Genomic DNA, 72,089 nt, shown 5'->3' with positions numbered 1-72,089 from the left:
GTCCCCCACAATGAGGAGGCAGCTCCCACTCGCTGCAGCCCCTGGGGAGGCCCTGGTCCCCCACAATGAGGAGGCAGCTCCCACCTACTACAGCCCCTCGGGGAGGCCCTGGTCCCCCACAACGAGGAGGCAGCTCCCACTCGCTGCAGCCTCTGGGGAGGCCCTGGTCCCCCACAATGAGGAGGCAGCTCCCACTCACTGCAGCCCCTGGGGAGGCCCTGGTCCCCCACAATGAGGAGGCAGCTCCCACTCACTGCAGCCCCTCGGGGAGGCCCTGGTCCCCCACAACGAGGAGGCAGCTCCCACTCGCTGCAGCCCCTGGGGAGGCCCTGGTCCCCCACAATGAGGAGGCAGCTCCCACTCGCTGCAGCCCCTGGGGAGGCCCTGGTCCCCCACAATGAGGAGGCAGCTCCCCCTCGCTGCAGCCCCTGGGGAGGCCCTGGTCCCCCACAATGAGGAGGCAGCTCCCACCTACTGCAGCCCCTCGGGGAGGCCCTGGTCCCCCACAATGAGGAGGCAGCTCCCCCTCGCTGCAGCCTCTGGGGAGGCCCTGGTCCCCCACAATGAGGAGGCAGCTCCCACTCGCTGCAGCCCCTCGGGGAGGCCCTGGTCCCCCACAATGAGGAGGCAGCTCCCCCTCGCTGCAGCCCCTGGGGAGGCCCTGGTCCCCCACAATGAGGAGGCAGCTCCCCCTCGCTGCAGCCCCTGGGGAGGCCCTGGTCCCCCACAATGAGGAGGCAGCTCCCACTCACTGCAGCCCCTGGGGAGGCCCTGGTCCCGTGATGGAGGAGGCAGCTCCCAGTCGCTGCAGCCCCTGGGGAGGCCCTGGTCCCCCACAACGAGGAGGCAGCTCCCACTTGCTGCAGCCCCTGGGGAGGCCCTGGTCCCCCACAATGAGGAGGCAGCTCCCACTTGCTGCAGCCCCTGGGGAGGCCCTGGTCCCCCACAATGAGGAGGCAGCTCCCACTCGCTGCAGCCCCTCGGGGAGGCCCTGGTCCCCCACAACGAGGAGGCAGCTCCCACTCGCTGCAGCCCCTGGGGAGGCCCTGGTCCCCCACAATGAGGAGGCAGCTCCCACTCGCTGCAGCCCCTCGGGGAGGCCCTGGTCCCCCACAATGAGGAGGCAGCTCCCACTCGCTGCAGCCCCTGGGGAGGCCCTGGTCCCCCACAATGAGGAGGCAGCTCCCCCTCGCTGCAGCCCCTGGGGAGGCCCTGGTCCCCCACAATGAGGAGGCAGCTCCCACTCACTGCAGCCCCTGGGGAGGCCCTGGTCCCCCACAATGAGGAGGCAGCTCCCACTCACTGCAGCCCCTGGGGAGGCCCTGGTCCCCCACAATGAGGAGGCAGCTCCCACTCGCTGCAGCCCCTGGGGAGGCCCTGGTCCCCCACAATGAGGAGGCAGCTCCCACTCACTGCAGCCCCTGGGGAGGCCCTGGTCCTCCACAATGAGGAGACAGCTCCCACTCGCTGCAGCCCCTGGGGAGGCCCTGGTCCCCCACAATGAGGAGGCAGCTCCCACCTACTACAGCCCCTCGGGGAGGCCCTGGTCCCGTGATGGAGGAGGCAGCTCCCACTCACTGCAGCCTCTGGGGAGGCCCTGGTCCCCCACAATGAGGAGGCAGCTCCCACTTGCTGCAGCCCCTGGGGAGGCCCTGGTCCCCCACAACGAGGAGGCAGCTCCCACCTACTACAGCCCCTGGGGAGGCCCTGGTCCCGTGATGGAGGAGGCAGCTCCCACTCGCTGCAGCCCCTGGGGAGGCCCTGGTCCCCCACAATGAGGAGGCAGCTCCCCCTCGCTGCAGCCCCTGGGGAGGCCCTGGTCCCCCACAACGAGGAGGCAGCTCCCACCTACTACAGCCCCTCGGGGAGGCCCTGGTCCCGTGATGGAGGAGGCAGCTCCCCCTCGCTGCAGCCCCTGGGGAGGCCCTGGTCCCCCACAAGAGGAGGCAGCTCCCACCTACTGCAGCCCCTGGGGAGGCCCTGGTCCCCCACAACGAGGAGGCAGCTCCCACTCGCTGCAGCCCCTGGGGAGGCCCTGGTCTCCCACAATGAGGAGGCAGCTCCCACCTACTGCAGCCCCTGGGGAGGCCCTGGTCCCGTGATGGAGGAGGCAGCTCCCACTTGCTGCAGCCCCTGGGGAGGCCCTGGTCCCCCACAATGAGGAGGCAGCTCCCACCTACTACAGCCCCTCGGGGAGGCCCTGGTCCCGTGATGGAGGAGGCAGCTCCCCCTCGCTGCAGCCCCTGGGGAGGCCCTGGTCCCCCACAATGAGGAGGCAGCTCCCACTCACTGCAGCCCCTGGGGAGGCCCTGGTCCCCCACAATGAGGAGGCAGCTCCCACCTACTGCAGCCCCTGGGGAGGCCCTGGTCCCGTAATGGAGGAGGCAGCTCCCACTCGCTGCAGCCCCTGGGGAGGCCCTGGTCCCGTGATGGAGGAGGCAGCTCCCCCTCGCTGCAGCCCCTGGGGAGGCCCTGGTCCCCCACAATGAGGAGGCAGCTCCCACTCGCTGCAGCCCCTGGGGAGGCCCTGGTCCCGTGATGGAGGAGGCAGCTCCCACTCGCTGCAGCCCCTCGGGGAGGCCCTGGTCCCCCACAATGAGGAGGCAGCTCCCACCTACTGCAGCCCCTGGGGAGGCCCTGGTCCCCCACAATGAGGAGGCAGCTCCCACTCGCTGCAGCCCCTGGGGAGGCCCTGGTCCCGTGATGGAGGAGGCAGCTCCCACTCGCTGCAGCCCCTCGGGGAGGCCCTGGTCCCCCACAATGAGGAGGCAGCTCCCACCTACTGCAGCCCCTGGGGAGGCCCTGGTCCCCCACAATGAGGAGGCAGCTCCCACTCGCTGCAGCCCCTGGGGAGGCCCTGGTCCCCCACAATGAGGAGGCAGCTCCCACTCGCTGCAGCCCCTGGGGAGGCCCTGGTCCCCCACAATGAGGAGGCAGCTCCCACTCGCTGCAGCCCCTGGGCCCCCTCTCTCAGGTAGTGTTCTCTGTGGCAGCGCCTGAGGGCCGTTCCGGCCTGGCCTCCGGACCCCCGAGGACACTCTGGCTCCTTTAAGACTTGCTGCGGGGGCCGCCGGCCTGGGAAGGGCGGTGGGAGGCTGGAGCTGGGAGCCCGGCCGGTGTTGAGTCAGAAAGGAGCGATCCTTGAGCCCAGAGAAACACTACAGAGTCGTAAGCCTGGACCAGGGAGCATCTCAAGGTCATTTCATCCCAGTCCCGGAGTTTAGGCTCTAGAGGTCACAGAGAATCAAGAAGTCTCAGGTGCCGGGCTCAGGCGCTTCCTGTAAGTCACTTAACAGAAAATAACAATAGTAACAGTAAACAAACAAAGCCTCCCTTTGCCTCAGTTTCCCCGACTGTAGAAATGGTGATGGCAGCGCCCCTCCCAGGTTTGTTGTGCAGACCACACACTAAAGCCCCAGCCGGCGCAGTAGGAGCTTCCTGAATCTGCTGCGGGGATGTTTTGGGGTTGTTTTTAATGAGGGACAGAGGGACAGGCGGTAAGATCGCCCGCCAGGGCGCCCAGGCGTTGTTTCAGGCCTGGTTGTGGGGGGCGGCCTCTGCCCGGAAGCCAGTGGTCCCCCCTCCGTCCCCCGGCCTCCCCGGCCCCCTTGGCCCGCTGGTGGGAGGTGGGGGCAGGGCGGGCGTTGCCAGCATACCTGGGAGCTGACGGCTTTTACGACGGGAGGGCCGCCCTCCCCCTGGAAGGGCTGCCCTTGGTGGGGCCGGGGACCCTGAGTCCAGGCAGACTGGGGACAGAGCCTCCTGGCGCCATCCAGCCCTTCCCCGGCAGCTCCGCCCAGAACTGGAGAGCGTCCACGCTGAGCTTTAGGGTTTGGCTCCCGCTCCCCGAGCTTTCCTGCTTTCCGGCCGGGAGAACGGCTCCCCCTCGCGCCCCCTCCCACCTTGTCCGTTCCCCCAACTCTTTCAGGGTGCGTCCCGCCCAAGCTGGGCCCGGGAGTGGGGGATGGGCGCTCGGGGCCTAGCCCGGGCCCGGGCCCAACTTTTCATCGCTCACCTACCTCCACGTCTGAAAAATGAACATTTTGGGGCCTTGGAGCTGGCTGCGGAAGCCCTCGCCCTCTGCCAGCCTCCCTCCAGGCCACCCCTGAAGAGGATGACGAGCCTCCAGTCGCAGAGCCGGGAAAAGAGCGAGGAGGAAATTAGCTCAGACCACAGCCACCCAGGGCTCTGTCGGGGGCTTCCTGGGGTCCCCCGAGGCTGGGTCTGGGGGCGCCTACAAGGCCATCCTTCTCCCTGAGCCTGCACCCGCCGGAGGGAGCGAGAGGAAGCGGCCGGGGGGACGAGCACACAGAGGCCCTGTTCTCAGGGGACGCTGGCCCCGGTTTGGGGTCTTGGAGCTCGCCTGGACTCGGCCATTGGGCTGCCCACAAACAGCGCCGGCCTTCAGCACGGAGGTGGTACCTGGGAGGGAGCGCCGCACTTCTTAATTTCTCCTAATATTTCCCATTCGTATTTCCTAATCTGCCGCTCTGAACGGACAGAAAGACTGAGACAAGAGAGACAGAGACAAGGAAGGGCGGAGAGAGAGAGAGACAAAGACAGACAGAGAGACAAAGAGAGATAAAGAAACAGAGCAAGAGAGACAGAGACAAAGAGAGAGACCCAGAGACAGAGAGGAGAGAGACAGAGAGAGACAGAGAGCCCAGAGAGAGACCCAGAGACAGAGAGGAGAGAGACAGAGAGAGACAGAGAGCCCAGAGAGAGACCCAGAGACAGAGAGGAGAGAGAGAGAGAGACAGAGAGCCCAGAGAGAGACCCAGAGACAGAGAGGAGAGAGACAGAGAGGAGAGACAGAGACAGAGAGCCCAGAGAGAGACTCAGAGACAAGAGAGACAGAGACAAGGAAGGGCGGAGAGAGAGAGAGACAAAGACAGACAGAGAGACAAAGAGAGATAAAGAAACAGAGCAAGAGAGACAGAGACAAAGAGAGAGACCCAGAGACAGAGAGGAGAGAGACAGAGAGGAGAGAGAGAGAGACAGATGAGAGACCCAGAGACAGAGAGGAGAGAGACAGAGAGAGACAGAGAGCCCAGAGAGAGACCCAGAGACAAGAGAGACAGAGACAAGGAAGGGCGGAGAGAGAGAGAGACAAAGACAGACAGAGAGACAAAGAGATAAAGAAACAGAGCAAGAGAGACAGAGACAAAGAGAGAGACCCAGAGACAGAGAGGACAGAGACAGAGAGAGACAGAGAGCCCAGAGAGAGACTCAGAGACAGAGAGGAGAGAGACAGAGAGGAGAGAGTCAGAGAGAGACAGAGAGAGACTCAGAGACAGAGAGGACAGAGACAGAGAGAGACAGAGAGAGACCCAGAGAGAGACCCAGAGACAGAGAAGAGAGAGACAGAGAGGAGAGAGACAGAGAAGAGATCGAGAGCCCAGAGAGAGACTCAGAAACAGAGAAGAGAGAGACAGATGAGAGACCCAGAGACAGAGAGAGACAGAGAGCCCAGAGAGAGACTCAGAGACAAGAGAGACAGAGACAAGGAAGGGCGGAGAGAGAGACAAAGACAGACAGAGAGACAAAGAGAGATAAAGAAACAGAGCAAGAGAGACAGAGACAAAGAGAGAGACTCAGAGACAGAGAAGAGAGAGACAGAGAGGAGACAGAGAGCCCAGAGAGAGACCCAGAGAGAGACTCAGAGACAGAGAAGAGACAGAGAAGAGACAGAGAGCCCAGAGAGAGACCCAGAGAGAGACTCAGAGACAGAGAAGAGAGAGACAGAGAGACAGAGAGCCCAGAGAGAGACCCAGAGACAGAGAAGAGAGAGACAGAGAAGAGAGAGACAGATGAGAGACCCAGAGACAGAGAGAGCCTCCCCCGGAGCGGGCCGGGCACCCCCCGCTCTGGCGGGACTCTCTGCCCCTCTATCTCTCATCTCCAGGGCTCAGGGTCACCGACGATGGAAATCTTTTATTAAGCATTTGATCCTCCATCGCTGGCTGGGCCGGGCAGGATAAATAAATGCTGTCGGCCAGGACTCGGCAGCCCGAGCCCTTCCTCCCCCACTCCCGCTCCCCCCACTGCCCTTGTCCAAGATCCACAGACCATCCGGGTTTGCCCGGGCAGAAGAATTTTAATAAAAACAAGTCATTCGGAAGGGCTGCTGGCGGCTCCTGGGCCGGCGGGGGCTGGGGCTGGGGGAGGGCCGGAGTCCAGCACGTTAAGTGCTGTTGACTCAGGGCACCGGTCCCCCATTTGGGGGCTGAGAGGATCCGTGTGGAGGACGGAGAGATGCTCCAAGAGCAATAGATCGGAGCAGTGAGATCCTCTCCCTCTAAGCGCCTCAGACCGGGCCTTAAGGAAGCCGCAGGTGCGGTCGGGGCCGCTGCTAAATGTCCCGATTGGGCCCGTCCTCAGGGAGCCTCCCGAGGGGCAGACCAGGCTCCTGCCCCCAGTCCCTGGCCCGGAACGAAAGGCCAATATGAGTCAATGGTGCAACATGGCGGCCAAAAGAGCTTGTGTGAGCCCGGGCCAGGTTCCCGGAGGGGGAGGCGGCTGGCCCCCCACCCTGTTTCCTGCTCAGGCCGCGTGATTCTGGGCCCCCGTTGGAGGAAGGCATTTCTAAGGGGAGAGCGAGCCCCCCGAGGGGGGGGACAAAGTCTGCATCTTGTATCATCCTCCCCATCACCTCCGCTTGATAGTGCAGGCCTTTGGGGTGTCCTTGTCCCTGTGCCTGCGGCCTCCCCACGGAGAGTCAGCCCCCGAGGGAGGAGCCGTCTCTTTCTTGGGTGACTCCGGGCAGCCGGGCCAGAGCCGCCCCTAGTAGGCACTCTGTCGAGGTGGTTGATGGACTGAGCCCAGAGTGTTGTCTGCGGGCCGGGCCGAGGAGCCCCAGAGCAGGACAGAACATCTTCCCTCGGCTTCCAGGGGCCCAGGGCTGGCTGACTGGCTCCAGCTGCTCCCACTGAGCGGGTCCCCCAGCCCTGCTTCCAGGATTCCTCCCTGAGCCGGCTCATGGCCCGATGAGGACGAGCAGCCAGAGGCCCCCCCGGGGGAACGGCCCCGGGCATCGTTTCCGCTGGGACAGGGCAGCCCGGCCGAGATCCTGGCTCTGGCCTTTCTGTGCTCGAGGCTCGAGAAACCTGGATCTTCAAGCTGGAAACAGCGCAGAGACCTTCGAGCCCCTCCCCAGAGAGAGACCGACCCTGTGTCAGGCTCCTAGCACGGGGCGCAGGAGGGGCTCATTGATCCTGACTGGTTGAGCCCAGGCCCCGAGAGTTGAGCGCCCCACGCGTAACGAGAGGCAGAATAAGAACTCAGACACTTTAAACTCCAGTTCCGTTTTCCCCACCGTGATACTTTTTTCTTTGGAATCAGTGGGGGTTAAGTGACCTGCCACAGTCACACAGCTGGCTAGGGGTTTGAGACTGGACCTTCTGACTCCAGAACCAGGGCCCGATCCACGGTTCCCATGACACATGTATTTGAAACCCCTACTAATGGGGAAGTCACTCCTCCAGGGGCCGCCCAGCCCCCCTGTCTTGTTAGAAACATTTCTTCATATTAAACTAAAATCTGGCTGCCGACAATTGTCACCTTTTGTGCTGGTTTTACCCTCGCTGCCCTCGCGGGCCTCCCAGGTGCCCAAACCCGGAATCAAAGTTCCCAGGGGGCCGGGAGAGAGGGGCCACAGAGAACGGAGCTCCTCGAGGACGGCGGGCGTTTTGGCCTTTCTTTGTCTCCCTAGCATCCCCACATACAGTAAGTGCTTAATAAATGCTTATTGACTGAATCAGGGCTAAAGAAGAGACACCACGAAATCGCTGGTGATTTCGTTTTTCACAAGGTGAAGAAAGTGACGGTCGGATTCAGTCTGCGCTTCCCCACCCTGAACGGTCGGGACAACATCCCTCCGGGGGACTTTGGGACCCCCCCGGCGGATATTCCTCTGACTGGGGCCTCCTCTCTGTGGATCCAGTCACTTCCTTTGACGCAACTTTGGGATCCGGGAGCGCTTCCCGAGGAGACTCAGCAACCTCTCATTGCATCAGTCCCACCCGTTCCCATCCCCGCCCACCCTTCCCTGGGAGGTGGGCGCCTGTCCCCCTGCTCCTTGGCCCCCCTCACTTGCTCAGAGTTCATCCAGCGAGTCTGGGATTTGGCTCTGAAGTCACACAGCGGGTGGGAACTGAGTGTGGCTAATTGATTTCAACCCGCTCAAGACTGGGGAACATGTGTCAGTCTGAGCAGCATCACTCCAACCCTACCACGTGGGGGGATTGCTCAAGCCGGCTCCCTCCGGCCGCCCCCTCCTCTCCCAGCAACGCCTCCCTCTACTTCCCCGTCGCTGACTCAGTGAGACAGCCCCGGGGGCAACCGGACGGGCCACGGAGGAGCAGAGCTGCCCGGGGGTCGCGGTGGAGGCAGGGCCCATCCCGGGCTCCAGAGTCAGCCGTCCTTCCCCCCTCGGGGTCGGGTCCTCCTGGGCCAAGAGTCCACCCCGCAGCCCAGTGGCATTCTCAAATAAAAACGGATCAATTCAGACATCAGGCTGAAGGTGCGTCTGAGGGGGGACGCTGAGGTTCTACCCCCACGTGCCGGGGGCCTTCCCTCCATAGAGACCGTGAGCTGGCCCCCAATTACTCCTCACTCTTGCCGCTCCCACACCCACCACCACCCCTCTCCTCCGTCACCCTCCTCCGTCACTCCTGCCCACATGCCTCTCCCTCCTGGCCTTCCCATTTCCCCGAGGCTTCTGGGGCTGCTCCCGAGCTCCCACATCCTCCAGCAGAGACCCAGAAGCCATCCCTGCTGAGCTCCATCGGCAGACTAGCAAGGGCCCGCTCCTTGGCAAGGCCTTGTGAGAAGCTTCCTTTTTTTCCTATTGAAATGGAGGTCACTCCAAAAAGCCAGGAAGTGTGGAAGCTGCAGGGGCAGAGCCGGCCTTGACTCGAAGGCTCGACGTGCCCCTCTCTGTGCAGGCACTGGGGGATAAAGAGAATCAGAAATGGTCCCCGCCCCCGAGGAGGGCACAGGCTAATGTAGGGAGACACCGTGTGAACAAGCACCCATGGACAGGACGTACGCCCATGTGTACAAACAGGCAATACATGCACAAGTATCTGTGTGTGTGTGTGTGTGTGTGTGTGTGTGTGTGTGTGTGTGTGTACTCATGCTCACACACATAGGGAGAGAGAGACAAGTCGTGGCGGACAGAGGGAGGGTAGATTGACAGATAAACAGATGGATGCAGACAAATAGACAGTCAGGCAGTGATAGAGATCGATAAATAGATACGGATAGACGGATGGTAGATAGATAGCAGATGGATAGAGGGCAGATAGATGGTATAGACAGACAGATGACAGATAGATATGGATATAGATAGATAAATAAGGATGCATGTGGATCGATAGATGGTAGATAGATTTCTAGAGAGAGGGATATAGATAAATAGATGAAGGTAGATAGATATGAATATAGTTAGAATTGGATAAATAGATGATGGATAGACAGAGAAGATGGATGGATAGATGGCAGATAGATGGCAAATGTATAGAAGATCAATGGTAGACTAGATGAATATAGAAAAAAGGCAAATAATAAATTAATTAATATAAATAATAAATAAATAATTAATTAATTAATTAATATAAATAATAAATGATAAATAGATAAATATGGATAGATAGATGGTAGATCAATAGATGACAGAAATAGGTAAATAGATATGGATATAGACAGATAGATGGATAGATGGATAGATGGATAAATAGATAGAAATAGATTAGATTGAGCTATCTACAAGTCAGTGGAGAGGTGGAGAGCACTGAGCCTGGAGTCAGAGTTCAAATCTGGACTCAGACACTTACCACACCCTGGAAAAGTCACTTAGCCCTGTTTGCCTCCGTTTCCTCCTCTGGAAAATGAATTCAAGAAGGAAATCCAACCGTTCTAGTATCTCTGCTGAGAAAACCCCAAATGGGGGCCAAAGAGTCCGAAAAAAATCGAAAACAACTGAATGATCAAAACAACATAACATGTGTCGGTGTGTTTGAGTGAGAGAGGGCTATCATGTATAGTCTAAATGCCGAGTAGATGGGCGTCGCTTTCAGAGGGGGGCAGCCTCAGCAGGTGAGGGGACGGGTCTCAGGAAGAGAGAAGAACCACTTGTAAGAGAAAGCTGGTGGAAGGGTGGAAATGGCCCTGCATTTGGTGTCAGAGGTCCTGGTTCAATCCCGGTTTGGCCCTCTCTGAGCTGTGGACGAGGGAGCTGGATGAGCAGCCTCTTGGCTCTTTCTTAGCTCTGAAATAAAAATGGCGGCACGCCCCGTGTGGAACACCCAAAGGTCTCCCCTTCTCAGCCTGGGCGCTGAGGCTATGAGCCTGGGCAACCATAGGAGCTCAGACCTCTGAGTAAACCTCTGAGTATAACACAGGTCCCCGGGGGCCCCTTTGGGTGCTGTGTCCTGGCACAGGGAAGCAGTTGATAAAGAATTGGGGGTCTAGCGCCCCGGATACGGGCTGACAAGAAATGATTCCCTCTCTCTGGCTTCTCCAACCTTTGCTTCGGGGGGAGCCCGAGATCTCTGAGGGTCTGGGGGGCGTGAGGAGCGGAAAGGGCCTTTGGGAGGGGAGCTCCAATGGAAGCTGAGCTCTTGATGCTTTGGGTAACTTAGTAAAGATCCAACGAACAGAATCAGGAAGCCCAGGACCCCTCTGAGGGAACTAGGAAGGGGGGAGGGAGAAGCCAGTGGAGTGACCATTATGGAAAATGAGGGTTGCTGGTCCAGTGGTGCAGGAAAATTGGTCAAGTTTGAGGCCTGAAAGGTGTGAAGATGTGAGCTGCCCAAGGATGCTGGACGGCCCAACGCTCTCTAGGGGATGGTCGGCCTCCTGGGGTCCTCCCGTCCAGCCCCACACCCCCGTCTGACTTCGGGCAGCCCTGGCTGCCTCAGTTTAAACCAGAACCCCGAGCAGACGTCGGCAAAGTATCTCTGGGGCTAGTGGGAGGCCTCTCTGTTGGCTGGGAGGAGGCAGCTGAAGGCTCACCCAGAGGCCGATGTACACTGTCTTAGGTCCCCACAGTGATTCTAAGAGCTGGCCCATTTTGCAAATGGAGAAACCGAGGCTCAGAGAGTTGCACCCCTAGTCCCAGAATGCTCAGTCAGGAAGTATCAGGGGTGGGATTCTAGACCAGCTCTGGCCTGCTATTGCTACCCTATAAAGGCGAAGGGAAGGGGAGAGAAGGGGAGACAGGGCAGGAACTGTGGGGAAAGGGAGAAGGGGAGAAAGGGTAAGAACCTGGGGAAAGGGAGCAGGGAAGACGGGGCAGGAACCTGGGGAAAGGGAGACAAAGAGCGAGGAGATCCCAGAGAAGGGAGGCTAAGAGGAGGACAGCTCTTTGTCCCTTGGCTGGCCTGCCCTCCCCATGGAAGCGGAGGAACACAAGCTCTGGTGTTTGAAATATTTGGGCAGACTCCACTGGGCTGCACAACCCATCTGGAAAAAACTTCAGTGGAGGAGGGGACCCCTGGGCTTTGCGCCCCTCCCCCCTGCCACGAGGCAGCCACCGACCAGGATCAGTTATTTTCTGGGACGCTGTCCAGCCCTGTGCCTGTCCTCGGAAATAGATGATTAGGAGGGGGCAGTGTCTGTTCCAGGCACACATCAGTGAGTCTTCTGGGTCAGAGAGAGAGGGAGAGGAAAGAGAGCAGGGCCTCCCCTCCACTCCGGGGTACACAGCCCACTTTGGGGGACCCCCGCTTCTGATGGGGGGAGCGGCTCAGAGCTTGCAGCAGACGACCCAGATGCTGCTCCTCATCTGGACGAGCAAACTCGCTGGGGGACTGGGCAGGCAATCTCACGCCCTGAGACTCAGTTTCTTGTCAAATAAAGGTAGACGATCCCTAAGTTTCCCTCAGACTTTTGTTGCTCTGTAAGGGCCAGACACGGGAGTCCTTCCTCTGGTGGTGGTCAGCTTTTTGGGGGGAGAAAGTCTAGGGATAGGTCAGGGGTGCAGAGAGGTGAGAGGGAACGAGGTGGAGGGCGGAACCCGAGGGGCTCAAATATTGGGCTGAATCCAACCACAGCTGACATTTATCTAGCCCCTACTGCGTGCAGCCGGCTCCGGGCCGAGCACTTTACACATATCTTACTAGACCATCACAACAACCCTGTGGAACAGGCTGTTTTTCTCCCCATTTGTCAGATGAAGAGTTACTGCGATTGGTCTGGTGTCCTAGGCGCCGATGTACTTGAACTCAGGTCTTCCTGAGCTTTGCGCACTGTGCCCCCAGCTGTCCCGAGTAATGGTGATAAATCTTATCTTTGGTTCAAAAACCAACTTTCCAAGTATAGGATGAGGGAGTTGTGACTAAGAAACGGTTCTCTCCCCCAAAAAGGGAGCCAGTGAGTGAGCTATTAGTGACAGGTAGCTATCACAGCCAAGGATGGAAACGAGCTCAGATACAACCAAAAGGGTGCGATATTCAGGAAGAGGAAACGATGGCATGGGGCTATTCTGGCTCAGGCTGGAGCCTTGTGCTCCTACGGGCCGCCATGTTTTAGGAAGGACAATGGCAAGTGAGGTTGTTATTGTTGTTGTTGTTGTTGTTGTTGTTGTTGGTGGTGGTGGTGGTGGTGGTGGTGGTGGTGGTGGGGTGTGTGTGTGTGTGTGTGTGCGTGTGTGTGTGTGTGTCTCAACACCATCCCATGTTAGGATCATTTAGGAGAATCAAGAATATTTAACCTGAGAAGAGAAGATGTGATTGGAAAGTGGGGAGAAGGAAGGGAATAGGATAATTGTCTTTAATTAGGTATTTGGCAGATGGAAGGGGGTTTGATTCTCCTGGGTCGGAGAGGAAAGGGCCACGACCCATGGAAGGAAGGCACCGGCCCGGATTTCGGCTCTGGGGGGAAACTTCCCACAATCAGTGCTGTCCAGCCTTGGAACGAGCTGCCCTTGCGCATGTTGGATCCGTCGCCTCGGAAGTTTTCAAGCAGAGCTTGGACGGCCATTGGTGGGGTACATCCTATGTGTGTCGGGGGGGATCGCACACCTTCTGGGGGTCTTTCAAGCTCTGAGATTTTATGCTAAGGAAAATACTTCATGTTTTCAAGGAATCCACTACTTAACGGAAGGGAGGGAGGAAAACGGTCTGTATACTCAGGGAGTCTATGGTCTGATGAATGAATAAAGAAGCGTTTACTTGGCTCTTAATATAATCTAGGCACTTGCTAATAATAGAAGTACAAGAGAGTCTGGAGCCTCAAGGAGTTTACGTTCTAATTGGGTGGGGGGAAACATACACAGGGAAGTGGGGGCCACAGAAGGATGTGACGAGGGAGATGCCGTCTCAAGAAAGTAATCTTGAATCCGGGTGAGCCCATAGTCAGGCAGGAAGAAAGGAGGGGATTTCTCTAGGGCTGCTTGTAGGGACTTTTGCCTCTAAGTTGTGCAGCTCTTTCATTGAAATGGAGAGAAGTATTAACCTTAGCTCATGATCCTGGAGCTTCTGCTCTTAACCAATCACTCGGGGGGCTAATCTCTGTCGCTCCTGTGTTACTGAATGTCCCTTGAGTACGGCCAGCACCTTCCACGTTTAAAATCCCGGCCCAAGGCTCTGGGCACCTCGCCGTAGAGACCTCAGGTCTCCGGAGTATGGAGAGGGATGAAGGGACGGATATTGGGGCTCAGGAGGTGAGAGAAAGTTGGAGGAGGCCTTGATCACGAGGAGCTAAAGGTCATAGCAAAGGGTCTTGGGATGGGAACGCGGTCTTTCCTGGAAAGTCTTTGAAGCTCCAGATGAGGAGTTGGATCGGACACATGGTACCCCATTGCCCTTGCCAATCCAAAAGGGAGTTTCCATATCTCATTTGCCCCCCACTGGGCTCCAGTCTCGGGCCCCATGACTGGTGGGAAGAAAGCAGTGGAAACTCCCTTTTCGGGAAGAGGGGCATTGGCGGGGCAAAGAGAATGTCGAGAAGCGCAAGGGGTTCCATAACTTCTCACCCTCCCCTTGGATAGCCCCTGCAGTCTTGACCGTCCGACCCGCCATCAGGGCATCCTGGGAGGGGAATCATCTGCAGGTGATGAGCATTCCCATGGCCTCCACCCTTTAATCTCCTTCCCCCTTCCCCCAGACAGCATTCTCACATCCCGTTGGGATGACTGAGGGCTTGGCCGACAACAGCGTTGTGTAATCCGCCCGTCCAGATGTGGATGGGTTCTGGTTTTCTGCATCCGCCTTTGGCATTAACTGAGGGCCGTGTCTCGCTTTTCACCCTTGGCCCATCCCCTCATCGGATGTTCGTTCTCGGCCCAGCCGTACCTTAGAGCAGAGGTACGCGTAAGGGTGGGTGGGGTCGGAAACAATTCGGAGAACAAATCTGGGGCAGGGGGAGTGGGGAGGTACAAGAGACGCCTTAAAAAATATGACTTCCTAAATCATCCTGTGTAATGCTGGGAAATTCTCCCTGCGACCTCTAGGGATGGCTTTCATTAAAAGTCAAGTTCCACGTGTTCGACAAAAGATCCTGGTGGATGGCACCTGAGGCCTTGCCCAGGCTGTACAGAACACCTCGTCCCAGCCCTCAGATTGAGGAAGCTCCGAGACAAAGGGTCCTAAAAGCAGTCCGGGCCAAATGTGCACAAGTCCAGAAGTCAGTTACTCTCTCTGAGCCTCCGTTTTCTCAACATAAAATGGAAGGTTTAAGTTCGGTGTGATTCAGTGCACATGGACAAAAGGAAGTGATGAAAAGAGTCAGAAAAGAGAGGAAATAAGTGCTTGTCAACTGGGAAAAATAGAAAATGGAAGGTTTAAGTTCTACGTGATTCAGTGTACATGGACAAAAGGACTGATGAAAAGAGTTAGAAAAGAGAAGAAATAAATGCTTGTCAATTGGAAAAAAAGAGAAAATGAAAGTTAGGTTCTACATGATTCAGTGCATATGGACAAAAGAAACCAAAAAAAAAAAAAAAAAAGAATCAAGAGGAAATAAATCCTTGTCAATTGGGAAAAAAGATAATATTTTAAATAAAAAGAGATTCAAAGGTGGGTAAGGGTAGAAGCTTGGGCAAGGCCTTGTCCTGTGGTGAGAAGGGCATTGGTCAAAAAGTCAGAAGCGCCACTTACCCTGACTGAGTCTCAGTTTCCTCATCTTTAAAACGAGAATCACAATATTTGTGTTTTCTCATTGGCCCCTTAAGAGGAAAGTGCTTGTGAATTGCTGTTATAATAACCAAATCAAGAATGTTTAATTAAGAGGATAGAAGAGCGAGGGACTTGTATCCCATCTCCAAATTAGCAGAGTTTATTTGAGGGAATGATTATTAGGAATCATGGGAAAGGCCAAATAAGAGGAAATACGGTCTCAGTTTCCTTTTTGGTAAAATGAGGTGGTTGGCTCCGATGAGCTGTTTAACCTCAGCAGGCCCCAGTTTCTTTGTAAAATTAAGGGATTTAATGAATCTCTTGGCCACTCTGGGCTGCAGTTTGGTCATAAATAAAAAGGGGGAGGTAGATTGCATGACAGCTCTAAATCTTCAATGCCTTAATTTCTCTGTGACTTTTTGAGCGTTTATTTCTAGGATCCCACGGGTGCAGAACCCTGTGAAAGTCTAAGAGAGTCCCAAGTGATCAAAGGGATCATCCCTGAACGCCTGAGGTACGGGCTGCTTGACATAAGGGAAACATCATGTTTTCCAACAGGACCTGATGACAAGGGCCCGTCTCCTGATAGAGAGGGAGCCGCCCTTTGGGAACAAGGTCGCAGTTCCCTTGGGCAGCAACTACTTCTCATCAGCCCTCAGCTGGGAATGAATGGCGAAGGGCAAGATCTAAGTTAAAAGGTACCTCAGAGTCCAGGCGGCTGTTCTCATTGGGAAGATGAAGGGTTAGACTAAGTGGTCCCTGAGGGGTCTGGCAGTAGCTTTCCCTGGCCAAGTAGCCCCTCTACAATGCAGCTGTCAGGCCAGCTCTTTGCCCCCAGGCCTCCGAGAGAAAGGAAGCCATCACCTTCCTGGATGGCCTTTTCTTTAGGGATAGCCTCTCATGATTGGGAAGTTTTTGAAAGAGGCTGGAGGGTTGACTTTTGAGGACCCTCCCAGCTCTGGAGATAATACTTGTCTTTCCCCAACTCCTTTCCATCCAGAATGGGGAGGAAATGGGGAAACTTTTCCAAGAGCCACAAAGCAATTTGAACTGTGAGAGGCAGAGCTAAAAATATGAACCCTGGGGGCAGGGAAAGTTTCTCCAAATAGCCCAAGATCCAAGGAAGACAGAGTAGATTTGGAGGCAATGGTGTAGATGGGGGATGAGGGAGGAGAGACACAGGCACTGAGCTGGCCGGGGCAGATTTCCCCCAGAGGAAGTAAAATCTTTTTGTCCCACTGGAGACTTTCCTGTCTCAGGTTAATCTGGAGGATGGGCCAAGAGGGAGAAGGACTAGTCTAAGCCAGGGACTCAGGCTTCCTGCACCTGCCAGCACTCTATAGTGGAGGTTTAGTGCTTTCATAGGGAATCGGGACTCCCGGGTCCTTGTGGTTGGTAGACCTTGTGGTGCGATGTCACCTTTGTCCCCATGCAGCCAGGCCTTGGTGGGTCACACCCAGATTCCTACTCAATCCTTCTTCTATCTCATTGAACTGATTATTTTCAGTGATCTCCATAAACAAAGGGCATAGTTGGACTGAGCCTCAAAGAACCAGTTTATAGTTCTGGTTCTGACCCAATCTAGTTGTGTGAATTGGCAAATCATTGGATTCTTTGGGCCTGAGAGTCCTCATTTTTCAAAGGGGGGAAGTAATAACAACAGCAACAACAATAATAATAGTAATAATAACTGTTGTGGTTAGAGTATTGGACCTGGCGTCAAGAAGACTTACTCGACTTTGGATTGATGCTAGTGGGAAATTCTCTTACCCTCTCTCTGCCTCAGTTTCCTCATCTAATTGTGGGTAATATCTTTTATTTGTGAGGATCAAATGATCTAATATTTATAAAACAGGTAGAAAATCTTCGAGTTATATAAATGCTAATTGTTATGATGATGGTTACGATTACATGACTAGAGCTTTGAAAACAGTAAAAATATCAAGAAACTGGGGGATGGAATGGAATGGGAAGAAGGATTTGGAACTGGGAGAAGGCATCGTGGATGTAAAAATAAAAGAATCATCACGTTCGATGGGTTTGCTTTTTCTTGTTCTTTTGCTTTCGGCTCTTCCTGAGCATCTATGAGAGATACATCGCTGAGTGGTTGGGCAATAATTCTGCCCAAATAGCCATAAAACCCTAAAAGGTCCTTCCTTCTGAATGGCCCTCTGGACATGGCATGAGGATCTCTTCCGCCGTCTCTCAATCACAGCTCACTCTGCTGAAAGGTGAGGTGACCCTGGTACTTGACAGAGGTTCCGCCAAATCCAAGCTTGTCAATCAGCGGCTTCAGAAAAGCTTCCCTTGAGGATCCACTTTCATCTTCCCTCACATTCCTCCAGTGCTTTTGCAAGACAAAGAGGTCACCCAGGTCTGCCGGTGCTCCCCCAGAACTTCACATCTCCAACTTCCTTCTCCATCAGCCATTGAAAAGCCACCACAGCCCTTAAAATGCCTGGAGGCGCCCCTGTGAGCTGGTGACAGACAGCCTGCTGGACAGGAAAGCTGCCTCCTCTTTGTTTTACTGTCATGGGAATGTGGAAGCCCAGCCCAGAGAGCCCCAGGACATCCCGGGCTCACGGCATGGAGCACCGGCCCATTTCGGTCTTCTTGCCCTAAGTCCAGTTGTCTACAAACAGCTAGATCCTTCCTGTATTCCTCCATGCCGTGACGCCTACAGAAAGCCGGACCGAAGAATGATGCTGGTTTCTAAGGTTACCCGTTAAAGGTAGAGCCTCTCTTGAAAACGACAGGAGCTGCACTTGTGTTACATCCTGTCCCCGGAGGGACAACGTGCCCTGAACTCCTTCCTCAGTCGGATCTTACATTTCTCAGACACCAAAGTCAGATTTCTCGAGGCTCCTGAAATGGAGAGATTGGTCCTTCGAGAGCTGTGGCGCAGGCTTCATGGATGGCCTAAAGCGCATCTCACTGCTTGTGCTGAGTTACGCATTATCTCCCATACACCGAAGCTGGTCCCCACTGCTGTTGACAGCGGTTTCTAGGTCTGGATGTAGCAAAGGTCCCTTAAAGACCTCCAGGGTCGCTCTAATATGGCCGTCGGGTTGGCGACCCTTGTCATTCAATCCAATGCTCTTCCGAGGCCGTGAGTGGGATTTTCTTTAACCGGCTTTCGTGGTTTTATGGTGTGTGTGTGGGGGGGGGGTTGGGGGAGGGGATGAGCATCCCTCTCCAGAATGTAAGGAAGGACTGATGAAAGTGTAAGATGGGCTTGAGGAAGCTGGTCTGGAGCTGCTGATTGACGCGGCGATTTTGTAAAGCCTCCGTAATCTTAGCAGGGAGAAAGCAGTGACCCAGAGATAGGAGAAAGGACCCTTAGCCAGACCCATCCAAAGAACTGTCAAGAATGAAAGACTCTTTTTTATTTTTTCTGGGATTCAATGGCTATTGTCCCAAATTAAAGGCAGCAAAGAGGCAATGATAATAATAACCAAAGAAGAAAAGAAAACAGAGGGGAATCAATGAAACGTTTTTAAAATATGCAGAAGAGAGTCAGCAGGGAACACAATCAGACAATGTTGTAACTAGGGAGCTAAATTTAGGAATAATAATCAGCAGCATTTACATATGGCATAATATAAATCTACATCATCTTATCTGATTCTCATAACAATCTTGTGAAGCTGGTGCTATTATTATTCCCATTTTCAGGAAGAGGAAACTGAGGCTAAGTGAAAAAAAAAAAAAAAAAAAAAAACAAGCTTCACATAATCGAGATTCAGGCTTTGTTTGCTGTTCTCCATTATTAAGGAACTTATTTAATTCCACCCTGCTTCCTGGAGAGGAGATGCTTTTTTTATTTTTTATTTTCGTGGTGTATGAATGGTGTATTATTTTTATGTTTGTTGATGTTGGCCAGGAGCACAATAATAAAGTTTTAAAAGAAAAAGAAAAAAAAATGAAGAGAAATGAAAACAAAATTGGGTTTCCTAGAAGGATGGACTGGAACCCAAAGGTCAGCTGGAATCCCTTATTCAGGACTCTGTAGCTCCGATTCTTGAGCTTTTTCATCATTTAAGTGCTGGATCCTCTGAGGGCATGGAGCCCATAAGCCACTGGTGAGGAGGTGCCTCTATTTCCAGCCCTGCCATCCCGAGTTTGCCCATTCACACGCCAGCCGTGTCTTCCTCTCTGAGATACCAGGATCCCTCTGGGGTCCAGCCAGCTCCCTGCTGTGACTGAATCCAGGCTGATCTTCTAGGTTGGGCCTTGCCCTGCTTTTTTTTTTTGGCAAGAAGCCCCTGTTTCCAAGCAAGCCCTTTTTTCTCCCCCTCCCGGGGGCTGGTTCTAGTATTGGGTCAATAATGAATTATCCTACATGATGCCCTGAGAAACTGAGTCAGTTTGGCCCGGCACACATGTTGCCCCATCCCAGCAAGCTTCTCCGAGGACTCCAAATCAGTCCTTTTTTTTTCCCTGCTGCCCAAAGGTAGTTAGGAAGTTCACCCAGCGTTGCAGTCAGTGTTCTCCGCATCTCCAACAGGTCACCCTCCACTAACAAACGTTCAGATGCTGGACTTCCCAAAGATTCTGTCTTCAATGGCCCATCAGACAGGAATCCCCGAGGCTCTCTGACACTCACACTCTCCCTTGCCTGGTCCCTGTGACACTCCTGGATCACGAGCAAGCAAGAAGGTTTACCCCAGAAAAGAGCCATCGTTTTCCTATATCAAGTCTCCGCTATGAGGGGGTCTAGGGCAGGGGTTCTCAAACTACGGCCGGCGGGCCAGATGCAGCGGCTGAGGACATTTATGCGGCCCGCCGGGTTATGGCAAATGGGCTGAGGGGCAGAGACAATGTGGGAGCTTTTGATTTTTCTATAGTCTAGCCTCCCAAAATCTGAGGGACAGTGAACTGGCCCCTATTTAAAACGTTTGAGGACCACTGGACTAGGGCGTAAGAAGACTGGAAAGCCAGAAAGGGGTTGCCAGGTTAGGAAAGGCTTTGAAAGGCAGGGAACTTTATATTTGACCCTGGAAGTAATAGGGAACTGTTCAAGTTTGTATTACAGGGAAACATGTTGTCTGGACCATATTAAGGGACAAAAACATATGTGAAGTGGTTTTTAAACCTCAAAATGTCCTTTAAATGTTCATTATTTTACCTAACTCTCTCTAACCATGATATATCAGGCCGGGAGGAGGAGTCAGCCCACTCTTCAATCCCCAAAGCCCCTTCAAGGCTCTCCATCTGTCCCCATCACTCCAAAGCACTTTTTCCTTCAAGGTTCACTCCATCCATCTCTATCATTCCACCTCTTTTTTGTTACTTCATCTACTAGGCCTCCAGGTCACCCTCCCTCATTTCTCCAGAAGGTCAGAGCCCCACTCCCAGTTTTCCTCTGCAACCCCACTCCCTGCTATCAATCTTGGGGACTTCAATATTTGAGTTTCTGTCCCCTCAAATGCCCTGTCATCAATCTCCTCGGCCCCCAAGGTTTATCTTGCCCAAATTCGATGCTTCATCTCCTGTCCGTGCCTTTGCACATAATGCCCCCTGGACCAAGAATTCCCTCCCTCCTCGAGCTACCTTCACAGCTCCGTTCAGGCAACACCTCTGAGGGGGATAAAATTACTAGTGAGAAGCCCTTCCTGACCCCTCTGGCTTTTAATGTTTTCCTCCCTCAAGCCACCCTGTCTTTACTGATCTATGTAGATGTAACCCACTCGGGAAAATGGAAACTATTTTAGGACAGGGATGTTCATCATATCCCAGAACCCTCCCAGAACCCAGTACAGTGTCCATAGAAATCGCTCATTCAATTGAAATTCAACATATTGCTGCTGTTTAGTCGTTTTTTAGTCACGTCTGGCTCTCCTTATTTGGGATTTTCTTGGCAAGGATATTGGAGTGGTTTGCCATTTCCTTCTCTGGCTCATTCGACAGACGGGGAAACTGAGGTTAACAGTCACATGATTTGCCCAGGGTCATATAGCGTGTAAGTGTCTGAGGCCGGGCTTGAATTCATGTTTTCCTAACTCCAGGCGAGCTGCCTCAAACTTCACTACAACAAGAGACAGAGCAACAGAGACCAGGAGAAAAACTTTTTCAGTAACAAAAATATCCTAAAGACAAACAAATTGGAAAGATTCCCGAACACAGAAGCGAGACAATGATCAGCCCTGATCACAGAGGACAGTGTGTTATCCACATGGGGACAGAGAGGTGGCGTTCCCTGATCAGAAGGAGACACATAGCTCTTGTTCATGGCCAATGTTTGGGGCATCGGGTGCTTGGTTAGGGATGTTTGTTACAAGAGTTTTGTTCTGTTTTTCATTTGTTTATTTTTCCAATGCGGGTAGGAGGAAGAGAAAATAGATTTTTGTTCATTGAAGAAAACAAGGTTAAGTTTTTTTTTTTTTTAAACTGACTTCACATGAGTCATACGAGCATATACAGATCCAAAAGTCACACAGATTCACCATAGTTCGGACACATACAATGCCCATAACCACATACTCAAAGGGGTCCATAAACATCGCTCCTAAATGTCACTTCCAAATGTTTATCCCGGCACTCCAGTTTTGCATGCGTGTGTTCACATGAGCTTGTATGCACACACACACACACACACACACACACACACACACACACACACACACACACCAGCTGTGGGGAAAACAGAGCCTGAGGTGATGGGGAACAGTACGAGAAGGGAGGGGATTGCTGTGAAAAGTGGTCCCCCGCAATTCTCAGAAACAACAACAACAGCAAAGAAAGACGATTCCCAACATATCCTGACCCAAAAGCCCCTCTGCTGACTCCGCCCCTCGGGGCAGGTCCCAGGAGGTTCCTGGGCCTGCCAGCCAGACATCGGGGCAGAAAGAGCCGGCCAGGCCCAGGGTCCTCCCCAGCCCCCAACTCAAAATGGGCTATTAAGCACCGTTCATCCCCTGACAGTTCCCCAGGACCTCCCAGACCTTTGGGCCCCTCCAATTTGGACACTAGAAGCCCAGAACCTGAGAAGGGGAGGGGACCATCTTAGAAGTCATTTGGTCCTATACCTTGCAGAAACTCCTTCTACCATATTCAGGTTTAAATACTTCCAGAAACAAAAGACAGGCTTTGACATTTCAGGCAGCTCAGAAGGTTAAGGAATTCTTTCTTTTATTTAACCAAACTTCTCTTTCCCTTAACTTCCATTGGGTAATTCCTCTTTATCTAATGGAGAACTGAGAGCAGTCTCAGCCACCACTTATCTAAGTTTAAATCAGGGCCTTGTACTTAACTCTTTTTATGGCCTTGCCCTAGATGGCTTTTTCTGGACCTCAGTTTCCATATCTATATAATGGAGCAGTCACGGCAAAATCAGAACCAGACCTGTGATTTAATTGGCCATTGCCCAATGAGAAAAGTCCTTCTGCCAATGAAGATACATGTATACCTGCTTTGCAACCTAGTTTTCGAGGGTTTCCAGGGGGAAACTTGCTCAGAGTCCCAGGTGGGACATATGGAGTGTTAGATTAAACTGTAACTCCAAGTGGCTTCCAGCCCTAAATTCTTATAAACTTAACAATAATAATGATAGCTAACATTTATATAGCACTTAATATGTGCCAGGCACTGGGCCAAGTACTTCCTTTTATTTTTTTTTTCAAGTGAAAATTTTTATTTTATTTTTTTCCAATTACATGTAATAACAATTTTTAACATTCTTTTTAAAAAATTTTGTGTTCCAAATTCTATCCATGCTGCCCTCCTTTTCCCCCCTGAGAAAGCAAGCAATTTGATATAGATTGTACATGTGCAGTCATGCAAAACATATTTTCATATTAGTCATGTTGCGAAAGAAAACAGACTAAAAACTCACACACACACACACAGAAAAATACAGAAAGTGAAAAAAAGTATGCTTCAATCTGCACTCAGACGCCATAGTTCTCTCTCTAGAGGTCGTCAGAAGTTTTCATCCTGAGTCCTTTGGAAATGCCTTTTATATTGTTGAGAAAAGCTAAGTCATTCACAGGTAACCTGTGTGCAATATTGCTGTCAATCTTGTGCCAAGTACTTTCACAATATCATCTCAATTATTCCTTGCAACAAGATAGGATCCCCTTTTACAGATGGGGAGACTGAGGCAAAGAGAGATTAAGCGACTTTTCCAGGCTCACACAACCATTAAGTATCTGAGGCAGGATTCGAACTCATGTCTTCCTCATCTCAGGCCTGCCCCACCTAGCTGTCCAATCTCGTGATAGACGTGGGCAAAGATATAGTCACAAAGATGTGGACATAAACATCGTCATAGATATAGATGTAGACATAGATAGAAACATAGACATAGCTATAGATATAGACATAGAAACAGACATAGGCATAGATATAGTCATGGACGAAGATATGGAAAAAGACATAGACATAGACAAAAATATAAAGTATAGACATAGATATAAGGATGTAGATATATGCATATATGCAAATCTGGCCTCAGACACAAGCTGTGTGACTTTGGGCAAATCAGTCAACTTCTCTGCGCCTCGATTCCCTCCCCTGGAAGGGGCTGACCTCTAAGGTCTACAAAGTTTCATCCATAATCCTACAATAAATGATTCTAATGACTATCTACTTCTCTAGTCTCTGGTTTCAGCACCTCTGAGCTACCCCATTCAGTAACAATCATAAGAGCTGACACTTATAAAACATTTTAAAATCAACAAAGCACTTTCCATGCGTTATCTTATTTGAGCCTCAAAACAACCCCATGAGACGGGCTCGGAGGTTCTGTTATCACCATTTTACAAATGAGTAAACTGAGGCTTAAGAAGGGTGGGCAGATAGTCCAGGGTCTAGTGAAGAGAGGCAATGGTCACTCTGTGACCTTAGGCAAGTTACTTGTTTCTTCCTCTGTAAAACTAACAGGGGGGGGGGGTGGACTAGATGATCTCCAAATTCCCTCCCAGCTCTAAATCTGGGCTGCTGATGTCAGAGGAAGGGTTCAAATGGAAGTCTTCCTGACCCCAAGGCCCACATCCTATTCACGGTCCTGAGCACTCCCTCAATGGTTGCCTAGTCCTGGCACTGATGGGGATGCTCAGTTTGGTGAGGGACACGGTCCTGTCCTCAGAGAGCTCTCCGAATGATGCTCCTGCTCTCAAGGACTCTGTGGCCTGAGTCAGACAGGACACAGGCATGAGACATACAGATTCCCCAGCATCCCTTGAACTCATCCAATCTCGAACCCTTGCTCAATCCTTCCTTTAATGTTTTCTTGACTGAGCCAAACACCCCTCCCTCTGATCCCTCCTCACTGATTCATCCCCGACGCCGCTGCCAGGGCGGTATTTCTAAAGCCCTGGCTTGGTCACGGCCCTCCCCTGCTCACCAGCTTTGGCCTGCTCTCTGTGATAAAGCACAGACTCCTCCTTTGGCAATCAGCAGCCTCCCCAATCAAGCTCTGATTTACTTCCCATTAGTTAAAGGGAAAAGTATTTATTAAGGGCCGTATTGTATTGTACCCGAAGGCAGGCGGTTAACAAATAGTATCTCACTGGGTCCTTACAACGAGCTTGGGAGGTGGTGCTATTATTATCCCTGTTTTACAGATGTGGAAACTAAGCTGGACAGAAGTTCAGTGACCTCTCCAAGATCACACAGCTAGCAAGTCTTAAGAGTATAGAGAGGCCAAACTATTCAACCTGGATCATATACAAGGTACGTGACAATCAGGACTCAAGCCCAAGACTTTTTAGCTCTGAGGCAGGCTCTTTATCTAGAGCTATCTCTTACTCCTCCCAATAATACGTAAGCTCCTCGAGCAGGAATTGTCCCATTTTTGTCCCTGTACCCCAGCATCTAGCACTGCAGTGACACACAGTAGGTGCTTAATTGTTAAATTGAAACAAATTAGCAGAAACAAGAACAAAATGTAAATCAGGAGGCCCGAGCCTTTGGAGCTACAGCTGGGGAAATCACCGGGGTGATTGTGGGGGTCTCAGAGAGCTGGAGTCAGCCAGGGAAATGCCATAAAGAAGTTAGTTGCGAGGTGGGTTTGGAATCTGGAGATACAATATAACTAGGGTAGGGGTAAGCAACTTCCGGGGCTTTGGGGCCACTCCCGAGGCAGACGTTTACTCCCAGAGACCCTACCCAGAAAAACCCCAAGGTTAACAGACCAGGAAACTTGGCAGGAGGGTGCAGTCAAGCCTGGGCACCGTGGTTTAAAAGGATTGTCGATAAACTGGAGAGCGGCCAGAGAATGCTGCCCAGGACATTGAGCCAGTTGGCTGGAGAAGAGAAGGCTTGGGATAGCTGGCTTCCAGCATCTGAGCTCAAGGAAGTCAACAAGAAACTAAAAAGACTCATCTACACAAAACATATTTATCACGGCACTTGTTTTTGTGGCAAAGGGCAAATCGCTCGATCAACAAGTATTAATTATCTATTGAACAGCAGATACTGTGCTAGGTGCAGGGAGACTGACGAAGAATCAAACAATCCCTGCCTTCCTGGAGGTTACATTCGAATGGAACCAGAAACAAAAGGGGAGTCCATGAACTGGAGAGAGAGAGAATGAGGGTTTTATAGAATTTTCATGGGATATTATTGCATCCTGGGAAATGATGACTGATGATTTCAGAGAAACCTGGGAAGAGCCACTAGGGCAGTTCAGTGGCCCATTGGAGAGCACTAGACTTGAAGATGTAGAAGACCAGTGTTCAAAAAGCCTCTGAACCTTGCTGTCAGTGTGACTCCAGGAAACTCACTTCAACTCTGTCTGCCTCAGTTTCTTTACTTGTAAAACAAGAGGTTTGGACATGATGGCATCTAGGGACCCTTCCAAGTCTAAATGCAACATCCTATAATTCCACAAAATGATGAATATCAAAGTAATAATCACAAAGGAGGGGGAGGTGATAAACATTTATATAGCCCCTACTAACTATATTATTTTGTACCTACTATGTGCTAGGCCCTGCGCTAAGTGCTTTAGAGATATTATCTCATTTGAGATTGTGAGACAAAGCAGAATAATAGACAACTACCAACACTTTGTAAGTGCAAATAACTTTGAAAGGTTTCTAAACCCTGATGGTTGCAGTCATGACTTCAGAAGATGGATGATGAAGCAAGCTCCCCACCCTTGGCAGAGAAATGATGGGCTAGAGATACAGGAAGAAGCATCCTTTTGTTTACAGGCAAAATCAACACATTTGCCTTCTCAGTGTTTGGCACAGTGCTGGGCATACAGCAAGCACTTAAGAAACTTGACCACCGATTTGTTTTCCTTGACTCTGTTGGAAGGAAGGGCTCCTAAAAGGGAGGGCAATAAATTAGTGGGTAATGATAAAAAAAAATTAAAAAATAAACAAAAGCACAGAAGAAAACAAAAAGAAATTCAGAAGGGCAATATAAACAAACTAGTTTTATTGCTACTATTTGATATTTCAAACTTTGTAACAGTTTTCATGGTCTCTTTTTTGGTTCTCTTGCCATTGTAACGAATGCATCTGCTGCTGATTCTTCAGTTTATAATTTTTTTAAGAAAGAAAAAAATTAAAAACAAGAAACCAAAAATTATTGCTCTTGTAGCTAAAGCCTGAAATACTTTCCACGTGCATATGTACTATAAAGATGAGGAAACTGAGCCTCAGAGAGGTTTAATTAAACTGATATGAAGTGGAAAGACTTTATGAAGCAATCAATTAATTTTCATTAAATACCTACTATGTATTAGACACTGTGATAAACACTGGAGATATAAAAATGAGGTAAAAGGTGGAACTTAAAGGAGCTTAAAAATCTAATCTTAACTTTTCACAGCACCCCTAGGAGCCTCCAGCTTATCTAGCTTTCCAACTGGAATAATGGTCTATACATAGTCAAACTTGCAGGGCTATTTTGAGGAAAGTGCTTTTGTGCTAGAGAAATGTGAATTGTTATTTTTATTACTAGTGTAAGATGGTTATCACAGTTCCCTGGAATTTGTGTGGAACTGCTTCCCAACAACCACATGGGCTAGCTTGTTTAGCACTTGAGTACATTGGGGACGACAAGCCTCTGGCTGCTTCTAGCCAGGTGTGACTCCAAATCAAAGGGCTTATGCTCTGCAATGACAAAGCAACCCCCTTACTGGCCACCAAATACGTAGCTGGTGATTGTCGTTTAGTCTTAAAAACCTCTGGCTCTCTTTTCTTGACCTCAAACACAGAAAGAACTCTTCTGTGAGTTTTGCGCTTCTACTAAGGGACGGGAGAGGAGACACTCTCACACTAGTCACCATCTCAGCCAGCACTGAGTCCTGAACACACAACAACTGGTGTCTTTTGTGCTCAAAGAGGAAGCACATCACCATGTTAAGGTTCAAGGTACAGTGTGTCTGACTGGCCACTCAGACCAATACGAGCCTGTCCATTTGAGCAGTCCAATGGTCCACAGACAATCCATTTGAAAATTAGGAGTAGAGACGTTTCTGAATATGTGAGTTTCACATTTCTTTTGAGTTACTGCAATTCTGCTCTGCTCATAGAGCACAGGACCTTCTTTATTACATGCAGTTTATTATTATTATTATTATTTTTGCATACAAGCCATGCTGGGCCATCCTTTGCCAGTATCTTCCATGTCTCCCAATTGATTCCAAAGTTCTTCAGAGAGACCTTGAGTTTCCTGGGGTCACTTCTAACCACTATGTGACCACTTGCCTTCTATGAGTTCTCCATAAAATGTTTTTTTTTTTAGGCAAGCCTACATTTGGCATTCGAACAACATGACGGGCCCATTGGAGTTGTGTCTTCCATGATAAAGTTTGAATGCTTGGCACTTCAGCGCCTGGTACCTTATCTTGCCAGGTGATCTTCAGAATCTTCCAGAGACAATTAAATATAAGTGATTCAGTTTCCTGGCATGGCACTGGTAGATTTCACAGGTATATATTTTAATGTTTATGACTCAACTTTCTGGCAATTTATAACAGTAGTTACAGGTTATAAGCTACTGGCTGTTAACGTCTTGTCAAGGTAAGTTTTTTTTTATCTTTTAATGTTGTATTTATGGATATGGGAAATAAATGTCTGTCTAATACCTGATTCATATTGCACATTGAGTACTTTTTTCTCTCTCAATTAAGAAAGAGCCTAAGCTTTAGCCAAAACCTAAGTTTTAAGCAAATTGTGCTTGGAGCATATCATAGTGAGAAGGTAAGAAAAGAGAAGTAACCCAACTCATTAACTCATTCAGGCTCTCCTGGGCTTGAGCCCAATCTGGATGAGAGGTAGAAGTTCAAAGTGAAGAGAGGTCCATAAGGAAGAGAGAGAGAAGGGACTGTCCCACGTCCTTGAGCCTAGCAGTGGTTCTTAATATGAGGCCATATGGGATAAGAATTGGATTCAGAATTTACTGGCAGAGGAAATACCTAGGTAAGAAAATTCCCACTAGCAATGGTGGCCACGACCCTTCTTCAACTGATGGCCTGACAATGTAGGTCCTAGAGTTCTGAGGTCTTAAGGGATTTTCCCAGCATCACACAGCCAATACAAATTGGAAGCAGGGCTTGATTCTAGTTTCTCTTGGCTCTGAGACCAGCTCCTATCTATCACATTATAACTTCCCTTTTTCTGGTATTATTTTCACTGTAATCGATCTGTTTGCCCAGAATTGGCCTAGACTCATTATAGGGAAGACCAGAGAAAGAAAAGGCAGAGTTCTCAGTTTATAAAAAAGTTAATATCTAGATAATATTCTATTCAGAGTTCTCAGAATTCTGGAAGACCAGAAAAAAAAAGGCAGAGTTCTCAGCTTACAAAAAGGTTGATAGGGGCAGATAGCAGGCGCAGTGGATAGAGCACCAGCCTTGAATTCAGGACGACCTGAGTTCAAATCTGGTCTCAGACACTTAACACTTCCTAGCTGTGTGACCTTGGGCAAGTCACTTAACCCCAGCTTCAGGGGGGAAAAAAAAGGTTGATATCTAGGTAATATTCCATCCAGAGTTCTCAGAAGTTCTCAGAGTTCTGCAAGATCAGAAAGAAAAGACAGAGTTCTCAGCTTACGAAAAAGTTGACAGCTAGATAATATTCATCTGTGAAATGAGTGCAGGTTCCTTTCCCACTCTGGGCCTAAATCCCATGATTTGTGTGAATAAAGATCAAACATCCTCTAACTGGTTCTCAACATTCTACGTTCCTAAGAACATCCCGGTAGGAACCTTCTATGTTCTAAGAAGCTTTCGAGCTCTACCATCCCACGCTTCAAGGACTCTCCCCAATTAAATACTCTATATTCTGCAAGTTTTAAGGACTCTTCTGCTTCTCCCATTCTTTAGTACATCATAACATAACAGGAAAGGACATATAACTAAGTGCCAGGCAGTATGCTGGCCTTAAAAAATCCCTGACTCTGAAGGTAGCAGAATACAGGTAGATTCATCCATTTGCCAAAACTGATTGATTTTGTCCTCTGCTCAGAGGCCTTGCTTGCAATATCTATACAGATGATGAGGCAAAATTTCCCAGGAGACTTTATTAACTGAGCAAATTTCTCTGGGCTTCTTTAAAATGTCATTTTCAGCTTAAATTTTAAGAGAAAAATTTAAAATATTTTGTAATTTTTATGACAGATTTTCTCAATCTACTCCTTAATGAAAATAGGTAATTAAAAAAATTTTCAATCATAGAAAACTTTTATTTGTTTTGCAAAAACCTTAGAATTTGTACTAACTACCTAGCTGAGCTTGGAGGTCAGTGCTCCTTCCCTCAGTCTGTTTCTCCATAAAATGAGACTAGATTAGCTCCCCCCTTTGGATTCTCAGTCCCACGCCCTGGCGTGTTGGGGAGTTTGGGGCAGCATGGCGTCAGTATGGTCTGGAAAGAATCAATGGAAATATACCTAAAGAGAGATTTTAACTGAGCCTTGAGAGGTGAGTAGAACTTGAAACTGGGGTCAGTCTAGCAGGCCAGCATGGGGGGTGAGAGGAATGGGGTTGTGCTGAGAGAGGCCCCTGGCCTGTTGTTAGTGATATCTGCCCACAATGACCTTGCCCCAGAATCCCCAGCTGAGATTCCCAAAGGATTAATCAGCCTAGCTGAAGTTGAATTAGGAGGTTCTGACAGATCCTCAGGATGCTGCACCAGAACCAGATGTGACAATTCCCAAATTCAGGGACCAAGGGGACTGGCCTGGCCTTGGGAATGAGAACATCACCAGGGGATGGGGTAGAGGGTGGAGTGGGCATCTGGACAACATCTGGTGAGAAAGAAAAACATTTCTAGAGTTAGAGGGAGAGGTGTGAAAGGGGAGCCAGGAAGAAGGGAGTGGGCTGGAGGGCTGCTTTGGAGATGCTGACAGGGCTGACAGCTCCTTTCTCCAGATGGAGAAACTGAGGTTTGGGTACCATGGACAGTTCCAAAAAGCAGTGGTTGGTGAGAGGTGGATGAAGGGATGAGCAATCTGAGCTTCTAAAAGATTGGATTTCTCTTTCTCTCCAATCCAACAAATGAGTCCCTATTAAGGAGTTCCCATTTGCAAAGCTCTGAACGTACAAATCAAAACTAAAAGCGTCCCTGCCTTCATTGAACTTAAGCTCTACTGAGGAGATGGGTCATGTACTCAAGGCCTGTACAAGAAGGACAGCCTTCCATCTATTTTGTACTTGGTTATTTAAGTGTTAGGTTCCCATGTGAGCATGTCCTTCGGTGGGAGCTCCCTGAAGTCAAGGGAGCACTCATCACAGCACCTGGCTTAGAGTGACCACAAAACCGATGTTTATGAACTGACTGACTGATGACAAACAGCTTCATTGGTCAATGGACAATCCGGATCGGTCAATACCCACTGGCTCACTCTTTTTTATCAAAGAAAAATTATTCTTTCCAGCCCAACACTGCGGACTGTGTAGCCCACCTGTGTCGGACATTTTCCTTGAAGACAGCAAATTGAGCACCGGATCTGGAATTGAGAAGAGCCGAGTTCAGATCCAAGCTCTAGCAGTTACACACTGGAGGGTGGTGGGAAAATGACCTCTAGCTTCCTTCCAACTATCAAATCAGGTGGTGTGGCACAGGGGAATGACCCCTGGGTCTAAAGCCAGATTCCCAGGTTCAAATCCCACCTCTGACATTACCCCATGTGTGATCTTGGACAACTAATTTCCTTTCCCTAGTCTTCAGTTTCTTCATCTCTGAAACGAAGGGATTGTGCTTAGTGACTTCTGAGCTCTAGATCCATGGTTCCCTGATGACTAAATGGACTCAGATGTTCTGGACATTGTATGATACTGTCACTATTGCACCATATTCCCATCAGCCCTTGTTTCAAATCTTCGAAACATCACCATCCACTACTGGCATTCAAGGAGTCCTGGGCTGGAGGTCACAGGATCTGTCCCAACTGCCAATTAACATGTTTTGTCACCGTCCAAGTGACCGCCCTTTCCTGGACTTAGTCTTTTCTTCTGAAAAATATATCAAATGATCAGTTTGATGATTAAATGAGATTTTTTAAAAATTACTATATAGATGAGATTGTCCCTTCTCTTGTCCCCTCAGAGCTTAATACTGAATAACCACTGCATTCACCAGGCTCTGCTAATGAGGAGGTGGAGGAGGTAGCAATCTATCTCACTTCAGTCTGATCTTTGCCTCTTGGGTAACTCGGGCATTTCTTCATAGGAGCCTGTGGTCTCTCATTAGACTCATCTGTTAAATTCAAAAATCCAAACTAATGAATTCTCTATAGCACGGAGCACAGCAGTGTCTATCCTCAATGAGCTTCCAGTCAATTAACGTAAGGAAGCGGGCTAAGGAAGATCTCTTCTGCTGAAAAACACTTTGAGCTGGGGAGACCAAGGAAGGCTTCATGGAGAAGGTAACTCCTAAAGTGAGCCTTCAAGGAAAACAAATCATTCAACTGATAAACATTTATTAAGCATCTATTGTGTACCCAAGGGCAGAATGAGGACAAAAGGCATTCTAGACATGGGGAAGGGAGCCTAGAAAATTCCCAGAGGTGGGGAACAGGATGCCATGTGTGAGGAACAATGAGAAGACCAATTTGTTGGAATATAGAGTCTGGGAAGGGAAGAAATGGGGAATAGGTTCAAAGGATTGAGGGAGGTGTTAAGTATCAGGCTAAACAAAGCATTTTATTTTGTCCTAGAGACACTAGGATCCCTAGGGATCCATCAGAGGTAGGAGAACAGGGTAGAATGTGATCAGACCAAGTGGTTGCAATGTAGACCCTGAATAAATGTTTGATGAATGATAACTGAATAAATGCATTCAGAAGTTCTTCATTAATGGCTCAAGAAACCATCACTCTATCTAATCCAGGATTACGGGATCACGGGAGACACAAAGTGTCTTAAGTACATGGAGCAGGATTTTCAGAACGCAAGAAAACCACCCCCAATTCCTCCCTCTGCTTGTGTTCCCCTCCTGGCTCACACCTTGGGAGAGATGACTCGACAGCCAGCCACACTGTCTGGCTGAACAAGGACCGTGTCTCCTCATCTGACCATCAATCTTCTACCTGAAGTGATACAAACAGGGCCCAGCAATGGTTCCCATGGACCGAGATCCGGAGTGTTGTCAGGGTGATGAAACCAGGGAGAGGGAGAGACAAAAATCCTGTCTAGGGAAGAACTTTCCTCCACTTTTAGAAGTTGGGAATAAAATATAATTTAAAAAAAAAACCTTAAAAAAAACAAGTTGAGGGGTGGGTTGGGTGATATTGTCCTGTTTTAATAAATCATCTTGTTTATTCAGCACTCAGTTCTGTAGTTTCTGTTCTTCAAAAAAGACTTTTAAGTATTTTTAGCACCATTCAAATTCAGCACCCGGGGGCAAAGTCCCAGGCACTCTGTCTTAGTTATGATTCTGAGACAAGTTCCCTGAGTGCAGGAACAAGGTGTCTTCCCTATCAAAATGAGTGAGAGAACATTCCCTATCAGTCAGGCCTAAGGAGAAACCAGCTGACTAGGAGGACAAGTCTGCACAAGGAAGCACAGAGAGAAAGCTGTTCTACCCAGATAGCCAGAGATCTTTTTTTTTTAATCAAATGTCCTTTATCCAGCTTATCTCTCTAGAGAATCAATCAATGATAGTAACATTGACATAGCACTTACTACCTGCCAGGCAGACATTGCACCAGGTACTTTATAATTACCATCTCATTTGATTCTCAGATCAACTCTTCCCCTAGAAGGCAGGTGCTATTATTATCTCCTTTTTTACAGATGAGAAACTGAGGCAAACTAGGGCACACGGCTAGCAAGGCTCTGAGACTGGATTCTAACTCCAAGCCTGGCACTTTTCACTGTGCAATCTGGCAGCCTCCAACAATCAACAAGCATTTATTAGGCACCTAGTATGTATCCAGCATTGTACTAAGTACTGAGAATAGTAGACCATAGTGAAATCAGTCGAGCAATAAATATGTGTATATACACACATATATGTATGTATATATTTTATATATCTTTATATATACACGATGTCTGTATATATATTTTGTGTATCTTTACATATGCATTATATATGTGTATGTACATATTTTATATATCTTTATATATAATGTGTATGTATTTATACATATATACATCTGTGTATATTTATATATCCATATGTGTATACATGTTTATATTTACATGTGCATATATTCTACATGTGCCCATATGCATGTTTTATATACACACATGCATGTATGTGTATATATGTTTGTGTTTATACATATGTGTGTATATGTATGTGTATATTTTATATATCTTTATATATACACGATGTCGGTATATATATTTTGTGTATCTTTACATATGCATTATATATGTGTATGTACATATTTTATATATCTTTATATATAATGTGTATGTATTTATACACATATACACATGTGTATATTTATATGTGTGTACATGTTTATATTTACATGTGCATGTATTCTACATGTGCCTATATGCATGTGTATATGCTTTATATACACATATGCATGTGTGTGTATGTATGCTTGTGTTTATACATATGTGTGTATATGTATGTGTATATTTTATAATACACATATGCATGTGCGTGTATGTGTTTATGTTTATGTTTACATATACATATGTATATACTGAGTATATTTTGCATGTGCATATGTGTGTATGTATATAGTTTATATATACATATATGGTGCATGTATAGATATTTTTATATATGCACACATATATAGGTATGAGTGTGTATATATGTAATATGCATATTTATACACACACACACACATTATATATTACTATGTGCCAGGCACTGGGCTAAAGCCAGGGATACAAAGAAGGGTTCAAAAAGCAGTCCCTGCTCTCAAAGAGCTCGTCGTCCCATGGGAAAACGTCGTATGTATTGAGGCGCAAGTAATAGACAAAGCAGATGCAGGGTGAGGGGCAGAAGGGAGCGGGGCTGCGGGCAGATACAGCAGAAACTCAGGCCTGGCCCGAGGACATCGGCAGGAGCCAAGTTTCGCCCCCACAGTCTCTGTTTTCCTATCTCCAGTTCATGTCTAGACATCCTATTCCTTGCTGCCCATCTCCTGGAGAACCTGCCCGTTTCCTCTGCAGCACGTCGCGTCCCAGGGGCTGGGAAGAGCTGACTGGGAATCACGCTGCTGATACCGCCAGGCTGTGTGACCACAGACGTCCCAGTTCCTGCAACGTTCAGTTTCCTTCTCTGTGAAGTGAGAGTCATAATGGCAGCAGTAGTGAGAACCTCCCTGGTTGTTCGGGAGGGAGGAATGAGATAATGTCCATGAGGTGCTTTGGAAACCTTAGAGACCCTCAGGGCTGTGCTGGGGCCTTTCTCTCTGTCTCTCTCTCTGTCTCTCTCTCTCTCTCTCTCTGTCTCTGTCTCTCTCTCTGTCTCTCTCTCCCTCTGTCTCTCTCTGTCTCTCTCTGTCTCTCTCTCTCTCTCTCTCTCTCTCTCTCTCTCTCTGTCTCTCTCTCTCTCTCTCTCTCTCTGTCTCTCTCTCCCTCTGTCTCTCTCTGTCTCTCTCTGTCTCTCTCTCTCTCTCTCTCTCTGTCTCTCTCTCTTTCTCTCTCTCTCTGTCTCTCTCTGTCTCTCTCTCTGTCTCTCTCTGTCTCTCTCTCTCTCTCTCTCTCTCTCTCTGTTTTCCTTTGTCTCTGTGTCTGTGTCTCACTCTGCCTTTCTCTCTCTCTCTCTGAATCTATCTTTCTGTCTCTTTCTCTTTATCTCTCTCTGTGTGTCTCTTTGTTTCTGTCTCTCTTTGTTTTCCTTTGTCTCTGTGTCTCTCTCTGCCTCGCCATCTGTCTCTGTGACTCTCTGTGTCTCTGTCTCCCTCCCCCCCCTCTCTTTCTCTCCAGGGACAGCTCTCTTGTGGAAGGCACAGGAGACAAAGAGCTGAAAGTCATCAGCCTGTTGTTTTTGCCAGCAGAGCCCTTGAAGTGGAGACAGGAGGAAAACAAACAGACTCATGTCATTTCCCAGTGGACAGGGAAGGGGCCGGTGCTCACAGCCAGAAATGTGGCAGAGGAGGAGAGCTCTGTGAGGGGCTGGGGGGTGGCTCTGGACATGGTGCTGGGGGGATAGGTCCCAGGCTTTCAAAGGCCAGGGCGAGAGCCCAGAGCATCTTGGGAATAGGGATGTTGCTGGCCCCAGGACTGCATCTGTACACAGACCTTCTCTTGCAGGTCAGACTTCTCTGCACCCGGAGCCTCAGAGGTGCCTAAAACAAAGTCACTCGGTGACCTGTTTGGGGTCACACAGCCAAGAGGTGTCAGGGGCAGGACGCATGCAGGGCTGGAAGTGACCTCAGTCAGATCCCCGAGTCTGGCTTTTACAAAGCTGAACCTGAGTCACAAGACAGTCAGTGACTTAGGAGGAAAGGTTGATAAGCTAATAGATACAACAGGAAGATTCTGGGTCAATTCCTAAGTTTTTACAAATGAGGAGACTGAGGTACTCTGGACCAAGGCAGTGTCAAGTGCCAGGGAAGCCCAGGTTTGAGGCTGCTTCAGACCTGTCCTGATTGTGCCGCCCTGGACAATTCCCTCACATCTCCTTGCCCCCAGTGGGCAGAGGGAGTATCTGTAAGGAGACCTCCTTACACTGTGGAGCCCCGGAGACAAACTTAAGAAAAGGGGTGCAGAGGGACAGAGGGACAGCTGCTCCCATGGAAGGGCTGATGGAATCCCCAATTTAAAGCTCATGCTCACAATAGGAACTAGCAGAGACTGGGTGCCAGAGCTGCCCGTGGGCCCGAGGGTGTCAGAGCACAGACACCAAAAGGGCCCAGCAGCTGCTGCTTCTTACAGAAACTGAGGGAAGGGGAGTGACCCTCCCGGAGTCACAGACGTGCCAGAGGCAGGCTCTGAAGCCCCGGCCTCCAGCTCCAAAGCCAGGATTCTCTCTGCTGCAGCAAGCCGCCCGAAGCTCTGGGTTTGAATCTTGGCCAGGCCATGGACCGGCTATGTGACCATGAACAGGGCACTCATTTGTTTAAACCCTTGTTTCCTCATTTGTAGAAGTGCTTTCGTGATCTCTGCCGCCGTTCTCCTGGGGCTGATGGGACAAAGGTGCTTGTAAACTCTGATTACTCTAGAAAGGCCGGTGGGGTTCTCCATGATGTGAGAAAATCTGAGACAGAGGCTCAGGAAAGAGGTGACACAGAGAAACAGAGGCAGAGAGGAAAGGGGAGGGGAAGAGAGGAGAGGGGAAAAAAAGAAGGGGGGAAAGAGAGGAGAGGGAAGGGGAAGAGAGGAGAGGGGAAAAAAGAAGGGGGGAAAGAGAGGAGAGGGAAGGGGAAGAGAGGAGAGGGGAAAAAAAGAAGGGGGGAAAGAGAGGAGAGGGAAGGGGAAGAGAGGAGAGGGGAAAAAAGAAGGGGGGAAAGAGAGGAGAGGGAAGGGGAAGAGAGGAGAGGGAAGGGGAAGAGAGGAGAGGGAAGGGGAAGAGAGGAGAGGGAAGGGAGAAAAAGACAGAGCCAGAGAGAGCCTCTGCCATGCCTGCCTCGCATGGGGGTCTAGTCCAAACAGTCCTACCCTGACTGCCCCCGAATGGGAGTTTGGGAGCTGAGCATGTTGGGAGAAAACCTGGGCCAGGCCATCCTGCTGCCTGTTACCTGCCTGCCCTGTCCCTGTCTTTGCCCCTCCTCCTGTCCCTGTCCTGGCAGCTGCAGCCCCCAGAGCCTGGGCATCGATACTTAGCAGAGAGGAAGGAGAGCTGGGGGGGTGGTGAGAGAGGTGGGCATTGGGCTTGGCACTAAAAAGTCCCTTGGGTTTCTGAACTGTCCCTCTCCCCCCTCCCCACTTCTGCTCTTCCTTGAGTTGGGAGCCAGGAACCTTGAACTGGCCCCTCCAGTTCCAGCAACTAAGGCTGAGGGTCCAGAAGTTCATCTTTTCCTCAAACTGACCCCGCTTCAAAAAAACCCTCCCCTTGACCGTCCTACACCCATTTCTTAGCCCCTCCATTTCTGGCAAGCTCCTGGAAAGAACTAGAGACAAATTATAGACCAAGAGTAGGGCACTTCCCTCCCTTCCCCAACACCCACTCAGACCTCAGCCCCTTGTGATCTGGCTTCCCCCTCCTGAGCCAGCTCTCACCAAGGTCACTGATGATCCCTTATCTTCAAAGCCAATGGACTTCTGACCTCCCTCCTGTTTTTGCTACTCTTGGCCACCCCCCTCTTCCTGGGATGCTGTTACCTCCCTTGGCCTGAGTGAGGTTGCCCTTCACTGGTTCTCCCTCCCATTCTGAACTCCTTCTCTGTGTGACTCACGGATTCAGGGCCAAAAGAAGGCATCTAGTCTGATCTTTTTCCTTTTACAGAAAAGGAAACTGAGACTCAGGTGTGAAGGGGAGGAGAGAGAAGAAAGGCTTTCCCCTTATTTTTGATAGGCTGGAAGTCAAGGCTGAAAGAAACATTTTAAGATCACTGAGTGACTCTTTTTACAGAAGATGAAACTGAGTCACAAGACAGTCAGTGACTTAGGAGGAAAAGGGATAAACTCATAGATAAAATCGGAAGAGACTCAGACCCCGTCCTAACTGTGTATTTCTCTGCTTACTCCCTTGACTTACCCTCTTCAATCACTAATTCTGACTCTTTTACAAAAGGTGAAACTGAGTCACAAGACATTCAGTGACTTAGGAGGGAAGGTTGATAAGCTCATATATATAACCAGAAGAGACTCAGACCTGCGCACACCTTGTATTTCTCTGCTTACTCCCTTGCTGTACCTTCTGCTCCCACTTGCCATCTCCCCTATCGTTTTTTCCCATCAGCACAGCTGCTCCCCGGGTTCTCCCCCAAGTTCCAGCTCCATGTTCCCAGTAGTCTGGTGCATTTACTAGGCGTCCCCCCCAAACCTCACATTGGACGTTTTCTCATTTTCTCCCTCGGACCAGCCTCTTCTGGCTTCCTCCCCATTTCTGCTAATTATCTGGATGTAGAACGTGAAACATCTTTCACTCCAGCTTCTCCCTCATCCTCCACACCTAATGAATTCACCCCCCAGTGGCTCTCCTGGCTTCTTCCCCGCTCCCTGCCTTTTTCCATTCCCACCACCCTATTTGGGACTTCTGTTTTCTCTCACGTAGATGCTTGCAAAAGTTCCCAAACAGTTAATAACTCCTGACTGATTTCTCTGCCTCCTGTCTTTGCTCTCCCTCCTTCCTCCACATCTCTCCTTAGACGCATTGCCAGTTTTATCTTAATGCATAGCTTTGGCAGCCACCGTGCCACAGAATGATAGGGCCCATCAATCCCCCCAATCTGATCTAGAACTCATACTGCTATATATCCAGTTAATTGCCTAGAACCCCTCCCTCTCAGGCGGGGGCGGGAGGGTGTCCTACCTCAGGAAGCAAGCACTGGATAACTTGGGTGGTAAGGAACTCTTTTTTCCAGCACTCCTCCTAAATCATTTTTTAAAATGTCTATTCACTGGTCCTGATTTTGCCCTCTGGGGCCCCATAAAATAAATGTAGTCCCTTGGCCATGGCACAACCCTTCCAATATATAAGGTCTTCAATTCAATTTAATAAGAACTTATTAAACATGTCGAGAGAGTGGGGGTAGTTGGGAGCGGGTCTTGGAGGCCAGAAGTCCTGTTTAAGTCTCCCATCAGACAGCAATTGGCTCTGGGACCCTGGCAAACTACTTCTCGATGCCTCAGACAACTCTTTAAGATTCTAAGTTGCAGAGCAGAGGCTGCTTTGATTAGGCAGGGGGACTGGTTTCAGCGGGAGTTCTCTTCCAAATAAATAACAAGTCCAAATCCATGTATGTGGGCTTAACGCAGTGCCTGGCATGTAATAGGCCCTAAATCAATGCCCATTGACTGGCTGAGTGATGATAGGGGCACCAGCCACTGGGTTCATTGCAGAGGACACAATGAAAAGAAAAGTAGCCCCTTGCTACTTTTCTAGTAGTAACGGGGAATCTCTAGGTGTGCCCACGGGTGCCAAGCCCAAGGTAATTTGAGGAGAGAAGGTGCCAGCCAGGAGGGAGATCAGAAAGGCTTCCAGTGGGAGAGGGCACATAAGGCAAGCCCAGAAGAAAAGGAGGGACCGAAGGCAGGCCCCAGGATGTTGTGAGCAGCCGGGCTGGGCCCGAAATGGCAGATGGACTGAGGGTATTCCAGGCCAGAAGGGGAAGCAAGACAGAGGTGGATGATGGAACATCACGTTCAGGAACAGCAAGGAGGCTGGACTGGCTGCACTCAAAAGTCGATGAAAGGGAGGGGTGTGAAACGAGCTGGGGAGCAGCTTGGAACTCTGAGAAAAGCAGCAGAAGGGAACAAGGCATTTCTGCTGCGTCCTCCTCGCATCCTGAGGACGTGGCAGAGTTCCACCAACCCCTCCCAAAGGCTCGCTGTGACCACCCAGGCCTGTTTGTCCCGACCAGATTGGCCGATGAGTCAATGAAGACTGTGTGGAGGCAACGAGGTGATACAGAGTCCGAGACCTAGAGTCGGGGAGGCCTGTGTTAAATTCCTGATTTGAGGGCTTACTAGCTGTGTGATTGATTCTGGGCAAGTCATTCTGCTTTTGCCTCAGTCTCCTCCTCTGTGAAATGGGAACAGTAATAGTAGCACCTGCCTCCTAGAGTTGTTGTGAGGACCAAGTGAGATATAACATTAAAGCATCATATAAACGGCAGCTGTTATTTTTAAGGGATTTGTCACAGAAGCAAGAAAAGAAATGGGGGGAGAGGAATCCAAATCTAATTCTTAGTCTAAGTTCAAATTTTGAGATGTGGCTTTGGTCATGGAGAAGGCTAAACTGCAGTAGTGAAGAGTTGGAATGAGGTCCTCTCGCGGCCCCCACCGCATGACTTGGACAAGTCACACACCTTCAAAGTCAGCTCCTCCTCAGTTACAACAAGGGGGTCGGGTCTAATCAAGGAGTCTTTGTTCCTCTAGACTCTTCAGTTTGGGGGTCCTGTTCTCCAGCTCAAAGACCGTCAGCGGCTCTTGGTTGAATAAATAACAAATTCATTCACCTGGCATTGAAGACTCTCCATGACCTGGCCCCAACCCTCTCATGGGGAGGAAGTGTGGTGCAATGGGAATAGCTCTGCATTCCGATACTGACTCAGTCATTTAATGCCTATGTGACACCTTGCAGAAGCCCAGAATTTAAAAGACCTTTATAGCCATATGATCCAACCCCTGAGCAAGGGGAATTCTCACTATAAAAGCATGAATCAAAAAGCATTCATTAAGTGCTTGCTGTATGCAAGAGTATCTTGTAACTTCTGCTATAAGACCTCCAAGGAAGGGGGAGACAGACAGCCCTTTCTACTTTGGGACAGGTTCATTGCTGAGAAGCCTCAATTTACCTTTCTGTCATTTCTACCCATTGTATTGGTTCTGCCCCCTAAGGCCAGGCAGAACAAAGCTGATCCCTCTTTTAGGTGACAGCCCTTCACAGATACTAACAAGACTCAATACAGCTCTTGACTCTTGACAAAGCTCTCAAGAGTCCTCCTCTCCCACCCCCCTCACCCCAGGCTTCTCTTGTCCAGGCTAACCATGAGCCCTTGTACAACATGGACACATTCCAGCTCATCAATGTCCTTCTTACACTCCGATGCCCAGAAGGGAACCCAAATCTCCAGAGGAGGTCTGATTTCCTGGGGCTGAGAACTGTCTCTTCTCTCTTCCCAGAAGCTCTGTCTTATTTGCAGGCTCACATTCTCTCTCCTGGTTGCTACATCACCACGGCTGACTCATGGTGAGCTTACAAGTCCCGATCACTGTGATTCTGGGATTTTGGGACCCTCCAGGCCACGGCCCCAGCTTGCTTTCACAGCCCTCTGTGTACATGTCCCAAGAGTCTTAGGACAGTTTAAAGTTTAAAAGCTTGAAACAGCAATATCTCTGTATATGCATAAAGTATCAATAATATATTTTAAAATAAGTATATGTATACATATGGGCCTTTTAAACATTTTATTATTAACAGATATAAATATATTTCTTTCCCACATATCTTGCTATCTTTTGTTTGTTTTGTTTCCCATTCATCCCTAGGCAGGCAACAAGGTATGGTGAAATATCTCTGTGGCATACAGGGGTTCAAATCCCAGCTCTGCTCCTTACCACCTGCGTGACTTGGAACAGTCACTTAACTTCCCTGGGCCACATTTTCCCTGTCTGTAAAATGACAAGGTTTATCAAAGGTGTTAAACTTCAGGCAAGCAGCCAGCCAAACTCTTGAGTGAAGTCTGAACCAGATCAAAATGTAATTGGGAGACATTTAATAAAAAAAAAAAGTAAAGATACAATGCAAAACAGCACTAATTTGTGGTTTTATGAGTCAATGGGCAGCCTCAGGGATCTGCTTCTACTTTAGTTTGACAACACTGGAGAAAATGCCAGAAATCCCTTCTCCTTCCATATCTGGGCCATTATTCACCTCCCGATGTCTGTTTGCACATATCTGTAAATAGAAAAGGTTAGATTAGATGCCTCAACCATCCCTTCCAGCTTTACATCTGTGATCCCATGATCTCATGCTACTTCCTTTATGGAGTTTGAGTTTCAGGAATATAAGTCAACTCACTCTTTCCAGAACATGTCCTGTACTTTCCCACCTCTATGCTCATTTCCTAGCCTCATTTGGCAAAGCCGGAGTTTTGTCGGCTCGTCTCTGAAGCCAGAAGGAAGTTCCCCTTTGACTGATCCCTCATATATCAGACATACACTTATGGGACTCGAAATTGGATTTTCTCATACATCAGACATACACTAAATTGGATTTTCTTCATTATGTACAGGTTGTATCATCATCGGATTCCTCATCACATTTATGTACAGCATCTCCAAAGTCTTAATGAGATTTTAAGCTAAAAAACTTTAAATATCCATGTATCTGCATATGTACAGGATATCAAGAAAATATTTAAAAAGTAATAAGTACATATTTACCCATCTTTTAAAAATTTTTCTCACTTTTACTTATGTGTACATATTTTTTAAACATTTTATTGAAATCTTTTGTTTTTGTATCACTTTTATTTCCAAATATATCTCTTCTTTCTCTTCTATCAGAGAACTAAACCTTGTTACAAAGAAGTAAAAAAAAAATCATTTACCTTAATCTATATATGTGTGCATGCATGTGGGAATATACATATACTACATATGCATAAACACATTTGTATATATATATTCATATAGATATCTCTATTATTTTATATACATAAATGCAGATCTAAGATATCTATCTACATGTCTAGATGTAGTTCTATATATCATATGCCTTCCATAGATATGGATACAGAGATTTAAATGTTATGATAGATAGATATCTATATCATAGGTATAAATGATAGATGATAGACATGATTTAACAGACATAGATGTAGATATATAGACATGGACAAAGACACAGGCATATCTATTATATTTATATATTTATGTAATATTTATATATATATAATATATGTAGATATAATAGACATAAAGATGATATAGATATAATAGACAAGCTGTAATAAGCATAGAAACATAGATTTAAGACATAGACATAAGTTATTTACACACATGTATATAATATAGATATAGTTATAATAGACAAGATTATGGTTGCTCTTAAAGAAGGCAATGACATCAGAAAGATGATGTCTTAACCAGTAAATGAATTAAATTGAATTCAAATGAGGCAGAACCGTACAAAATCACCCCAGTCCTCAGAGTCCAATGGCAGGAAACTAGTCAAGGGAATGGCGACAGCCCCCAATACAGTGGGAGACCTTGGCCTTTTAAAGCCAAGGTCTTCCTCAGGTCTCAGTTTGTCTGAGGCAATGCCCAGTCAATAATTAAATGTTATGTAAGAATTGAGGCAAAAGAATTGACTGAGAGAGAAACACCCTTAGAGCTTCTGGCTAGAACAGAAACCAATAGACAAGAAACAATCGATTTAGAAATAGATGTAGATGCAGACATAGGCTTACAGAGACATGGATGCTAGGGAAATAGACATAATAGACATAGATGTGGATGATATAGATGTAGATATAGATGTAGACATGGATGCTAGGGAAATAGACATAATAGACAGATGTGGATGATATAGACGTAGATATAGATATAGATGTAGACATGGATGCTAGGGAAATAGACATAATAGATAGATACAGACATAATAGATGTCAATATGGATGATATAGCTATAATAGACATAGATATTGATTTGGATCTATAATCCCTGTTCTTAAAGATTCTCGGTCTAATTTGGAGAGAAGAATCACCCAGATAGGATCACTGAGAAGTGCTTCCTGGTCATCGCTGAAGCTGATGTGAAAACCTTTTAGAGCTGAATTGAGGTCATGGATGGAGAACAGCTCGGAGAGAGGGGGATTTTGGGAACCGTGTCTTTGTTTTCCCAGAATTTGGCACATTGCTTGGCCCATAGATTGATTTATTGGTTGGCTGATTAAATAGCTGATTCCCGAAACTCCCCGGCCTTGCTGAAATGATTCATACCCATTACACAGATGTTTGTACTTCATAGGCTGAAGTCCGGAAGCTTGTCAAGCTAATGCTGGATTGGATACTTTCCTCTTAGACCATCTACTATTTCAAGCCGGCCCGGTACAAGCTCTCCTGAGGTCCTGCACCCTGAACTTGGTCAAGGATGGATTGGCCAGATGGCTATTTTTCATCCTCTGCCACTGGCCTTCCTAGCTATGCTGCTCCTGATTAGGAGGTCTGGGAGAACATAGAAGCTCCTCCTCTTCTTCTCTGTGTGAGACACATTTGGGATCCAGACTTTAACACAGGGAAAGAAGACACAGAGCCCACCTATGCAAAACTTTTAAGAAGACCCTCATTTGGAATGCACAAGAGTGGGAGTGCTTCATGTTTTATGCAGCGTTAGGCTAAATTAAATAAAGCATTTATTGTTGCTTAGTCTATGCCATGTCCTGTACTAATCATCAGGAATAAAAATTCAGGCCGAAAGAAAGTCAGTCCTTATGGCATCTTAATGGAGAATGACAAAACAGAAAAGACAGAGGACAGAAAGGGAGGAGATACAAGATGCCCACAGAGGGCCTGGGATAGCAGTGTGGAGAATCAAGAGCAGTTAGGTTAGGAGTGAGTATGGCAGACCTAGCATTCTCAAATGGAGGATCAGAAAAGGAATTCACTGATGGGAGGTATCCTGTGTGGGGACTTTTATCTGAGCCAAGAACAAGTTCTGGATCACAAGTTGAGAATTTCCAGTCTAGGGCAAAGGATCTGCAGTAAAAAGGGGCCTTAAAGATCATCTAGTTCAACTCATTCTTTTAAAGATATGAAAATTTGAGGTTATATGACTTGCCCAAGATCACATAGAAAAAACTCAATTCTTCTAGTTCCTAATTCAGAATATTTTTTCCATCCTACCTTTTTGTTTCCACTGTCTAGCCCATCCTTTGGTTTTCTGAGCAATCTAAAACCTTTTCTCAGTCCCATTCTTATCAGAGGCTAAAGTTCAACTTTCCTGGCTCTTAGGCGGAAAGCATACTTCTCTGACTCCCCTAGAACTTGTTCTGGCCCAGGCCAAAGTCCTCTTGTAACCTAAGAAAGCTGGTGAACAATGGGACCTGACTGAGGCAGCAGATAGAATATCGAGAGTCAGAAGCCTTGAGTTCAAATCCTAGCTTTGATGCTTACCACCTTGGACAACTCAGATGACCTCTGCGAATCTCCCTGTGTGTACAAATTGGGCCAATGTCCTAACCTGGCAGGATAATCATGAATCCTGACTTTGCCATTCATCATATTATGTTCTCATCACTTTGTGGTATCTACAAATTTGATTAGTGAGCCACCTATGTCTTTATCCAAGTCACTGATGAAAATGTTTAGCTGTGCTGGCCAGGGCCATTAGAATGGAGACCTCTTTCCATTGAAATGACAACTCTGGGGCTGACCTTTGACCAGTTTCAAATTCACCTAGCCATACTATTGCCTAATCCACATCTTTCCATGTGGTCCCAAGGCTTTGTCAAATGCTTCACCTAAATCTAAGGACATTGCAGAAGTCTACTGATCTGCCAGTCTATTTATCGTGTTTAAAAAGGGAAACATGATTGTCTGTCATGATCTGCTCTTGCTGAAATTCTACTGACTCTCTGGTAATATTGCTTCCTTTTCTTGATGTTCACTAGCCTCCCCTTTACTAGTACATTCAAGAACTTTGCCAGGAATTGAAGTCAAACTCAATCATCTAAAATTTTCAAATCTCATTCTCTTTCCTTTCTTCCTTCAAAATTGGGACGATTGCTTTTCTCCAGTATTGAGTCCCCTCTCCCATTTTCTATACTTTGGCAGTCACTCAATAACCATATCTTTCATAAAGGAGGGAAAAGGACCCACATGTGCAAAATTGTTTGTGGTAGCAAAGAATTGGAAAAGGAGTGGATGCCCATCAGTTGGGGAAGCGCTGAACAAGTTATAGTATATGGAGGTGATGGAATATTATTGTTCTATAAAAATGATGAACAGGCTGATTGTAGAAAGGCCTAGGAAGATTTACACGAACTGATGCTGAGCAAAACCAGCAGAACTAGGAATACACAGTACACAATAACAGCCACTATGGAAGACTCGGTTCTTCTCAGTAATTCACTGATTCAGAGCAATTCCAATAGACTTTGGACAGAAAACACCATCTGCATCCAGAAAAAGAACTCAGGAGACTGAATGTAAATCAGCACATGCTATGTTCACTTCTTTTTTCTGTTTTTTTCTCTCTCCTCCATGGTTTTTTTTTCCCTTTTGCTCTGATTTTTCCCTCCCAGAATGATTCATAAAGCAAATGTGTATTAAATTTTATAAAAAGAGCTTCCAAAAAGTAATCATGTCTTTCAGTTCTTTCAGCACTCCAAGATTTAAGATCATCTGGGATTGATGATGTGAACTCATCAAGAGTAACTAGGTATTCTTTTATTACTTCCTTCCTTACCTTGTGTATCAACACCCAATTAGCCACTTCTGTCTGTCCTTTCCAGGCCAGAAATGAGTTCCCTTGGTAAAGATAATGGAAACAAAATCAAATGTTGAACAGTTTCCCCTCCTCTCTGTTGTCCATTATCACTGGCTCATCTATTTAGAGCAGTGATCCTATTCTTTGATTCTCCATTTTCCTCCAGTACAGCTTTAAAAAACTTATTTTTCTTGTTGTCTTTAACTCTGGTTGAGAACCTCAATTCACCCTGACATTATTCTCATGGTATAATTGTTTTTTTCACTTAGAAATCTCATTCGCTCCCTTGGATTTAATTACTCTCTCTCTGCTGATGATTCTCAAATCTACCTTTTCTGCCCCGATCTCCAATGTCTCCAAGCTCTCATTTCCAGGCCTTTTAGACATTTGAACCGAATCCAGTAGACAATGGATGTCCAGAAGACATCAATATGATCGAATGGAATTCATTATCTTTCCCCTAAATCCTCCCTTCTTCCTACCTTCTCTGTTACGGTAGAGATAAACCTGTTCCCCAAGGGTCAAAATCCAGGGGTCAGCCCGGACTGCTCATTAGCTCTCACTCCCTTCCACATCCAAGCTGCTGCCCAAGTCTGTAACTTTCTCCTTACCATCATGCTCTCACTTGATGCAGACCCTCATCACTTCACACCTGTTTAATTGCAATAGCTGCTGGCAGTTCTGCCAGTCTCAAGTCTCTCTCTCAAGCCAATCTTCCATTCAGCCTCAAAAATGTGGATAGAGCACCAGTCCTGAAGTCGGGAGGATATGAGTTCAAATCTGACCTCAGACACTTTACACTTCCTAGCTGTGTGACCCTGGGCAAGTCACTTAACCCCAATTGCCTCAGCAAAAAGAAACAAAAATGTTTTTCCTAAAGCTTAGGTTCAGTCACATCACCCCCTTACTCTATAAACTCCAATGGCTCCCTATTGCCTCCAGCAGCAAATCAAAATGCTTTTTTGACCCTCAGAGCTCTTCATAGCCTAACCCCCTCCTACTTTTTTCAGCTTTATACCTTACTCCCTGACATATACCCTTTGATCCAACATGGGCCTCCTGGCTGTTCCACCACCAAGACACTCTATCTCTTGACTCTGGACATTTTCTCTGACCGACCCTCATGCCTGAAATAATCTCTCTTTTCTACTCTGACTACTTTTTACATACTAATTAAATCCCACTTTCTTCTACAGAAAGCCTTCCCCAATCCCTTCTTAATTCTAGGTCTTCTCCTGTTATAGGAAATCATCATTTCCTATTTATTCTATACAAAGCTTACACACACACACACACACACACACACACACACACACACACACACACACACACTGCATGCTATTTCCTCCATTAGAGCTCAAGCTCCTTGAGGGCAAGCATTATATTTTGCCTCTTTTTGTATCCTCAGGGCTTGGTGTTGTGTTGGCACACAGTAAGAGCTTAATAAATGCTTCATCTCTCTTACTTCTCTATCTGGCTATCTTCAGAATTCAGTGTTCTATTTTCTCCTTCATAAAACGATTTTCTTGTTGAATTTTCATCCACAGGATGCTAGCTCACCTTTCTCAGAACTCTTGGAAATCTGTTCTCCAGAACTCGAGGGGCTACATCAGGCTCTGACCACCTTTTCTCTTGTGTCATCAATTCTAACCTCAGTCCCTTCCCTCGAAACGTGCAGGCTGTGCTTCAAATCAGCAGAGTAGAAAAGTGGAAGGGACCTCGGTGGGCAGCCACCCTCATTCACGTTTGAAGAAGACCCTCGTCTCCAGCAGCCTCCGAAAGTCCGTGCTTGGAGACCTCCAAAGGAGAGGAACTCCCAGAATTCTGAGGTACTTTGGGACGGTTCTCCTTGGGGGGGAGATAGGAACCAGGTGGAGGAGACCGGTTGCTATTGTTGGTTCCTCCATTTTTTTTTGTGGTTTGAATTGACCGTTGCAGCAAGTTAAGAATATTTTTGCTCCTCCGCTTCTAGCAGACCATCAGCACCAGAGCTCCGAACAGAGACTGCAGCTGAGTATGGACTGCAGCCAATGTTCCTCCCCACGGTTTGAACCTTCAGCCATGGTGTCTCTCCCATGCTTTGTCTCAGGAGGGATTCTTGGCGTTTCTGGGGGTCTCTGTCCTTTTTTTGGGGGGAGTCACCCCTCCCCATCCCTCTGAACCATAATAACTGCCCAGATCATGGATTCCATTGCTCAGGTGCCTTCCAGTTCTCCCTCCCATGATCCTGCAGTCCCAAAGAAGACACTGACTGACCTCCACAGCCAGCTGCTCCTGCTCTCAGCCTTGGATCTCACAGCCTTCTGGGATGGCCAGGACCTTGTGTCCTCCAGCCCGGACTTTGCATTCTTTACCTCCTTCCTCCCTCCCAGCTGAAGATGGGTGGGGCGGCCACCCAGATGGCCTCTGAATCCCAGGGACATCCTGGCCTCTCCTCTCCTCCTTGACCCAGACCTTCTTGGCAGTGCATTTCCAACAGGAATCTCATGGCTAGGGGATCTCTGTTCTGCCTGAGGCTTCAGCCATGGGGTGCTTTCAGGACAGTTGCCCCAATATAGATCCAATATAGACTCCAAAGGAATCTCCCTTTTCCTCTATCTCCCCCTCTGGTTCTTCCATTCTCATTTTCTCAATCAAAAATCAGAGACTGGTTAGGTTAGTTCATGGTTCTAGTTCAAAGCAAAAGTGACAAGCTTCCCAGAATCATAGGATCATCGATTTGGAGCTGGAATGGCCTGGGAAGTCATCTGGCCTAACTTCTCCATTTTGTAGATAAGGAAACTGAGACCCAGAAAGACGGGGCCTTATTTAAGGCCCTAGGGATTTAGAATTGGAATGGTCCTTAGAGGTCAGCTAGTTCAACCATTTTCTAGAGAGGGGAAAATAGGAACCCAATGAGGCAGAGACTTATCCCAAACCATTAAATTAAATTAAAATTATCCAAAGCCATTAAATCATAGCATTAGTAGCATAGATCATAGAGCCCTAAAGATCATGTTGTTCAGTCCCCTAGTTTCATTGAAGGAGAAACTGAGGTCCAATGAGACTTGAATAAAATCACTCAACCAGAAAAGAACTGGGAATCCAAATCCTTTCTCCCAGCTCCCAATTCATTGAGCTACTCACCTTTGGGCACCTTCTAAGCTGATACACATGTGTTCCCCTATAACCCACAGATGGCCACGTGGGTTGTCTAACTATAGCTTGAGAGAGGCACTGAGGGCTGACATTGATGGATCTCTTTGGAGTCTTGTGCACTGTTCTCTAAGGAAGACTTTGTGTCTTGCTTGGAAGGGAGCAGGAGAAGGGTCACTACTGACCATTCTTTTATTCTAATCTCCAAGAGAGACACCAGACCAAAATGACTCTTCTGGTCATCCCGTCTCCCCTCAAAAACCTGGCATTGGGGTATGATTTTGCATCAGAAAAATTCACTTTTCTGATTCTATCTTAGCTTAAGGGACAGAGGGAAGAGGGGAGTCCTTAGCTTATTCTTACCACCTTGGCCCCTTCTTTTCTTTTTGCCCCTTCCTAACAAATGCTCATTACTCAAAAGACCATCAAAATAGTGGATATACCCATTTATCCAAGCAAAACAGCAAATTGGAGAGTTCTATAGATCGGAATATACTAGACAATACACAAAAGTGGATAGCTTCATTGATGGGAGTAAGTTGAGATCTCAAGCAAAGCCAAGAAAAAGACCAGATTTCATGGAAGGGAAATTCTATGAAGTCTTTAGAGAGTCGAACTGGAATTGGGGACATGTTGAGGAGCCAGCTTCCCTTTTCCATCTATGACTTCCAAAGTCTTTCTTCTTCAGGATGGTCCTGAAGAGAGCCTTAAGTCATGGTCTTCTTATCTTACAGCCCTGTTTCAGGCCTTAAGCTGAAGACCAGTCTGCATCTGAGGGTTATGGGACCTCCCTGAGTCACAGGAGGCTTCCATCATCTCTAACTAAAGGTTTATTATCTTCTCCTTGAGCCTAAATATCTCTTCCCTACAGATTCCTCCTTTTAAATAAAACATGGGTCAATATTTCCTCCTACTGGCAGAGCACAAATTTCAAAGGTTTAGTCTAATGTTCTGATGCAAAACATGTTTGCCCTTCCCAAAAGGCAATGGGGCAAATGCCCAGTGCAGGTTTCTTCTCCTGAAGCCCTCTCCCAGAAGGGAGGCATCAGTAGCTTAGGACCTTGGACATCTGGCCCCGAGGTCTGACACCCTGGAGGTATCTCCGTGGTCTGGGAGCTGGTGTCCTGCCCTGGGAGGGTGGGATGAGTTGTACCATCCCACAGAAATGGGCTTGACCAGCTCAGGTGGGGTGGAGATGGGGCTAAGCTGTTCTTCAGGTCAAATGAAGATAATCTGGTCCATGGCAAAAACCTCTGCAGCCATCCGTATCCTCCATGAGGTCTGGCTGACCGGTCAGGCAACAGCTGCTCCGCAGCTGGCTCTCCTTGTTTCTCCCAAGTCTGATCTCCCAGAGGCCCCATAATCCAACCCTGGGAACCCCTGAGCTGGAGGCCTGTCAGCAGCTACCATCTTGCTTTTGTGGGCCTCCTAGTACATTCCCCATGGGGGAAGCTGCCATTTCACAGAGCCTCTGGACAGTTGGCTGGACTTACCCATGTGTGACATCTTCTGTATCCCACAAAACTCCCCTTCCCACCCCCCAAAACAGACAGACACATATACACACATGTAGTAACCGCAGGTATGTTTGCCAAGTTGGACACGGTGGTCTGCTCAGTCTCCCAGCGGCTTACCTGATTGGTTCCTTAATCTATCAATTAATCAAACAAGTATTTATTAAGCACTTACTATGTACCATGCACTGTGCTAAGCACTGGGGAATTCAAAGACCAAAATTAAGCAGTTCTTGCCTTCAAGGAGTTCACATTTCTTTAAGGAGAGACGTGTGCATAAATAAATGTACGACATGCAGAGAGATGCAGAGTAAGAGAAAGTCATGGTGACCAGGGGTGGATGGCTGGTCCCAGAGTCTGAAAATCTGGCCTCCTACACAGCCTGCCACATCCCGCCTCTGGGACTTATTTCTCAGTATCCCAGGCAGCAAGTGCCCTGAGACAGCCATCTCCCCCTTGTCTGTGTCTGGCAGTCTAGCAAAGTCCGTGGATCCTTCCTCAGGATGTTCTTATATGTATGAAATAAAAAAAAAAGATTATAAAAAATTATCAGTTATTGAAATACTTTTAAAGGTAGAGTTAGGAACCCCAATGAAGGTATAGAGAGGGTGCTGAGCTCCATGAGTGAAATCAGAGATCCTTGCTGAACAAAGGCAGGTTAATGGGCAGGGATAGAAATGGGAGAGGGGACTTTCCGGTACAAATCAGTGTAACCAGTGCAAACGTGTGGAAACAGGAGGTGGATTTGTGTGTGTGAGAGGCACATGACCCCAAGCATAAGCGTGTCTACAGAGCTTGGGAAGGATATTGTGGGAAGAAATGGATCTTTTTGGATGATTAGCAGGAATTATACATAATTATAACTACATGTTATTGTGTGAGGGAGGGTGCTGTAAAGTAGAGGGGTTTCTGAGGAATATTTGATAGAATGATAGGATTTTTTTTAATTAAAGCTTTTTATTTTCAAAACTTATGCTGATAATTTTCAACGTCCACCCTTGCAAAAACTTGGGTTCCAAATTTTTTTCTCCTTCCTTTCCCCTTCCCCATCGATGGCAATACAATACATGTTACACATGTGCAGTTCTTCTATACATAAGTTCACAATTTCAAGCTGCACAAGAAAAAATCAGATCAAAAAGGAAAAAAAAATGAGAAAGAAAACAAAATGCAAGCAAATAACAATAACGATGGCCCTGGCCATGTCACTTAACCTCTCTTTGTCTCTGCTTCCTCATCTATAAAATGGAGATAATAATTGCATCTGTCTCCCAGGATGCCATACAGATCAAATGAGATAACACTTGTAAAGTTCCTAACACAGTGCCTGCCAAATGGTAGGCAATACATAAAGGGTGTTTATTATTGTTGTTATTATCTCTTTATCAATCAATTAACAATTATTTATTTATATTGTTAATTAAATGTTAATATTAATCCATAATTTTAAATTTAATTTAATATTTTAAATAAAATTAATAATAACGATTTAAGGATAAATTAATTAATAATTATTTAAAATAATAAAATAAATAAGAATAATTAATTATCATGATTAGTTATTATTTCTACCATTTTCATCATTTCTGGTCATTCAGTTTAGATGCTAGTAAGTATAGAACAATAGACCTGAGTTTTCTCCAGATTTTCTCTCTCTGACAATACAGATTTCAGTCCATCAATGACTTCCCATTCTGTGTGATTCTTGTGTATACCCTCTCATAATCTTCCTCTTTAACACCAAAATCACTGCCCTCAATATTTCCATTACCTCCCATTTGTTGTCATTATAGAAAGAGATAGAATTTAACTACCATTAACCCTACAATCTGAATTACCATTACGTCACTATCACCACCATTTCTTACAATCACTAAAGTGACAATCAATAGCTCCACCATCACTATCAGCATCACCAGAACAGGTCATGTCACACTAAAGTTATTTCCTTTTCAGCAATATTGTGGAATGATGAAGACACAGTTTACATAGACTTAAGCAAACTGTTTCATAAAGTTTTCCATTTCTATGGAAAATGCGAGTTGTAGGCTGTATAAATAGGAGAGTTAGATGGATTCAGTTGAATAGCCATACTCAAAGAGTAGTCACTAATGGTTCAATGTCAACTTGAAAAGTCTCCAAAAGAGTATCTCACATATTCCTCTTTTTAAAAATCTGGAAAAGAAGTTTTCATTTAATCTTTGAGACCATAAGGAGCCATTGAATATTTTTGAGTGGGAGCATGGTAGGTTAGACATGGGTCAGCTCTTAGCCCTCTCCTCATCTTTTTTTTTTTAACTACAGCTTTTTATTTTCAAAACATATGCATGGATAATTTTTCAACATTGACCTTTGCAGAACCTTGTGTTCCAAATTCCCCCCTTCCTCTTATTCCCTCCCCTCAATGGGATTATAATAAATAATCCAATACATATTTCTCTTCAGCCTTGTACTGTTTCCAGTGTTTATCAATGACTTGAATGAAGGTGCCCCACTTATTAGATTTGAAAATGACATGCAATTAGGAAGATCACTAACACACTGAATTGCAGGTTAAAGTCCACAAGATCTCAAAAGATTAAAGCACTGAGCCAAATCTAGTCAAAAGTCATCTGACTTTGTAAAGGGCTAAAAAGGGCTTTCAAAAGAGTGGTTTCAAAAGGACAAAATGGGAGAAGTATGAGGAGAAAGTATTTTTCTGAAAGGATTTTGGGATTTTAGTGGACTGAGAGCTTAATATTTGTCAACAGTGTGTTGTTGATCAAAAAAGCTAATATAATTTTGGATTGCATTAGGATTGCATTGCAAAGGAGATGATATTCTGTACTCTGTACCATTCAGACTATTTCTAGAGTATTGTATTAATTTTGGGCAAAAGAGTTTAGGAAAGACATTAATAAGTTGGAGAATAGACAGAGGAGGAGGATTAGGATGGTGAATCTATGTCATATAAAGTTTGGGTAAAGGAAATTGGAATAGTGAACTTGAAGAAGTGATGGTGCTGGGGGGATATGATAGTGATTGTCTGCTCATAAGAGGGATTCGACTTCTTTTGCTTGGTCCTTGAGGGTAGAATCGGGAATGATTGATAGAAATTGCCAAGAAACAAATTTATCCCCTATGTCGGGAAAGAAAGAAAATTTCTTATCAATGAGACCTGCTCAAAATGGCAGAGTCTACCTCAGGAGGGGGTGGGTTCAATCTTCCCCAGAACTCTCCATGGTTAACTCCATATGGGATATGTGACAGATGAAATGACTGCTACATATCTTCCCTGCTCTGAAATTTGCAATTCAGTGATTTGTTATTAATAATTATTAATAAACACAGTGAAGTCTAGTGAGAAAATCAAAAGACCTGGGTTCAGCCCCTTACTAGGAGTGTGATCCTGGACAACATAATATCACTCACCATCTCAGGCAATATTAATCTTTTTAATGGGAATAATAATACCGACCTCACTGATCGATTATGGGGATCCAATGCAATAATGTATTTAATAAACAGCTCTAAAGAAATGCCAGTATTATCCTTGCCATTACCACCAAATAATATCAGCATATTAACTAACACTGGGGCAGCTAGGTGGCACAGTGGATAGAGCACCAGCCCTGAATTCAGGAGGACCCGAGTTCAAATCTGGTCTCAGCCACTTAACACTTTCTAGCTGTGTGACCCTGGGCAAGTCACTTAACCCCAGCCTCAAAAAATTAAAAAAATATATTAACTAACACTACAACCTTCATCAATGCAGTGAATATCAACACTTTCGTCATTACCACCATTCACATAAATTATATAAATACAACACCATCACTACCATCACAAGAATCATTGTCAATACCACCGATCATGTACCATTACTATCCTTACATTGCCACCATCCGTTCTTCACTTTACTTACATCAGTAATACCACCAATACCCCTGTTCTCAAGATCAAACCCATCATCACTTAGCTACGCAAATTCTCCCTCAGATACTTACCAAGTCACTCCAGTCTGAGTCTCTCCATCTGGGTGGGTTGTTGAGTCATTCAGTCATGGACCACAGACAGAGCGCACCAGACTCTTCTTGACTGTCTCCTAGAATCCATCCAAGATCATCTGTACAATGTGTATGATAACAATAACACACCTATCTCACAGGTTATGATGATTAAATGAGCCAAATATATGTAAAGTGCCTTGTACACCCAAAGGTACTATATTATTGTTAGCCGTTATGATGATGAAAATGATGATCCTTATCCACCCTTCAGCCATCTAACTCCACTCCCATTATTCCAATACTACCAGTTTATATAAAACTTCCCACACTTTTCTAAATCCATCATATATGTTATTTTTTAAAACCCAATAATATTCCACTACTCTCATGTGTCAATAATTTGTAGTGAAGATCTACTTTTCCATTTAGCAGCATTTTTATTTTTATTTTTCAGTATTAGCAAAGGGCTGGATACATAATGGGAACCCCTTAATGGGAGTGCAACAAGTTATGCTGCACAAATATAACAGAATATTATAAGAAATGATAGACTTGATGAATTTAGAGAAGCACCAGAAGGCATGAGGGGCCACAGGGGATAAGACCTCAAACCTAGGGAGACGTGTTCCAGTCCAGCTCTACTGGGCGAATGACCCTGGGCGGCTCAGGGTGCACTAGGCAACTTGCTAAGTTGCAGAGAGGACGTTGGTAGAGAAAATCTCCTCACCAGGAAGTTGTCTATCCATCTGAAATCATACATCTAGACCTACTCCTTTAGGAAGATGGAGAGAAATCAACTAGGAAAAATGCAATAATTACAACAAGGAAAATGGAAATAAAAAATGAAACTCGGTTCTATGCAATTGTGATGGTCTAGCTCAACACTGGAGAAGTTATAAAGAAGATATGGTTCCTTCCCTGTTTGCAGAGGTGGGGATCGCTGTACACTCATCAAATATTTTCTGATGCTTTGACAGCTGAGCTCTCTTTCCTCTAATTATAAGAAGAGATCCACTTTATAGGAAAAGGTATATTTAGCAATAAATGTGATCAGAACATTATCTACTTCAACAACAATACTACATGAGGGTCAATTCTGATGGACGTGGCTCTCTTCAACAATGAGAGGATCCAAATCAATTCCAATTGTTCAGTGATGAAGAGAACCAGCTACACTCAGAGAAAGAACTCTGGGAGATGAGTATGGACCAGAGCATTGCATTTCCACTCTTTCTATTAATGTTTGCTTGCTTTTTTTTTTTCTTCTCAGGTTATTTTTACCTTCTTTCTAAATCCGATCTTTCCTGTGCAACAAGATAACTGTATGGACATGCATATACATATATTGGATTTAACATATACTTTAACATATTTAACATGTACTGGTCTACCTGCCATCGAGGGGAGGGGGTGGGGGGAAGGAGGGGAAAAGTTGGAACAGAAGGTTTTGCAAAGGTCAATGCTGAAAAATCATCCATGCATATGTTTTGCAAATAAAAAGGTATAATAAAAAATTAAAAATAATAATAATAAATGTGATCAGAAAAGGCATCAGTAAAATTTTTCAAAGAAATAATATTTTTAAGGTAACTAGAAGTGCAAATAGGAGAAAACTCCCAGTCCCTAACTGGGTCTATCCTTCATGATCCTCTAAACCTGGAGACTTGCAAAATGGAGGGTACCCACTGCCCCCTTGGGAATGGCCCCCATATACACTCTAGAAAGTATCTATTCTAGTAGCTCACTCTCAGACAGTTAGGAAGCCTCCCGAAGGCTGCTAGTCTTTGGAAAGATTTGCTGTCCATCTCCTACAGAATCATTTAGCTGAGTCTTTCCTTTCTGCCCAAATCAGGAAAAGGATAGAAAAAAAATTCAATATTCTTTTCCCTCTCTAGTCCACAAAAGAAAATAATTCCACTTCCCCAATAATTCATGCTTCCCAAAGTTCCCAAAAGACATTTCAGGACTCATCTGTCCCGAGGATAACCAAACCACTCCTACACCCCCACCTCAGCCTAGAGCCAAAAGTGACTGACCAATATCTCTGTCAACTCCTCTGGGACAGCCCACGCCAGATGGACCACAAGACAGACTGGAGATTGGGAACACCTTATCTGGCGGATATGGCCTGGCCTTGGGACACCGCTCTGAGCCCCCACCCCCTGTCACTCTGTTCTCTTCTTTATCTTCTCTCACAAACAGGACAAACCCATCTTCTACAAGGCCGGTGTCCTCCCCTCACCCCATTCTTCCTGGACTAACTCCTCGGTTCTTGGACCTGGAGAAACGAGGGTAACATGGGGGAAGGATGGGACGAGATGGGATTGGCCAAGCTGTATTCTTTTAGCATGTCCTGGAGGGGTGGGGGGGGGCAAGTCAACCTCTTCCCAGGACTCAAAGACTCTCACTCCAAAGGCTTGTCAAGTCTCCTGCAGACCCTTGATGCCCCTCTATCCCATTCAGAATAGCCTCAGTTGTATTCATACAGTATTTTTAAAAGTCACTCATTTACTTCTTGATTTTTTTCTGCATTTGTCTCTGTTTTATGTCTGAGTTCCCATCCCTCACTCTGTAACAATGGGCAAGTCATTTCCCCTCCCCTGGCCTGAGTAAAATTGGGTTAGACCAGATGGCCTCTGGGATCCATTCTAGTTCTAATTCTAAGAGCAAGGCCTTCCAGAGGACAGCATCTGTGGGAAGGGATGATGCATCCCCCATCAGAGCAGGGCCATGACCCAGCCCCAGATCAAGGCATCCTGAGGGGAGAGGCTGCATCTCCAAATTTTTCCAGTTCAGATCAGAGTCTCCCCCAGGGCTATGCCCAGAGACAGAGCAAGGTGGAATCCCTTCTACCCCATCATCCTTAGCTTCTGAGAACCTTCCATCAGGACAGCCCTACCTCAATTTCTGCCCTCCCAGTCTCCCCAACACTTTTTTGAGGTGCATGTGGCCCACTCCCTGCCAGACTCCCTAGCCAGAACCTGGACCCATTAACAGTGCCTTCATTCCTTATTTTAATTTTATGAAGCTGAGATGGCTGTGAGTTTTCCACAGGGCTTGGAGAAGGAATAAAGCTATCAAAGAACAAGACCAAAGATTGGGGGGGGACCCCCACCATGGAAATCATCCAGTGGGAAAATATTTTCATTTGGAGAAATTTTTAAAAAGACAGCAACTGGATCTCTTGCTTTGTGTTTCCTGAAATTCCCTACAAACTGAGCCAAGCTCATAAAACGCTTCGATTCTCATAAAAATCATGTTCTGGGTCTGGGATAGAATGAGGAGAATAATTGTCAGACAGGGAGGGAGCTGGGGAGGTCGTCTCAACTAGCATGCTGCCTCCATGAAGACAGTATGCAGCCCACTGCAGTCCCACCACAATCTCACATGGCTCTTAAAATTCTGGAAAGGCAGGTAGGCAGGAAGGGAGGAAGGAAGGAAGGAAGGAAGGAAGGAAGGAAGGAAGGAAGGAAGGAAGGAAGGAAGGAAGGAAGGAAGGAAGGAAGGAAGGAAGGAAGGAAGGAAGGAAGGAAGGAAGGAAGGAGAGAGAGAGGAAGGTAGAAAAGAAGAGAGGAAGGAAGGGAGAAAAGGAGGAAGGGAGGGAGCAAGAGAGGGAGGCAGGAGGAAAGAAAGTTGTGAATTAGAAATTCTCTCTTTCAAGAAATGGAAAATGGAAATATCTTATTATTTCTGCATTTTTATTCTCCCAATCTGTACAGAACTCACTGATTTGAACTCAAAGTCATAACTAATAATTTTGACGCTAGGTGATACATCATGAACCACCTCCTGGGAAAATAACCCCAACCAACTTCAAATCAACTTTGAAATAAGTGATGTAAAATTAGTCAAATATTGTATATTTTCAGTTGAAAGGAAAGAGGGTAAAGATCTGGATTCATTATTATAGTGGCTCACCAGATAAATGTTTTTCATGATGCTAAGACATGGTTGCTTCCTATTTTAAGTAGTTATTCTTGTTATTTGAATGCTGAGATCCTCTAAATAATTAGGCCTTTCTACTGGAGGAACGCACCTGTTAAATTTTTGTGCTTCCAGAGTTCTGTACCATGAGCCAAATCTTCAGTTGCCTCCCCCTAGTTTTGACTCTTCTTGATCTCTTTAGGAAGGATGAGGATTAGCCCTAGCATCCCTCCTTGTTTGTTTTGCAGCCTCAGTGCTGTTTCTAATTCAATTCATCTTCCACACAGCTAGAAGGTCTCCTCCTTTTCTTTGCCTTTGTAGTCAGAGAAGTAGTCAGTAAGTAGAAGGGAAAGACTGAAGATTAAGTGGAAAGCAATGATGATAGAGGGAAGAAAGTGCTTAAAAAGATGGAATGGAATACGAGCTCACTAGTACATGGAGTAGTTTCCCCCTTCCTCTGTGCCCTCTGGAATGTCTGCTCCATAAGCAACACACTCGCCTTCATCTAAAAAAGATTTCACTCTTTTCCATCCCATTCCTTCAGTCTTCTGGTTCTCTTTGAGAACTGGCTGCCTCTTAATGACACAGACTCCCTGTTTCCTTTTCCATCACTGGGCATGCTTTTATTTATTCCCTTGCCTCACTGGTAAAATTGGGTTAGACCAGATGGCCTCTGGGATCCATTCTAGTTTTAATTCTAAGAGCAAGGCCTTCCAGAGGACGGCATCTGTGGGAAGGGATGATGTCTCCCCCATCAGAGCAGGGCCGTGACCCAGCCCCAGATCAAGGCATCTGGATCAAGGTGGGGGAGTTGGGTATTCTTTGCTCCCCGTTGCCAATAATGTCATCCCTCAATAACCCGTCCTTCTTTGAGGTTCACTCAACTCTACATTCACTATCCAAAGCAAATTCTGATAGCTGTTGTCTTCTGACTTCCAGTCACCTCTTCTTCCCTCCATCAATTCAATATTTGGCTCAAAATCTTTCTCTCTTTTTCAACTCCTGTCTCCATCCTAAGGGACTTCAACATCCATACTGATACTCCAGCTCCTCAACCTTTCATATGGCCTATTCAACCACACAGAATGACACTCTTACTCTGGCCACCATCCACAAACATTTCATTTCTGGGTTCTGAACTTTGAAATGCCCTTTATTAGATCTCAATCCATTGCAAATCCAACTGTCCTTCCCCGAAACCCCAAAAGCTGTTCTTCATTCCCACCATGACCTCAGTTTCCTAGCTGTTTCGAAACCATCACCCTTGCACTAGCCACACTCGCCTCATTTATTCATCTTGATCCCTTAGGGAATAAATCAGTTCTACTCTATCCTATTCTCTTGAATTTCTTGCCCTTTCACTGTATCATTGGTCTTGCCCTTCAAAGCCTCAGCTTTGCATCTCGCCCTGTCTTTGCTTCTTTGCAATATGCAGTCAAATAAAGCCGGAGAAAATAAAAAGATTCTGTCGACTAGGTCCTCTACCATTGGATGTTATGTAATCTTAATTGAACCTTTGCAGCAGCAAGGCAGTTCTTTTATAGCTCCCAAATTAACTCGCCAAAGCTTTTCATCTTTCTCCAATCATCCCGGAGCTGAACATCCAGTTCATCCCAGAGCTTCGGCCTCATCATCCCTCATCAATCATTCCACAGCTTCAGCCTCATCATCCCTCATCAATCATTCCAGCGCTCCCCCTCCTCTGTCTCAGCTGAAAAACTTGTCTCATATTTCATTGAAAAAAGTGAGATCATTTACTGAGTTTTGCTTTTTTCCTTTCTCCTCATTTCACATCTCCCAGATGCCTTCTGCCCCCATCTCCACTTTTACCTGTCTCACACAAAGAAGTGGCTTTCCCCTTGCTCTGTACACCATGTGTATACCTCTGTGTACACAAGTGATCCCTTTCTGTCTGTCTTCTTCAGCAGATTTCCCTCAGTATTATCCCACTCTTACACTTATCTTGAATTTCTCCCTGTCTACTGACTGCTTCCCTATTGCTTAAAAGCATGCTCATGTCTCCCTCATCCTCAGAAAAAGAAATCGACTCACTTATCCTTCCCTACCTCTGATATCACCGATCTTCCTCAACAACAAAGGATCAATAACAACTATATCGATAACGGCAATTATATTTCCATATGCCTCCTCCTTTTTGTAGCTAAACTTCTTGAGAAGCCCATCTACAATAGATGCTCCCATTTTTTTCCTCTAACACTCTATAGTCAGGCTTCCAATCTCATCATTCAAGCAGAACTGCCCTTTCCAAAGTTACCATTGCTCTCTTAACCGACAAATCCAATGGCCTTTTCTCAATAGTCATTCTTCTTGAGCTCTCTGGCCTTTGACACTGTCCATGGTTCCTTCATACTCTCTTCTACCTTGGTTTCTGTGACACGGCTGTCTCCTAGTTCTCCTCTTCCTGATATTTCTCAGTCTCTGCTGGATTTTCATCCAGAGCAGATTCTGTAACCTTGGGTTACTGGAGGCCTTGATTATCTTCTCTCTATTTATTATTTAATTACTGACTTCATCATCTCTTGTGGATTCAATTATTACCTCTTTGCTAATGATTCTTGCATCCATTTACCCAGCTCTAGCCTTCCTGCTGACCTCCAGACTCACAACTCAGAATTGACATATTCAGCAGACATTAAACTCAACATGCCCTAAACTGAACTAATTATCTTTCCCCAAAAAAACCGTCTCCTCTTCCTGGCTTCCCTTTTAGAATCTTCCAAGTTCCTAATGTAAAAGGCATCCTATGATTTCAAAAAGCCTGGAGAGTCTTACGTGAACTGACATTGAGTGAAGTGAGTAGAACCAAGAGAACATCAGACACGGCAACAACAAGATTATGTGGTGATCAACTATGATGGACGTGGCTCTTTCCAACACTGAGGTAATTCAGGCTAATTCCAATAGACGTGTGATGGAAAGCGATCTGCATCCAGAGGGAGAACTACGGAGACTGAATGTGGGTCACAATGTAGTATTTTTACTTTTTTATTTGTTTGTTTGCTTGTTTTTTTGCTCTCCTTTTTTCTCCTTTTTGATCTGATTTTTCTTGTGCAGCATGATAAATATGTTTAGAACAATTGCACGTGTTTAAACTATATTCAATTACTTACTGTCTAGGGGAGGGAGAGAGAAAAATATGAAACACAAGGTTTTGCAAGTATATTATAAAATAAAAAGCTGTTATAAAAAAGTCATCCTAGATTCCCACTACTTCTCATCTCCCTTATCTAAGATATTGTCAAGATCTGTTCCTTTCACTCTGTAATATCTCTCCAATACCCTCCTCTCCTCGCTGTCCCCACCCTGGTGCACACTCTCATCATCTCACACCGGGATTATTGCAGGAGCTGCTAGGTGGGTCTGCCTGTCTCAAGTCTCTCCCCACTCCGATCTACTCCCCATCCAGCGGCTGATAGGGTTTTCTCCAAGCATGCGTCCAACATGCTGCACCCGCTCACTCAACAAACTTCAGCGACTCCTTCTCATGTCAAGAATCAAATACGAGATCCTTTGACATTCAAAAGCCTCATGAACCAGCCCCCTCTCTTTCCAATTTTCTGATGCCTTCTGCCCCCACACATACTTGGACTGTCTCCTGGTTGTTCCAGGAACAAGATTCTGTCTCTCTCTCAGTTCCAGGGTTCTCTCTGGCTACCCGGAACGCCCTCTCTCCTCTGCTCTGACTACTGACCTCCCTAGTTTCCTTCAAGTCTCAACTAAAACCTCACCTTCTAGGGAAGCCTTCCCCAATCCTTCCCAATTTGAATGCCTTCCCTCTGAAATTACCTCCAATGTCTTCTGCCTTCTAATCCTTATTAAGGCTAGGTCTTCCCCTCCCAGAGTCACTCATTCATTCATTTATTAATTAGATTTTTTTTTTTGGATTAGGTGAAAGAGGTCATTCTTTGCCTCACTTGCTATTTAGCCTTAATCACTCAATGAGTCAAACTGTTGACTACCTGTTGAGGACCTTTTCTTCAAAAAGTCATTTCCCATTGCATCCTGGGCCATCTCCAGTCATCCTGATCTCTATCTGGCCACTGGGCCCAGATGGCTCTGGAGGGGAAAGTAGGGCAGATGACCTTGAATGACCCTCCCTCACTTAAAATCTAGTTGACTTTCAAGTCATGGCAGCACCTCCCTGACGGACAAACAACAACCTCTGGGAGTAAAACTGGTTGAAAAACTCCCTTCCTTCCTCTCCCCCTCCCTCCCTTCCTTCCTTTTCTTCTTTCTTTCCTCTATCCACATAAGGTATCATACATTTACCTACAGAGGCTTTTAAAAGCATTTTTCTTTTCTTTTGCACCTCTGAACCCTCCCGAGATATCTTGGAGTTAGTTTGCTGGCTAGATTTCTTTCTTAAGGAACAAAACCAATCTGATTTAATGGCCATCAACAGGTCCCAGGCCAAGCCCCACTGGGTCATTGTGTGGGACCTGACTGACTCAGATTGAATGGAAATAGCAATCATTTCTTCTTTGGCCCTGAATCTTCCTCTCCCAGATTCACTAATTCATTTACTTATTTAGATTTTTTTATTGGACTAGGTGAAAAAGATTCTCTGCCTCAGTCACATTGAATACGGTGACTACATATGTACCCACAAAGAAACCCAACCTCCACTGGAAAACCACTCTGGTCACTCAGTGCTATAACCTATTATTCAATTGTGATATTGTATATCTTTTAATAAATTTGGAATCAACTTTTTAAAAAAGAACTTTACCTGCTTGGTTAGCTACATTGATCAAATTAAGAAAAATTATTAAAAAGTAATTATATTTTAAATTTATATCATTAAATGACATTTTAAATTTAAATAATTATATGTTATATCTAAATAATTGTATTTTACATTATTTTTGTATCTAAAAATCATATTTTAAAGTTCATCTAATCCCAGAGGACATGTATGGAAATATAATGAAGCATATTAAGGTATATTGCATAGATATATATTTCGTAGAATCAAAAATGTTTCTTACATCATTACTATGTAAAATCAAAATATTTCTAAATAATGTCCATTTTATCCACTTTATCCTTTTTAGTTCCTATTTTTGTATTTTATAGTATGTGTAAATATTGGTACAATAGCATGTTATATAATGTATCAATATATGTATTCACATATTAGAGTTATGTGCTCCAAAAGTTTTGTTTATAGTAGTATGTGAACAAAAATATTTGGAGCTCACTATGTTCTATCCAATCCTAAATCCCACAGTGGATCCATTTACTTCCCCAGAGTGACAGGTGCTGAATCTCGGTTCTTTCATACTCAAGGAGAATTTGCTGTTGATGGTTTTATAATCATGTCCAGCTCTTGGTGACCCCATTTGGACTTTGTTTTGTTTTATTTTTTTGCAAAGATAATGGAATAGTTTAGTTTTCCAGTTCATTTTACAGATGAAGAAACTGAGGCAAACAGAGTGAAGTGACTTGCCCGGGACCACATAGTTAGTAAGTATCTGGAGTTAGATTTGAACTCAGGAAGATGAGTCTCTCTGACTCCAAGCCTGGTGTTCTAACTAGTGCATCCATCAGTGGCTAAAAGCCCATGGCCTCGTAGCCTAAAGATAACTTCTCTAATTTTAGAATTTCTGCCCATTTTGCCACCCACACCAGTGTCCAGTCCACATGACCTCAGGCTCAGATCCTTCCCACCAATAGTCACAAAGAAGCGATCCAATCTGATTGATTTGGAGAAAATAATAAAAGTTTGCATGCATACAGCACTTTCAGATTTGCAAAGCACTTTACTAATACTAGCTCATTTGATCCTCACAACAGCCCTGGGATGTGGGTGCTATTATTATCTTCATTTTAAAGATGAGGAAACTGAGGCAGGCAGCAGTTAAGTGACTCCCCAGAGTCACATGGCTATAATGAGTATCTGGGATCAAGATTTGAACTCCTGACTCGGCATTCTATCCACTTCATTGCTTGGCTGCCCCCGGAAAAGGCAAGATTGGATCTTTAGGCTCCCTGGCAGCAACTCTCAGATCCTGCCTAAAATTCCTTTTAAAATCTTCATCTCTGGTCAAAGTGCTAGATTGGGCGTCACAGGACCTGGATTCAAATCCTCATCCCTGTGATCTTGGGCAGATCACTTGTGTTCCCTAAGCCTCAGTTTCCTCATCTGTAAAATGAGGAGATTTGGGCTGGGTGAGATAATCCCTCCCAATCCTAAATACTTTGTAATTCTCTATCAGTGGTTCCCACCCTATCTTCCCTCCCTCTCTCCATTGTATCAAGGGATTAGGTGAATCATGCCCACGTGAAACATTGTGTCATATCCTCTGGAGTCTTTGTCTTTCTGGTGGGAGAGCTGGAGAGCAAAACAAAAAATGGCCCAAGCTCCCTTTTAAAAGGGTCTGATGTCCAGTTGTCTCTTCATTTCCCACTTCTTGGGCTGACCATCATTATGTCCCCTCTACTTTTCAGCTTCTTCAGGGCAGAGAAGAGGCTCCTTGAGCTTCTTGAGGGCAGAGACTGCCTTTCTATTTCTTATCTGCATCCTAGAGATGCAAATAGTTCTATGTAAAAGCCTCCTTCTATATAGTAAGTGGTAGGTAGATGCTCATTGCATGGATCGTGTTGGGTTGTATTGTATTTCTTGTGTTGCGTCACGTATTTGCGTTTCATTGCGTCGTGTTGCTCTACATTGCCTTGTAACTGTGATATAATGTGTTGTGTTGTATTGTATGGTCAGCAGCGGGACTGCCTACCCAAGAGAGCCAGGCACTTGGGATAAACTGGACAAAGGAAAAAATAGAACAATGTGAGTGACCAGTTTTCAAAGCAGAGAGAGGCTGCTGAGGTCAAGCAGATCTGGACCCATCTAAGGGCTTGACTAAGGTTAAAGAGAGGCAGGCAGGCAAGAAGTAGTTATTAAGGCAGTAAGTTAAGTAGTTATTAAGCACATACAGTTTGCCAGATGCTGGTTATACAAGGAAGGTCAAAGACAATCGCTGCCCTCAATGAGCTCCCCGTCTAATGTGGGAGGCCATGTGACACACAAACAAGATGAACAAACAAGTCAGGAGGGATTAAAGGGGAGCAGATCAATAGAGAGGGGCCCTAAGACTGAGGAGAACTGGGAAAGGTATACTTCAGCAGGTGGGATTTTATTTGAAACTTGAGAAAAAACAGAGATGAGGGGGGATAATGAGAGAAAATGCAGGAAAGAAGGAAGAAAGGAAAAGGAAAGAGGGAAGGAAGGAAAGAAGGAGGGAAGGAAGGAAGGAAGGAAGGAAGGAAGGAAGGAAGGAAGGAAGGAAGGAAGGAAAAGAGGAAAGAAGGAAGGAAGGAAGGAAGGAAGGAAGGAAGGAAGGAAGGAAGGAAGGAAGGAAAGAAGGAAGGAAGGAAGGAAGGAAGGAAGGAAGGAAAAGAGGAAAGAAGGAAGGAAAGAAGGAAGGAAGGAAGGAAGGAAGGAAGGAAGGAAGGAAGGAAGGAAGGAAGGAAGGAAGGAAGGAAGGAAGGAAGGAAGGAAGGAAGGAAGGAAGGAAGGAAGGAAGGAAGGAAGGAAGGGGCAGATAGAGCTTTAAAAAAAAAAGTACCTAGAGGGCAGGAATTTACTACCTTTGTGATTCTTTAATTTGTAGATGACTCTAAGTTTCTCTGTGAAATGAAAGAACTGGATTAAAGGATCCCCACATTTCTTTCCAACATGAATTCCTATGGTTTCAGGGGGAGGGGTTCCTCCTTAGACCCACAAAGTAGCTCAGTGCTTTACCCACAGCTGGTACTGAAATGTTTCTTGGATTGATTGCATGCATAGGAATTGCTTCCTCAGGCACCAGAATTGGTGTTGCTTCGGTGCTGGGCAGGCAGGATCAGGACTGGACATCAGGGGATTGTCTTGTCTTTTGGATCCCAGTTAAAGAGATCTCCAAGGGAGGGAGGAAGAGAAGAAAAATTTAGAACTCAAAATATTACAAAATGAATATTGAAAATTATCTTTACATGTAACTGGAAAAAATTAGATACCATTAAAGGAAATAAAATGAGATTTCCACCCCCCCTGTGAACGGCATCTCCATGTGTGCTTTCTAAAATGTCGCCATCCTGGAGGGACTTTGTTGGATGAGAGACTGGCCCACCAGTCTGGAATCACTCCTGCTACCAGATACTGTGGCTCGGATTCCCCTTTTCTCTCTCGCAGTTGGTTTCCTCTTCTACTCAAAGAATCCCCCTCTGTTAAAGTAGGAATGGACCCCAGTGGCATCTCTCAGTGAAAGGAAGCTCCGCCCCGTAAACGGGCCCAACCAGTGTCCTCCAGTCTCTGCTCGGTGACCGCTTTCCCATTCCATTCCTCTTTCAGTCTGGGTTAAATGTCCCCATTAGTTCTGGTTCTGTCCTCTGGTTCTGTTCTGTCCCAAAAGAACAAACTTAATCCTAGTTACAGAATCACAGAAGATTTAGACCAGATGACCTCCTTTTGATCTTGGTCTTCTAAATGTCTGTGAGAATATAGCAATAATAATAACAAAAACAGCTTCCATGTGCATGGTGTTTTGAGGTTTTCAGAGTGCTTGACAAATATTTATTTCATTTTATCTACAACAACCCTGGGAGCTTGGTACTTTTATCATCATTCCCATTTTATAGATTTGGAAACTGAGGCAGACAGAAAGTAACTCCTCTAATAAATGTTTGAAATCAGGGTTTCCTAAATCCAGATTCAGTGCTCTATTTCCTTCATTGCCTCCTGAGGTTTCATGAGGGCTCAAGAGCATGGCACGGACATCGGTGCTCAGGACTCAGGTGCATCAGGTAGCATCATTGCCACCATTCCATCAGCCATGACTGACGGCTCTGAAATACAGAACCTCAAGAATCATCAAGTCCAAGCCACCCATGAACAAGGATCCCCTTTGTAACCTGGCCAACGAATGGGCATCAGGCAGGTTCTGTATGCCCTGTGGACCCTAGATCTACCTGCTGGTACCCAGAAGAACAGGAAAGGGCTTTCATTTACATGGGAACATTTAAGTACTCAAACAAGCTAGCAGGTCTGTGAGTTTCTTAGGAGATGGGTAACCACAAAAATTCAACTTTTCCTCACCCTTGTGTTAGGAGCTCCTCAATTTCTTTCTTTCTCCCTTCCTTCCTTCCTTCCTTCCTTCCTTCCTTCCTTCCTTCCTTCCTTCCTTCCTTCCTTCCTTCCTTCTTTCTTTCTTTCTTTCTTTCTTTCTTTCTTTCTTTCTTTTTCTTTCTTTCTTTCTTTCTTTCTTTTTCTTTCTTTCTTTCTTTCTTTCTTTCTTTCTTTCTTTCTTTCTTTCTTTCTTTCTTTCTTTCTTTCTTTCTTTCTTTCTTTCTTTCTTTCTTTCTTTCTTTCTTTCTTTCTTTCTTTCTTTCTTTCTTTCTTTCTTTCTTTCTTTCTTTCTTTCTTTCTTTCTTTCTTTCTTATTGGGGCTAAGTGACTTGCCCAGGATCACACAGCTAGGAAATGTTAAATGCTGAGGCCACATTTGAACTCAGGTCTTCCTGATTTCAGGACTGGTGCTCTATTCCCTCTCGATTTCTTAAACTGACCCTGATATAAAATGGTCTTCAGACCCTTACCCTAATTACCTTCCTCTGGATCCATCCTCCAGCCATGATGCCCAGAACTGAGCATAATATTCCAGATATAGTCTGACCATTGCTGAGATCCACGGGGGCCATCACCTCTTTCCCCCTGGACATTATATTTCTCTTTAGACAGCCTAAAATTCCTAAACTCTTTGACTTACATACCACACTGCTGATTTGTGTCATGCTTGTGGTCTACTAAGACCTAGTTTCCCCCAGATCCTTTCTATACAGAACACTATGTAACCATCCCACCTATACTTGGGAAATTAATTTTTTGAAACCACATATAAGACTTTACATCCATCCTTAGTAAATGGTATTATCCCAGAAGTCTTACTGAGTGGCTGAGCTTGTGCAAGGCACTATGTTACGAACAAGAGGAGAAGACCCAGTCCATGGGAGACTGGGAGAATTATGGAGGATTTAGCTTTGCATGGTGTTGCCTGTAAGGGTGTCAGAAGCTCGGAGAAAGGGGAGATTTCCCAGAGGATTCAGGGAAAGCATCCTGGAGGAACTTGGGACTTAAGCTTTAAGGACAAGAAGGATTTAGATAAAGAAGGTAGGGAAAAGAAAGAAGTAAATGATTAGAAGGATTGGGGACAGTGAACAGCAGATATTCAGAAGTGAGTAACCAATGGTCCCTTCTGGGGAATTGTGGGGGGAGAAGGCCGGACGGGCGGCCAGATTTTGGGGGACTAGACTGCCAGGAAGAAGAATCTGGGCCTTTCTTCCTCTCTTTGAGTCTGTTACCCCCTACATAAAACGAATGGACTGGTGAGATGATTTATAAGAACCTGCTCAGTAACATTTTATGTTTTATGCTCTAAGAACCCTTGCAGACTTAAAAGTCTATACTCTAAGGCCATTTCCACTGCTGCTCTCTGTCCCTTTCGGCTCTGATGATTGATATTTTGAGATTCCCCCTCAGCCCTGACATTTAATGTCCCGAGGTCCGTCTCAATAATGACTTTCTCAGATCTGAGGTCTCCTGGAGTCCCTAATCCCAGAAACTTAAAAACGACTCCTTAGGTGACGAGCCAGGACTGAAAATCCAGCTGCTCCTGCAGCCATGCTCTTCCCCTCTGCCATTCCCTGCACCCTCCCCACCCCCTGAGCTCACACTTAGAAGATGTACTAGGTGTCCTCCGAGTGCTCGCAGTGGAATTAGTCATGACCTGGTTTTCTGGGAATGAGCCTAGAGGATCCTGGGTGGGGTGGAAACTCCACCAGGAATTTCCCACAGGTCCCTGGACCTGTCAGCTCTGAACAATAACTCCCTTCGTCCCAAGTTCCAGGCACAGCAGGAAGATGAAAAACTAAGTCGAGTTTGCCCCCCGCTGGTCAAACAGGACAGGGCCCAGCCAGCACTAACCTAATCTCCTGAGGTTGGGAGGATCGGGGAACATCAGCTCTTATCCCTCTTCTTCCTCCAAGGCCTTTCTGGGGTCTTATCATCCATCCCCCTGCCTCTGAGCTCCCCAGAATTGTTCCTGAAGGGTAGCTCCCCCCATTCCCTCTGGAAACTGAGGAAACATCTTACAAGGACCAGTCCCCTGTAGCCTAACCTCAATCTACTTTGGGAGCACCTAGAAAGTCGAACCCTGGCCCGAGAGACCGACGAGGGGCTCTGGGATCACCTTCCCTCTTTCTGTGGGCTCAGGGTCAATGGTATAAGAGGGAGGGGACATTTCCTTGCCTCCTCCCTGAAGTGGCAAGAGCAAGACTGGAGAGTCTGAAGAAGAATTCTATTCCACAAGCATTGAAGACAGAGGTGAAGGGCTGGAGCGTGTCACCAGAAACTCCAGACAGATACGAGGTCCCCCAGCTTCCCCTGCAAACCCATCAATGTGCATGGAGCAGAGGGTCCCCAGTGGGGATCGCTTACCCAGAAGTATCTCTGCTCTTTTTCCCAGTTCTCCTTGCGAGCAGTGACAACTGTTTACAAGATGTCTAACGGAATGAGGGCTCAGGCTATGAGTCTGTCCCTGAGAAATAACTCGGGCAGGGCAATTGGAGCTTTGTCCCAGGGTGGTAAATGGAGAAGGTGCCGACAGCATTTTCAGATCTGGGGGCTTTTTCCTCTGTCCTGGTCTTCTCTGTCCACCTCCAGTAACTATCTCATGTCAGTATCTCCAAGTCTCTGTCTCTCCATCAAAAGGCAACGGCAGCCTCCTCCCTTGTGGCAGAATGAGCTTGGGCCAGAGCCAGGTCCTCCCTTCACCATCAGCACCTTCCAGCCTCTTTATCTGCCTCCAACAAGCTCTGTGGGACACAGTCTCTGCCCCCTCAGCTGGGAGGACCTTTGTCTTCTTGCCTGCTCGGCTCATGGACATGACCCCGGACGCAAAAATCTCCAGCTCGGGCTGCGGCCTGTGGTCTGGGAGCTGGGAGCAAGGGCATGGTTATTCTGGGAAGGTCATCTCATCTTAAGGTTAGGGGTCTGCTTGTGCTCAGAGACAGGAGTCACTTGTGCCTCTGTGAGCATCAGACTAACCTTCCGTCCATGGTGTTCTGTGATCCTATGAAGGAAGGAATAAGTGAGTGAATGAGTGAATGGCTGAGTGAATGAATGAAAAGGATTTCTCACTGGCTGGACATACAAATGCAGCAGTAAGACATTTTCTGCCCTCGAGAACTTACATTCGAAAAGGGAAAGAAATCTAGATTGGGCTGTGATGGCCAGGGATGGGAGTGATGGGAATTCCGTGATCCTCCCAGGGACTCGGTGGGGCCAGAATTAAGGACCAGGTGTGCCTGGGCTGGAGGTCAGCCTGAAGCAAGGATCAGACCCATAGCTCCTTCCGAATCTGGACTCTGTTTGACTGTGTGTTGGGGGACAGTTCCTGAGTTTATAAACTGTCTTTTCCTAGACTTGAAAGGAATTCTGAAAGGGCTCCCTGAGGTTTTTCTCTATTCCACTCTCCAGCAAGGCCGGCCTAAAGTTTTCAAAGTCTCCCAGAAATGTCCTTCCCCAGGCCCAGTGAGACAACATGAATTGGCCGAATAGTTCTGTCTCTTCTCATCTTTTTTCCCCTTTTATCCCCTCCGAGGGTCCTGAAGGTAGATCCTAGTCCTGGCTAGGAAGGGAAATACAGAGGGAGAAGGAAACAGCTCTTTCTCTTGGAGTGGAGAAGATATTGACCTCTCCTTAAAAACCCTGAGGGAAGTTATAATGGGGAGACACCCAGAATCCCCTGCTCTGAAAGGGGAGACAGCCCTGCTCTCAGGGAGCCCCCGATGTGATGGGGGAAGGAAGATTCAGACGCAGGACAGAGGCATAAAACAGGCACAGAAATAGACTGGAGGAGGCAGAAATCCTAAACTCATTTTATTTCCAATAATTTTCAAACTGCTGGCATTGTAACAAATTGGAATCTAGTTCCA

The sequence above is a fragment of the Sminthopsis crassicaudata genome, chromosome 2 (assembly GCF_048593235.1).
Source record: "Sminthopsis crassicaudata isolate SCR6 chromosome 2, ASM4859323v1, whole genome shotgun sequence".
In the NCBI taxonomy this organism is placed as follows: domain Eukaryota; kingdom Metazoa; phylum Chordata; class Mammalia; order Dasyuromorphia; family Dasyuridae; genus Sminthopsis; species Sminthopsis crassicaudata.
This window is presented reverse-complemented; position numbering follows the sequence as displayed.